Here is a 72,089-nt window from a genome sequence, read left to right on the forward strand (position 1 = left end):
CCCAGGTTCTACTGCTGCCAGAATTCAGCATTGGCACCTTTTGTTGCTCAAGATTCCACAAGGCCTTATTCTTGTTCCATTTTGGCCAATGAACCTGAAAATGCATAAAAACATAGAAATGAAGATAATCTACATAAATTAACATACAACGGACTTTACTAATGCAATTTAGGGCGCTTGAATATACAATATTCGACGCCTATCACACCCCCAAACTTACATTTTGCTAGTCCCTTAGCAAAACTACAATGAAAAACTTAATGAAAAGACAACCATGGGCTTGCTACTACAAAAATATCATCCATGGTAAAATAAGATATATACATTGCTCAAAAATAACTTGAAATAGAAAAAGAGCTGGAGATGGGGTCATTGGGAAGACTACCTTGCATATATGAAGCATTGATACAAAAATTGGTTAAATACATTTCCACATACATGCAGCGAGAATTTAATTGAGACATTTATACAGACTAATTTGAATCTACATGATCATTTCAACTCAAATTTTCTTTATTTTCAAAAATATCAGCTGCTTCTATACACAAAGTTTTAAACATATGCTTTCATCTCCAACAGGTTTCAAATTCCATTATCATTGCTTAGCAAAAATGTAAAACGAAAAATACATAAATGCACCCCCAAACTTGAATGTCACATTGTCCTCAATGTGAGAAGACAAGTAAATCAAAATAAGGGCAAAGAGGGTAAAAGAACAATAATGCCAAGTGGAGTGACGACGACGTAGATGTTCAGCCATGTGAGTGCGCAACGGCGTCCCCCAAACTTGAACATGAAGACCTATCAAAACAGAACTAATGTACACAGGTGAAAGCATAGGCCGCTTAAGAAAAATCAAAACAGAAAGAAAAATACTAACCTGAATGTGAGTGCAAGGTAAAAATCCATACAAAATACAAATTGGCACACATGAGTCATAAGTGTAAAATGGAAAACAAAATAATGCCAAAAGCCGTGCATTTAGAGAGATAAAGTTGGCTTAGGCAATTCGTCAAACACGTGGTGTGCAAGACAAAAAGGAAGAGGGCCAAAGGTTGATTAGAGATGAGAAAATCCAAAAATTTGGCCCTGCAAATGCAATACACAACTCCCAAACAATCACAAATCCTTCACACAAGCAATCCCATCCTCCATGGATCAAAAATTAAAAGAAAAAGAGGGTAGACACTTACCCAACAATGGAGAACACAAGGTCCATTATTTGTGGTTAATGGAAGATGTGGATGAGAAATTGATAGATGGGTGGGTAAGCATGCATAGGGAGTGGAAGGAAATGGATAAGCATGTATGGAGAGGTGCATGCATGCATGCATGGTGGGAAATGTGGGGTGGAAGTGGTGGTGCATGCATGAATGCATGTCCTTGTGTGGTGGTGTGGTTATGGAGGCATGCATGAGGTGGTGGGTTTGGATAGTTGGGTTGGAGCTTAAGGGTGCCGAGAGGTTGAGTTTGGAGGATGGTGTGCATGGTTGCCTAGAGAGGTGTAGTGGATTTGGGAGAGGGTTGTGAGGTGAGGTTGATGAGTTGTGGAGATGTTGAGCTGAGTGAGAGGGAGTTGGTTGGTTGAGGTTGTGTTTAAAAGAGAGGTGGCTTGGTTCGAGCACTCGAAGTGTGTCTTCGAGTGCTCTAAAATGGGGCAGTGGGCTCGGGGTTTGTTGTGTGAGAACTCAAGCAAGTGCGAGCACTCGAAGCTTGGCTTCGAGTGCTCGAAAATATGGCAGAGAGGTGAGGGGAGCTTTGTGCATGAAATTGTAGGTTGTGGGGTGGCTTGGGGTTGGCATGGAGAGTTGGGGTTGTGGATGGAGATGCCGAGAGGGTGGGTTATGAGGTTGGTTCGTGCATGGTTAGTTGATGAAGGGAAGTTGGCTGGAGCTGGGAATGGGGATGGTGATGCAGGCAAGATGCATGGAAGTTGGTTTGGTGTGGAAAAGGTTGGTGCAAGATGCCGAGAGATGGGCATGCTTGATGGGGTGAGAATTTCGAGCACTCGAAATGGGTTCTTCGAGTGCTCGAAGTAGATGCAGTGAGACAGGGAGAGGGAGTGAGTGAGGAAGAGGTATAGAGGACCGAGAGTGGTTGGTGGTTTGAGGGAAGATGGGTTTGTATGGTGGATGAGAGAGAATTGGTTTGGTGGTGCAGAGAGGAGATGATGTTGGTTAGGGTGGGAAGGTTAGTTATGCATGTGGAGGTTGAAGGTTGTGGATGGAGGAGTGCCGAGAGGGTGAAGGGTGTTGGATTTTGCATGCATGCATGGTGTTGTGCATGCATGGGGGTATGCCGAGAGGATGAGGGTTGTTGATGGGTTCGGGTGAGGTGGTGAGTGGTGGTAGGCATAGGGAGTGAGAGGGATGCATGGAGTGGGTTGTTTGGTTGGAGCCGAGATAGAGTGATGCATGAGGTGAGAGAAGGTGATTGCTGGGATGTTGGTTGTTGGAGTTGGGTTTCTTGGTTGAGAGAAGTGGTCGAGCACTCTAAGCATGGAAGTAGAGTGCTCGAATTGGGACCAGTAGCCTCAGCAGCTTTGGGGTTTAAAATTCAAGCAAGGTCGAGCACTCCAAATTGGAGTTTAGATTGCTCGAAATGAAGCCAGAGAGTTCGGGTTTGCTGGGATGTGGCTGCGAGCACTCCAAAGGAACTTGAGAGGGCTCGAAAATGAGGCAGTGGCTGTAAATGAAGGGCTGAAATTGGAGGGCATCAGCGAGCACTCGAACTTGGATTTTGAATGCTCGAAATTGGATCAGTAGGCTGGAAAATGAATTCATTGCAATGGAATGTGTAATGTGAGCAACATGGAAATGGAAGCTGTTCAAAATGGAGTCCATGCATGGAAAGTCAGTGGCTTGGAGATGAAAGAATGCATGCAATCTAAATACATTATCAGTGGTTACTGTTGCATGCATTAGATGCAATTTGATTCATGTGCAACATCATTCCATGCATTTGCATTTGCAATCTCATTCTATGGAAGACAGTGAGCACTATGGCATGCATTTTCATGCATTTTGATACATTTGCAACATCATTCCAAGAATTTTGCAAGTTGGCGACTTGGAAACAACAAAAAAATTTTTTTGCATGTCATTCCCATGGAATGCATGGGGAAAGTTTTAAACTTTGCATGCGGCAACCTAAATTCAAGCTATGCATAGAAAAATTTTGAAGCTTTGCATGGCATTCCCATGCATAAAAGAAATTTTTGAACTTTTGCATCGCAACATCATTCCAATTTTAATGTAGGGAAAATTTTTGAAGCCTTGCAAGAGAATTCCAATCCAATGCATGGATGGAAAATTTTTGAAACTTAGCACTTTATCTCTAAAGCATGGAAAAAATTTTAAAAATTGCAAATTTAGTCCATTCCACTGCATGGATGGAAAATTTTTGGAAAAATTGTCAAATTGCTCAACATTTCTAATGCCTAGATGAAAAATTTTCAAACTTTGCATTTCATCTCCAATGCATGGAAAATTTTGGGGAACCATGATCCAACAATGCGTTGAAAATGAGAGGTTGTGCACATGAGTTGCATGCCAAAGATCCTATGAACTTGCTCGAAAGCGATAGAAATTTCCGGGAATGAAAATTAGAGCTGAGAAGGTCTAAGAGGCCAGTCTAAAATTGCGGAACGCAACTGAAGACCATTTCAGAAAAATCAAATTTTTGGCTTTTCTAAACCATTTCCCAGAAAATTTCAAGCCACGAGCAATTTGAGAAGGTAGGGAAGCTTGGAACATCGAAAGAATTTCTTCCCTTGCTTTGCTAAATTTAATGTCGATAGCTAGACGAACCAGGATCAGGATCCATTGGAGAGATGGATCCTTAACACTCCGTATGCAACTTGCCTCCTTCATATGGTCTCAAACTTGGATCAATGAATGGTGAGGGATATTGATCCTTCCGAAGAGAAACAAGTTTGGCCTTAGAGGATTTGAGCATCGCTTTTAATCTCACTTCTTTTATTTTTAGATTTAAGCAAAGGTGTTGCTTGTTCGAGATTATGGAGGCTCGTTGAATGTCATTGTTTTGACTAACAATGGTAGGATCATGACCTTCCATATTTGCAATCTCCAAGTCATATACCTCATTGTACTCAAATGGTTTGTTCACAGGTTGAGTATCATGGACAATGATTCTAGATTGGGCTGGAATGATTGGAAGAATTTTCAGCAACTTGTCAACATTCTCCTTACCTTTGTCCGGTGGTTCACCCTCAAAATGTTGAGGTAACTCCGGTGAAGAAATGGAAGGAGATGGACAATCCCACGATAGAGATGGATTTGGTGCTTCCCATAAAGGAGAGGAAAATGGTGATGGAATATCAAGCAAGGAGTTGACTTCCCGAATGGATTTGTCCACACCAAAATCCTCAAAATCAAAAGGGACCAAGCAAGCATGTAGGGGATCCTCCGTTAAAGGAGGTGGGATTGGATTTTGAATGTGTTCATCAGCAATAGTGATTTCAAAACACTCATTGTCATCTGAAGGAAGTTGCACAGCATTGAAGATATTGAGCTTAACATTCATATTCCCAAAAGAGATATCCATCAATCCGGATCTACAGTTAATGGAAGCATTAGCTGTAGCTAGAAAAGGACGTCCGAGAATTATGGGAATGTGTTTTCTTGGATCATGGACTGGTTCCGTATCAAGAACCACGAAGTCTACCGGGAAGTAGAATTTGTCCACTTTTATGATCACATCTTCAATAATTCCCCGTGGTTGCTTAATAGATCGATCAGCAAATTGCAACACTATCGGAGTTGGCTTTAGATCTCCCAAACCAAGTTGTAGGTAAACCGAATATGGAATCAAATTCACACTAGCTCCTAAGTCAAGGAGGGCCCTCTCGATTTTGTTGTCACCAATGACACAAGAGATTGTGGGGGCACCCGGATCCTTATACTTCGGAGGAGTGCTGTGCTGAATGATCGCACTAACATTTTCGGTTAACCTCACTTTCTTTGGTAAATGACTTCTGGAAGTGCGCTTTTGAGTGCACAAATCCTTAAGGAATTTTGCATAGGGAGGAATTTGCTTGATAGCATCCAAGAGAGGAAGATTGATCTTTACTTGCCTAAAGACCTCCCACATGTCTTGAATTTTGCAATTCTTATTCCCAAAATGTGTCGACTCTTGAAGACGTTGAGGGAACGGAGCTTTTGGCTCATAAGTAGTTTCCACATTTGGGGTGACATGCGTGGGACTTCCGTGAATGGTATTTGGACAAGAAGAACTTGGATTTGGACTTGAAGAGCTTGAATTTGGATTTTTCAACGGAGGGTTTTTCTCACTTGTGTCTCCATCAACCTTGTTGTCAACCACTCTACCACTCCGAAGGGTGGTGATAGCTTGAACTTGTTCATGAGTCGGCCCACTCGGAGGAGGGGTTTCATCAATCACATGCATTCCTCTAGGATTTTTAAATGGTTGAGCGGGAAGCTTACCCTTGTCTTTTTGAAGAAGTTGGTTCACTTGGTTAGCTATTTGTCCCATTTGATTTTCGAGCCTAGCTATGGATTGAGTATGGGAGTGAACCATTTGGAGAGTAGGTTGCAAGGATGTCAAGAGATGCTTGTTGGAATCTATGATTTGCTTGTTTAATGATTCCATCATTTGCACATTTAATGATTCCATCATTTGCTTGTTTGCAGCCACTATCTCATCAATTGGATTCACAGGAGGTTGAGTGGAGACATTTGGATTGTATGGAGGTTGGTAGCTTGAAGAGGCTTGGAAAGGCCTACCTTGATATTGAGAAGAGGGCTGATTTTGAGGCCCTTGATTTTGAAGTTGGGAATTTTGTGGGGCTTGTTGCCTCCACGAAAAATTCGGATGGTCTCGCCAACTCGAATTGTAGGTGTTGGAATATGGATTGTTCCCGGGCCGTGAGAACATGGCATTAGCTTGCTCTTGGTTGGGATTGGGAAATTGCTCCGGTGTGGGGCAATCTTCCGAGAGATGAAATGGACTATTACATGAGGCACAAACCGAACTTGCCGAATTTTGAGACAATGAAGGAGGAAGATGTGGTGCCATCAATTGGTAGAATTTATGAGCTATGGCATCCACTTGATATGATTCCTCCCTTATAGATTTTGGTTGAGAAAGGTTGGTGTTCTTTGCATTGGTTGAGGCCGGAGCCCTATGAGAATTATGTTGAAGTGAATTTTCGCTTAAATTCTCAAGTAGGGTCCAAGCCTCATCCGCATTCTTGGACATGAACATCCCACCACAAGAAGAATCAACCATAAATCTATGGGTTTCGGTCAAGCCGGCATAGAAAGCTTGCACTAATTGCCATTTTGGGATCAAATGATGAGGACATTTCCGAAGAAGATCTTGTAGCCTTTCCCAAGTCTCATGGAGTTGTTCTCCATCAATTTGAGAAAAGCTTAGAATGGAACGCCTCATTTGGTTAGTTTTACTCACCGGATAATACTTCTTAAGGAATTCTTGTTGCAATTGAGCCCAAGAAGTAATGGAATTGGGAGCAAGGGAGTTCAACCAATATTTTGCCCTATCCTTTAGGGAGAATGGGAAAAGATGGAGATGAAGTGCATTGTCCGGAAAACCTCTCAACCGGATGGTCGAACAGATTTCAAGGAACTCATCAAGATGCTTATATGGATCTTCATTATCAAAGCCATAAAATGATGGAAGCATTTGGATGGTGCTTGATTTGATCTCATATTGAGCTGCATCTATGTTTGGCATTACTATGCAAGAAAGAGAAGCATAGGTGGTAGGAATGCAATGATCTCTAAGAGTCATTGGTTCTACATTAGGAATTTCAGCCCTTTCATTCCCCGGATTTCCTACGTTATCCCCCATTATATTGAATTCAGTTTCAAGGTCCCTTGTAAGAGTGGGTTCCCTAAGGTTCCATCTAAGAGTTCTTTCAAGTGAATTTATATTAATAGGCTAGTCAAGTGTGGGAAGAGAGAGTGACCTACGGCCAAACATCAACAATTCACAACAACATCATCGCAACAAATCTTTTTCATCAACTCCACATACGATGTTCCCTTTCTCCTCAATTATCAAGACAGAAAATAAATGGCCACGACAAGGACCGATGCTTGGAATTGAAAATACACAATTGAAAAAGCCTCGACAAGGGCTTGCAATTTATCTACTTCTAAGCTTAACACATGCACGATATTCACAATTTGAAACTAGAAGTCACGAGACTTACCTGGGGTCCTCTAGACTTACAATTTGCTAGCATTCCCACGGCGAGCTTCGAGTTCCTAGAATCTCACTTACAACACAAAAATGGTTAAACCACACAAGAAATATTCACAAAACACAGTATTCACAATCAAACTAAATTTAACCCTAAACTTTGGTTGCTAAACCGTTTGCAGTCCCCGGCAACGGCGCCAAAAATTGATCGGTTGATCAACTATACATCAACCTTCGCAATAGCACGAATCATTGTAAAATAGGGCTATTGGTCGGGTAAGTCGAACCACTGGGACTACGCTAGTCTAAGGCAACCTAAATGTCTAGAATTGTTCTTAGAATGATAAAGGGGAAATAAGGAGTTGTTTGTTTGTCATTAAATTGAATATGTGAAGTGCATGAAATAGAAACTTACAATAATTGAAGCGAGATAAGATACGAGTAAGAAAAACTAAGGAAGTGAATCCGTCTCCATCCCTATACACATGCTAGGCTAAATTTAAATTCGGGAAATCAACATAAACGATGGTCATGATACATAACAACCCTTGGTTGCTATAATATCCTCAAGAGGGTCATTGAATCAAAAACAAGAATAATCCATCAAAGAAATACATGCTTAAACTACCTAAACTAGGGTGTAGTCTTCAACATGCTCCCTAAGCCAAAGATTATTAAGCCCTTAATTGAATGATAAAAGCACATAAAGTAGGAATCAAGAATAGACCATCAAAGGGGGAACCTAAGCAATGGACTATCAAATTTCTCTAACTTCATGCCATTAAAACTATTCCATAATCTCACTACCATTGTCACCAATAGAGTGCAAGCACTATGATTAAAAGAATAAACCATCTAAGATAGATAATTAATTCAACAATAATCATTAAAATACATGAAGATCCATTACAAGAAGCAAAATGCTCTAGACCATGAAAAGACCATAGGTTATACATTGAAATCCCAAAATAAAATCTACACTAGAACATGCTTACAAGGGAGGGACTTCATCACCTCCCTAGAAGAAGAGTTAGTTACCCATTGGAGCCTTAGAATGAAGAAGAAGCTTGATCCTCATCTCCATTTTCGAGCTCCCCTTTCTTGCTCCAAGAACTCTCCTTCCTTTGCTCTCTTCTCTCCCCTCTAATCTTGTAGAAATGAAGCTCCCCTCTATTGTGTGGCTCTTATCCCTCTTATCTACCACCCAAAATGCCACCAACCAACATCTCCAACCACTTCATTAAAGAGGAAAACAAAATGAAGAAACCAAGGTGCAAGTGGGCTGAAATGAGCCATTTCCGAAGGGCATTCTGCCCAAAATTCGAGCACTCTAAGCAAGGCCTCAAGCACTCGAATTTAGTGTAAAAAGCTCCATGCTTCACTTGCTCCGCCCAGACCTACTTCGGTTAAACAGCCATAACTTTGCGCTCCGAACTCCGAATGACGAAACGTTTGAAGATTTAGAAAGCTAATTCAGAGATCTAAATATTTCATGTTTTAGTAGAGATCCAATTCTCAAGGATGGTTGGTCAAAAATGAAGATCAAGGCAGAATTTCATTGCTGCCAGGCAGTTCTGCGCGCCTCTGGTAACAAGGCCATAACTCTCTGCTCCGAGCTCCGAATGACGAACCGTTTGAAGATTTAGAAAGCTAATTCAGAGATATAAATCTTTCATGCTATGAGGGAAGTCCAGTTCTCGAGTTTGGAAGGTCAAAATGGCAAGCAAAGCCCAGGTTCTACTGCTGCCAGAATTCAGCATTGGCACCTTTTGTTGCTCAAGATTCCACAAGGCCTTATTCTTGTTCCATTTTGGCCAATGAACCTGAAAATGCATAAAAACATAGAAATGAAGATAATCTACATAAATTAACATACAACAGACTTTACTAATGCAATTTAGGGCGCTTGAATATACAATATTCGGCGCCTATCAAGTTATTACAAAATAATACACATTGTGCCAATTCTTTGCAAAATGAGGCTTAGACGCCAAAATATAACAAATTAGACAGTCTTCTAGTCTAAGCTAAGGCTGTGGTGGATTGTCGCCCGCTACTTCTTTTCCATGCCCTGAAAATGTTAAATATAAAGGGGTGAGCTAATTTGCTCAGTAGGTGGTGCCTAAAACACACCTCTTGTGACCCCGTAAATCCACGTATAGAATAGAAAAGCAAAAGAATGGGACCATACAACTCTGAGTTGTAATCCATAACCACAACATCCATTATAAACACCATTGTCATCCAAGTCACAATTACACCATGTATGCCAATGAAGTGCAATGCCATGCTCATGTCGCTCCCCATTTATGAAATATTTTCATTTCAACTTCCAAACCGTTAGTGTAATCTAACCCAAGGCACCTCCATGGTGTCAAGAAAGGAGGATTGGCTAACTACCCACGACTATAAGGCACCTCGTAGGCATTGCATACGGCTTAGTTAGCTCACCATACTCCCCTCTAAACTACAATAACACCACAGACCATTAGGCGCCTCCTAGGCGTCCGATTTTCGTAAACATTTTTCAAAACATTTTCCCAAAATCATTTCATATGCTTTCAAAATAATGCTTTCCCTTTTTCCTTACCCAATGCTATGCATGAACGCATCTTGCTTTTCAACAATATCATAAAGGGGAATCACATACTACACAAGTCATGTGTTCACAATATAGCAAGCTTTGTAGGAAATTTCTTCTAATAATCAACATGTCTTTATATTAAAAATTTAACAAATCCAACACAATAGGTATAGAAATTCATCACTTAAATATGCTTTCTTATACAACATCAATTAGTTCACATAATTTCATGTTTTAATTCAAAAGAAAGATTCTATAAATATACATCATGCTTTCTAATCACAAAATTCATCACTTATAACACAATAGGCATGAAGATATCATCATTTAAACATAGTTCTTCCTCACATATCAACTTAGCATGTAAATACATCTCATATACAACACTTAACAAAGTTTACATGAAATATACACAAATTAATCATGTAATAATACAAATTATAAGGAATTGACTCACAAAAAATCTAAGAGGTTATGGATTAGAAACCCCTACCTCAAAATGAAGCAAAACCCCCAATTTGCCCAAATCCAAGCCCTAATTTCGAAATTCCAAGGAGCACCAAAAGTGAAATTGCTCCAATTAATGCGAAGATCTCGACGAGCTCTCGTTTTACTGCAAACGGCACTAAAAATCTCCAAATGGTTGAGGAGAAATCAAGGTTTGAAGATTTGAAACCAAAAGAAAAAGAAAAATCTAGAAAGAGAAGGAGAGAGAGAGACTTGCTGGAGAGGGAGATGAAATGAGGTCTCAAATGTGGCCTTTTGGCCATTAAAAATGGTGGTGGGTCCCACCACCAAAATTAATTTCCTTTTTGATTTATTTTCCACCATAAATTATACATATAAGCTCCAATTATATCATAACCACACAATTTAGAACTTTAAGAATTTACTTAGGCACAAAAATAATAATAATGCATGGTATGCAAATGACCCGAGACACAACTCCCGTACACAACAACTATGGTAACAGGTCCCACATGGGTCAGTCCGGCCCGAAAAAAACTGAAAAATACAAAAATGACCATCCTTACCTTTCAAAGATTCCTGAACTCACTGAAATGCCCCAATCAACTTTTGGACACACCCGGCACACCTCACGATGTTCGGCACGCAAAACGAGAAAAGATGAAAATACCCTCAAAAAATTAAAAAATTCCAGAAATTTAAAAATGGTCAAATTTAGAAACATTACAGGTAATCACATTAATCTAGCAAAACAAATATACATTTTTATTTCTATAACTTTCTTCTTCTTTTTTTTCTTTTTTTTTTTTTTTGTCTACAAGAAAATTTGGATCTGGGCATGAAAAAAGAAAAAAAAAAAAAAAAAAAAAAAAAGAATCTGAATTGGATTAGAAATCTGCAGAGATTGAATCTGAAACAATTTTTATTAACTTGCCAAACTTTTTGAAGATGGAAATCTTTTCCGAACAAATATATATATATATATATTCATAATAAGAACTTTGACAAGCAAAAGTACTTAATATAGGGTAAAGCTCTGAAGTTACTTCTTGAAATTTAAAATACTTACAAAAGCATGTTTTTGAGTGAATTCCATAGCGTTGGAAGGGGCTTGCCATCAACTTTCTCATTCTCTGCTTCCATTAGTACATTCTCAAATAGGATTAGTAAATTGGTCAAAAGAAGAGATAGGGTACTGTGATATTTCAATTTTTCGTCATTTTCATTTTTTTCGAAAATTTTGTCGTTGCAAGGGCATTTTTGTCTTTTGCCATTTTTCGTACCGGATACTGTGGAGTGTATTGATTGTGCCCGAGAGTTTTTTGGGATATTTCATTGAGTCCAAAACTCATTGAAATGCAAGGGTGATCATTTTTGCATTTTTTCAGTTTTTTGGGCCAGACGGTCTCGTATGGGACCCGCTATCGGAATTGTTGCATCTGGGGATTTTAGTTGGGTCCATTTACATCATATTTATTTTATTTAATGTCTTGTATAAAGTTGCGCATTATTTTGTGTGTATATGTTTGTGTGTGGTGTAAAATGATGGCAAAAGAAAAAGGAAAACAAAAAAGTGGGGCCCATAACCACATTAAGTGGTCTAGAGACCACTTGGTCTCTCAATTTTCTCACTCACTCCCGAAGCTCTCTGTCACCCTCTCAAAGTCTCTTTTTCTTTTTTCTTTTTTTTACTTCAAACTTTGATCCTAGATTTCTTACACAATACTTGGAATTTTTAAATGCCGTTTGCGGCAAATTGAAGCCCACGACGAGATCTTCAAATCCATACCAGCATTTTCAACTTTTGGCCACTCTAGGAAGTCCAAAAATTGAGACCCCATTTTGAGGGTTTGAGGTGAAAATTGGGACTTTTGGCTTAGATTGAGGTAGGGGTCTTTAATTCCCATTTTTCTTGCACCTTTGTGAATTTTCTACTATAATCCATGTTAAGTATGTTTAATTTGAGTTGATTGTTTTTTTAAAAATTTATTCACTTGGGTATGTGAAGCATGTTATTGGGTGTATTGTTGGATTTGTATAGAAAGTATGTTTAAATGTTAATTTTTCATGCTTATTATGTTGTTGAATTGGCTAGAAATGATATATAGAAGCTTAGGGAAATTTCCTTAGAATTACTTGTCATGCTTCATTATTAATTTCTTTATGTTATTGTGTTGATAAAATTACTAAAAATGATACATGGAAGCTTATGAAAATTTTCTAAGAATTATTGTGGAGTATGCTTAATATGTTAATTTGTCCATGCCTATGATGCTTAATAATTTATTAGAAATTTTATGTGGCAGTTTGTTAATTGTGTGATAATAATTCTCTCCATTTCCATAGTATTAAAAAGACAGGTGATATGCATTCATAGCATGGGCATGAAAAAGGGTATAAAGATTTGATAAGAATGAAAAAAGGGATTTTTGGGGAGAATTTGATGAAACGGTTTTGAGAAAACCTGGCCGCCTAGGAGTTGCCTAGGGACCGCGGCGTTAGTGAGACCTAGGGGGGATTAGGGAGATTGCCCTAGTGTGGTTGAGTTACCTGGGTCCCAAATGACGCCATGGAGTTGCCATGGGTCAGGGACAATGGCCAATCCTCCTCTCGTGCCGCCATGGAGTTGCCATGGGACGGGTTCACTAACTATTTGGAAATGATGATGGGAATGGTTTTGGAAAATGGGGAGTGACATGCATGACATTGCATTCATGGCATGACATTATTTTGTTTTGGACTTGAAAATGTATATTGTATTTTTTTTTCGGGCTTTGTATGACCCCGTTCCTTATTGTCCTATTCATTGTTTGGATTCACGGGGTTACAAGAGGTGGGTCTTAGGCGCTACCTACCGAGCAATTTGCTCACCCCATTACATTTAACATTTTTCAGGACACGGATGGCAAGTGGCGGACGACGCTCCTCCACAGGGTTTGATGGGTTAGTAGACCGTTTTGACATACTTTGTAGCTATAATCACATTTTATTATTTATTTATTTATTTATTATTACTTATTTTTTTATAAATTCAAAATGACACGTATAATATGTATTGACGTAGGAAAGAATGGTGTTGTCTTTAGTTGACTTCGGGTTCGGTTAAGGACCCGGCTAACGGTTCAGATCTATAGGTTTGGGTCGTTACAGATACTGAGTGGTGAATTGTTCATAAATAAATTGGTATTTTTTTTTTTATTAATTACCCATATAGGATTTTATATGCCTTAATCAGTCAATTGTGTAAAGAAACATTGTTAGTTAACTAAAATTGAATTAAACAACAGTTGATTTTGGTTGATATATTTTGATTTAGCCCACAACATTGAGAAATCTTGAATCTTTTGTTTCACATAGAAATATAATCTGTGTAATGCACGAAGGATATATTCAATCTTTCTGCCATATTTTTATTTTCAAATTTTGGTTTTTGATTTTCTTTTGTTATTAGAATGCAGAATATCATGATATTGATTTGTTAATTTTGAAGATTATTCCAAAACTGATGTATTGTACTTTGTTATTGGATTAATTTAATATAAGAACTGAGTATAATATGTGGCTAATCACACCTATCCGTAATCACACCTCTTTCTACGGATAGGTGTCCAACATTTTGAATAAAAGCATAGTTGGGTTGGGTTGATACATGATACATATAGTAATTAGATGGTGGTGTTTTAATTGTTATGAGTGAGATTGTGAAGCCTCTCCCTCACAACTTAAGTGTTTTCTTATTTTTAGGGTTAACATCGGGCCTTAACATTTACCAAGAACAAGGCTCAAGAAACTTGCCTCCTCAGTCATCAGGTAATAAACTCTTAGTTTTTCTAAAATTTTAATTGACATTTTTAGCTATTGGTTACGTTTATTTATTCATGTTCTACATACTGATTTTTTGTTTTTATTTTTGTTTCTACATACATATATATATAATATTGTTATGATGTGATGCTTGAAAATTTATTAATGGGAATTAAAGATTTGGAAGTTTAGTTTTCAATTTCAGAATATGTGTTTTACAAGTTTGTTAACACTTTTAAAACTTTTCTTCTTTTATCTTAATAATATAGGTCTCTTTTATGAAGGAAGAGAGTTGATAGGAATGGGTGGAGTAGGGAAAAAGGTATGTTTTTTTTTTTTTGCCTAGCTAATTGAATTATAAATCCCCTTACTGTTGTAGCAATGATGTTGGTTTTAAAATGACCAATTATGATAGGAAGTCTCTTTTCAATTTATCTTAATCAAATGTATATCTATACAAGAGGATTATGTGATTATAGATGAAGATGTTAATGTTAACGTTATGAGAATGTTGATGTCAACGTTGATTCTAGTGATGATGACTGATGATGTTGATAATATGTTGGTGCACTTAAATTAAGTCAAAACACTTAGAATTGAAGGAAATTTAGAGTTGAAGACATACTATTGAGCATAGTGTCTAATTTTTTTAGTTACAAGAATCTTTGGTCACTTCACACACGATTTTTCAGTTCGTGAAATCCTGAAACAATGGTGTGTAATATGATTCATTTACTTGGTCTGTCTTCTTTTTCATCTCTCTAAACTCTAGTTTTATCTGTGAAAAAGAAAAAGAAGACTCTATGCAATTTTAATTTAACTTTATTAGTTTGAGCATTAACAGAGCTTCTAAAATGTTGAAACTGAAATAGCAAAGAAGAGAGAGTCCACCAATAAGAAATACTCAACTTAGGACAAAATAAGTTCTCTGAGCGTCTTGACTAATATTGGCATGGGATACTTCTATAGATATGGACTTGTAGAGAGAAAGATATATGGGGCACAAAAGTGTAGAACAACTGTGAACCAACGATAGGGTTGTAAGCTTTTGGCTTGTTTCATGCATCTGATCTAGGAAGTGTACAACAATGAAATGGAAAGCTCGCTGCACTCAAAGTTACAGATAAAGACAATAATTAATATTATATATTTATAACTTACTTTACTAATCTAATATGATACTACGTATATTATACACACACACACATATATATATATATATATATATATATATATATTATACACACACACACACACACACACACACACATATATATATATATATATATATATATGTTTGTAACTTTATACTTAGATATATTTTGATTTAGCCCACCCCATTGAGAAATCCTGGATCCGCCCTAAATTAAAATGGTATGTGAAAAAAGCTAATAAGCCCATTTATTTTCTAAGGCATGTTCATTTGATATATATATATATATATATATATATATACACACACACACACACACACACACATGACCAATTACTGATTAGTGCCTTAGGCAAATTAGGTCAGTCACCTAAGACCCCGGTTAATAAAAAAGCCCCTAAAATTATATATATTTTTATATTATTAGACTTTCTAAATTTTTATTTCTTTATTTTATTATACCTAACCAATAATAGAGATTTTATAGTGAGCAAAGAATTTAATTAATTCTAAAAAATTTCATTTCACCCCTATTAAAACTCCTAATTTCTATCCTTATCTCATATATTTTTTCCATCTCCTCATTTCAAAAAATTTCTACACCAACCGTATTAATTATTGAATATATATCTAACCCATAATAGTCAAAGTTTCTTGAGGTTATGCATGAAAGGTATTTGATAAAATGTCTTCAAAGGAGGAATGTTATAAATGGGTAGGATTTTTTTACCAAATAGTCCTGTTTAGTTTTACTTATCCAAGCTTGGTATGTTAAACATGGTTTTGTTGGGGTGTGGGTTATATTAGCTAGTGGTTTTATTCTTTGCTTCATGTAAGGAGTTTCAAGCAAATGAGAAATTAGGGAGTTTTGGGAGAAACACAAACTTGAAGTCTTATAATATAGAGATTTGATGAGTATACATTCTTTGAAATGTTGGTATGTGTAGGTATACTTGGAAGAATGATATATGGAGATTGATGGGTAATCTTGTTTGAAAATTTATTACATGATAATATACATGGGAGATTGATTTATACAATATTTCTCTTCACACTTATTGCTCACTCAAAACTCACTGAAGCTCTTGGTGTATTTTTGGATATATCTCAAAGTCTTCCAACGTTCTCTATTTATAAGAGAACCGATGCATGAATTTAGCTGATATATATGTGGATAGTGGAGTGCAGATAATGGAGCATTATCCAGCTAGTGGAGCAATATTGGAGATAGTGCAGCATTATCCAAACCACTATACCAAATTTGAGCCAATAATAAGGGAGAGTGGCAGACCCACGTCTGCCGTAATCAACAATTATTACATCTTGTGGCATTTCGCATAAATATCATGCATCGCATTCGTATTTGTTAATTGATAGTGTTGGTAAATGCATGTTTAACATCTACCTACTGGGCTATGATGCTCCCTCCTACCATTTTGAAGATAAAAATCTGGAAGAATAGCCATCAAGGGACATGGAGATGTTGGATGTTAATACTTGTAGTAACCCATTTGTCTGAGAAAGATGATGTCCGGAGTTATTTGAAATATGTTTTAAGTTCAATTATTTTGGTACATGTATGAACATGTTAACCTTGGTCATAACAGGTTATAGATTAATTACTTGTACTCACTTGAATTGTTAAGCTTGTTTTTAGCATTTTAGAAAGACCTCCTGTAGTACAGTCCAGTTGTGAGCCTCATAACTCCCTTGATATTTTGAATAATTTTTTGAGACTTAAATGATTAGAAATTTACTTGTCTTAGCTTTAGTTTAAGATATCAGGGGTGTGCAGAATCTGACCTGTGTCTTAATTGTATCATAACTTGAGTTGTACATTGTTAGTTGGTCTATTTGATTTTTTCTCTTTTATTCTATTATTTACCGTTGTAGTTTTGTAGATAGGATGTTTCATTTGTGATGGTATGCGACTCTTTATATTATAACATAAGAGTGGTGGTGAGCAAATCCTTGGCAACTGGTTGGCATGCTTATATATCATTTATATTTATAATGTAACATCTATATATGTTAAAGAAAATGGTGTTTCTGGCTTCTTTTGCCTGATCACCCCCCTCCCCCCTTCTCTATCCTCCCTTTTTCTGCATAGGTTTGAAATGTCTACTGCACCAGGCACTGGTGAAAAGTGAGATACTTTTATAACTTGATAGTTTTATAGTTTGTTCCTCGTATTATTAGATTGACCTGATGGTTGCTATTGACTCGGTTAGAAACATGAATGTTTGTAAAGTAGGCTTTAATCAATGTTATGAATGTAAGGTCTCTAGGCATCATATTTGAGACCTTGCACCCCCCAATCCCAAAAAAAGGTGGCCGGGAAGGAGGGGCAATGGCATTGTCAAGGCATCCTATTTAATTCCCTTTTTAATTGGAACTTAATGTTAAAGTGATTCCTATCAGACAATTTACAATATAAGCACTGAAAATTTACAGTTTTAAACAGTTAGTTGAGCTATTAGACAACACTATAATTATTTCTTTGATTTGAAAGGCGTGACTTTAACAAGATAAAGATAAGTTATCGCTGCATTGAATTGCTCAACGATTTTTAAGGTAGAAGCTCATATTTTTTATCAGGCATCTATGGCCAAATTGTTTGACAATTCGTTATGCATTTTAAAGAAATATGCACAAATGTAATAGTCAGAGTTTCCGATTACAGGCCAAAGTATGAAGCCTGGATATAAATATTACTTTTTAGAACATGATAAGTGATCATTAGATTTGAAGAGTTATTTACACCCATTATGGGTCTAGAGAGTCTGATATGCTTCCATTATTCCAAGTATGAATAATTTTCTTAGTGGGATGTGTAGATACGTTGTTCCTGGTGATCTCACTGTTGGACAGTTTATCAATGTGGTGCGGAAGAGGATTCAGCCGCCTCCTGAGAGGGCTATAGTCGTTTTCGTCCAGAACAACCAACCTGGTGAGATTCATTATCTTTATCAATTCTATGCTTTCCATCCATGCCATGTTAGTTTCCGTTCACTATTATAGGATAATGTTTTCAATGTTGCAGCGGCTACGATGGCTGACATTTATGCGGAGAACCGGGACAACGAAGATGGTCTCCTTTACCTGACCTACAGACGTGAGAACACATTTGGATTGCTTTAAGACATTGGCAGTCCAGATCTATGTGCAACTTATTTGAAATATGTATAAGTTATTTTGGTAGTACATGTATGAACTTACTACCCTTGGTCATAACATGTGTTAGCTTAATTACTTGTAGTCACTTGAAATGTTAAACTTTGTTTTTAGTATCTTTGGAAAGACTTCCTGTAGTACAGTCCAGTTTTGAGGCTTACTGCTCCCTTAATATTTTGAATAAATTTTTTAGACTTGTATGTTTGGAAAGGTATTTTGTCTTGGCTTTAATTTGGTATATCAGGGGTCTAGGTTGGACATAACTTGAATGAGTTATTTAGGTTTTATTTCAGGAGTACAGAATCTGACTTATATGTCTTAATTTTGTCATAACTCGAGTTGTACTTTGAGTTTTTGGATGATTCTAGTGGGGTTTAAAAGTAGATTCATGGTACAACTGATTTGGAAAGTTTCACAGTAAAATCTTATATGCTTTGAAAGAATTTGAATTTCGAACAGGACTGATTTGCAGTCTGAAAGTGCTGTTAATTCAGAAACATTGACCCAACTTTGAAAAATCATAACTTACTCATTTTAAATTCAAATTGGGTGAGATTTGCATCCAAATTGAATGTTTTGAAGTCTACTTTTCATCTAGATTAGTTTCATTTAAAAATTCCAACCACACTGGGAGTTATTAACTCAAATTGTAAGGTGTTTAGTATGGGGATCCATGGGAGATCCCTAAGATTTTCTGACAGACTTACCTAATGTCCATTAATGCTAATTTCTTCAACACCAGATGTTTATAAACCGTCGTTGGAATAGAAATTGAATTTTACTTTGCACACTCCATTTTTAAATGAGAGAAAAATGAAAGAAATATGTTTAAGTTCAATTATTTTGGTACTACATGTATGAACATGTTAACCTTGGTCATAACAGGTTATAGATTAATTACTTGTATTCACTTGAATTGTTAAGCTTGTTTTTAGCATTTTAGAAAGACCTCCTCTAGTACAGTCCAGTTGCGAGCCTCATAACTCCCTTGATATTTTGAATAATTTTTTGAGACTTAAATGATTAGAAATTTATTTGTCTTAGCTTTAGTTTAATATATCAGGGGTGTGCAGAATCTGTCCTGTGTCTTAATTGTATCATAACTTGAGTTGTACATTGAGTTTTTGGATGATTCTTTGGGGGTTTGAAAGTAGTTCATGGTAGAACTGATCTGGAAAGTTTAACAGTGAATGCTTTTTTGCTTTGAGAGAATTTGAATTTCTAACAGGACTGATCTGCAGTCAAAGTGCTGTTAATTCAGCAACACTAACCCAACTTTGAAAATTCATTACTCATTTTAAATCCAAATTGGATGAAATTTGACTTCAAATTGAATCCTCAAATTGTAGTTATTAACTTTGAAGGTAAGGTGTTCAGGAAGGGGATCCATGGGAGATCCCAAAGATTTGTTTGACAGAATTGCCTAATGCTCATGAATACTAATCGTTGGAATATAATTGAATTTTATTTTTCACACTCCATTTTTAAATGAGAGAAAAGGGAAGAGAGAGTTTTTGTCTAAAGAATATTTGTGTTCATACCCTTCATTTTCTCTTTCCTTTTATCACAGAGTCCGGGGTTGGGATTCAGTGCATGACATGTACAAGTCCTATCACTATGGTATATGTTGAGTGAGGTGGTATATTTTCTCAAAATTACCTTGAGAGTTGTGGATCGAATTGAGAAGTTTAATTACGAGTGACTTTTAGAGACTAGTGTTCTTTAATTGTTGGATTGTTGGTTGTTGTGTATGACCTTAAGGGAGGTCCTAGTTGGTATTAAGGCTCTGTGTTAGCCCTAGCGAAGGACATTTTAGTTTTAATTATGTTTTGAGCATGCATTTAGAGTTAATTAATCTCTCTTATTTTTACATGTTATTGTTAAATTCATTGCTAAAATATTACTTAATGGTTTTTCTAGCTCACCCTTATTTTTTTCCCACATTTCAGGTGTTTCAGATTGTTGCTTGGCTGCATTGTTGAGGCAGACCATACATGGTGCACATGCTTATAGTTTTATTTTACCATTCAACAATATCCGTCTAAGCAGACCTTATGTAGTGAGGACTACTTGTAGTAGGATAATTTATGGTGGGATTTTATTTACTTTCTGAATATCAGTTGGTTTATGTTATGTGGACATGGAATTATGGTTGTCATAGTTTATATGTTTATTTACTTTCTGAATATCAGTTGTTTATGTTATGTGGATGACAACCATAATTCCATATCCACATAGCATAAACCAACTGATATTCAGAAAGTAAATAAAATCCCACCATAAATTATCCTACTACAAATAGTCCTTGCTACATAAGGTCTGTTTAGATCCGTCTTTTTATTGCGTGAGTGTGATGAAGATATACCTTATGTAGCGAGGACTACTTGTAGTAGGATAATTTATGGTGGGATTTTATTTACTTTTTGAATATCAGTTGGTTTATGTTATGTAGACATGGAATTATGGTTGTCATTAATTTATATTATGTAGGAAAAAAATTGACAACAAATTATTATTATTCGTCATTGTGGAGTTAATTTTATTGTGAAAATTGTGATATTAAGTCACACAATTGTCCAGTAAAAAGTCAATAGTGTCTTGACCTCAACTTTGGGGCATGATATAATTGATAAAAAAATTAAGCTTTCATACAGGTTGAAATTTATTTTTGTCTAGTTGATACTCACTGAGTTGTGAGTTGGTCCAAATTCTATGAGTGGTTGATCTAAATCGAATCTGTATGAATATTTATTTCAATATCAAATATTTTCAATCGGCCTCGGTGAACACTAACAAAGTTGTGAGTTGGTCCAAACTCAGTGAGTAGTGGCCTAGATCAAATCTATGTTTCTGTTTCTAAAACCAAATATTTTGTTTGTTTATAATCTTGTCTTCCTAGCAATTCCACGTATACTGGACTAATTGTTTTATTGACATTTTACCCTATAACTTTCTTAATGGAAAGAAATTATAGCTTCATTGCATAGAATATGAAATAATGATACATTAGTTTTTATTCCAACTGCATGTTCTACCCATGCACTTCAGGACAGCATTGTGGGGTCAACACAAATGTAGGTTTATTGAAATTACAAAGGAAACAGCAACAGATCATTAGCAGCATCACAATTGACAACAAAAAGGTTGGTGAAAAACCCTGTTTTTCTTTCAATTGTATTCAGCTGCAATCTCAAGGAAACACTTGCATACTTGGTCTGACTTTGAAAACATTGGCATATGGTCTGCACCTTCAATCTCCTTCACCTCTTTCACCGGGTTGTTTTCGATCATCCAGCGCTGGAATTCCGCTGGTATCGTTTTATCTTCGGTGCATACAACATAAATTCTCGGAACTGATCCAAATCCTTCATTCGTGAACTTATCCAACTTGTGTAAATCTTCCATGAATAATGATCCTGGCCTTACCAACAATGTTCCCAATGTATAATCCTGTTGAAAAAATATATATATATATACAAATAATTAACAACAATGTCCCCAACATCTTGTCCCTAACAAGATTCAAACACTTAAACTTCTCGTTTACGGAGATCTCGTATCATCTGAACTAATTCCGATTTGATTCCAAATTTGTTGTAGCATGTACACCTGTTTACTGGGTGTGTGTGTGAGAGAGAGAGAGAGAGATTAGGGGCTTACCTCAGTGGAGCAGAGATGATAGAGGGTGGATTTCATGAATTTGGGGCCTACAGCCAATGATATTAGAGGTTCGTTGGGGTCACCAAATGCTGCAAACTGTGTGTCCATCCACGCTTCCGGTGGAGTCCCTCCAGCATACTTTTTAGAGCAAAAATAGGAAAAAATAAAATAAAAATAAATTAGGAAGCACAATTCACAACAAAAATTCCTAAATATTGAATGTAACGTTGATATACTTTTTAACAATGGGTCCTTACTTGATTAATTTTATTCAAATAATGACATATTAAATCAGAATCTATTCTAAATCGAATATTGATCCATTGTACTATATATTAACGTGCGCTGAGACACGTGTAATAAGAAAAGAAATTAATAAGACATCATCATATATAGACCTCACATGAATGTATAATGTGATCATCTTATTTTTTCGGTTTGTAAATCATGAATATGATACCTTATCGAGAACGAAGGATGGCCCGTTTGTGCTATCAGGCATGATTGCATTGAGGAAGACGGCTACAGAGATCTTCTCAGGGTACTTCTCCATAGCAAGAGCAGCACTCATGCCACCACCACTATGTCCCACTAGTATCACCTTTTCACCTTGAGGAATCGCCTCCAGGACCTCCAACAACGGCAATGTATAGTCATGGAGTGACCGGACATCGTCTAGTTGCTTCGAATTGATGCCGGAAGCCGCAAGGTTCACCGCTGTGAACAGGTGGCCGGCCGCCTCGATCTCCGGTTTAACCTTGTACCATACCCAAGCTCCATGGCAGGCACCATGTGTTAGAACAAAATGCTTCTGTTGCTTGCCCACTTCCATTTTTTCTTGTTTAATTAATCAGGGATGTTCCTATCTTCTATATAGATGCACATGTATATATAATGATGAACAAGGAAATGTGTCCTAAGGGCTACATTGGCTAGTTGAAATTTAAAAATTGGGTTCTGAATTATGAATTATACACTAAGCAATAGAATATAAATAAGGTAAGGTCATAATTCAATTGTCCTATGTTTGGTTTGTCTAACATGCATTATTGTTTGGTTGGATATTGTATTTAATTTCCACGAGCTGCGTACAAATTTTTTTATATCATAATCGATTTGTTGGTACTGTTTACTAATAAAATGAGAAATGATGATTGCGTCTTATATATTGCGAGAGAAGTTTTGAAAGGTATGGTGTGAAATAAATTGCTCAAAAGTAACTATCAAATTATTTGAATGCACAACACATTGTTTATTTATTTAATTTCAAAGAATTTGAATGGAGAGGGTGGTTTTCTTCTTCACGATATTGTGAAAGATGATCCATTTATAATTAATTACACAATTTTTTCACATTTGATACTTGGTTTTTTTTTTTTTTGAAAAATATTTTATACTTGGTTTCTTAACAAAAATGTAACGACTTCGTAACTCATCGTAACTCAGTGGTTGGGTTGCTTCCCATTATCTTTGAGAATTCGATTTCAAACTTTAACACATCTAACTTCTAATTTAATCTTCTTGTCCTAAAGAGAAATATATATATATATATATATATATATATATAATATGATATTTAGACCTATTTATTTGGCGAGAGAGCAGTCGTTTTATTTTATTATATTTCATTTTTCTATTTTAACCGAACCAGACCTACTTCGTATCAGCTTTCAAGCCTATAAATTGAACTCTCTCTCTCTCTCTCTCTCTCTCTCTATATATATATATATATAGGACATTTCAAGGACGAAAAAAAGCTATAATGTAGAAGCTCACAATTAGGTAATGATTTCTCGATCATTTGATCGAGAGGTCACTCATACAGCCTCACAGTCCAACTGCCAAAAGTTCACAAAGTTCTTGAAAAAATTGACAATTTAATACCGATAATTTTTAAAAACTGAATTTTAAATGGGGGGTGCCAACGTCTGATTCAACTCAAATTATTTGAGAACTACCAAACTATTCCTTAAGTGACTCCATCAAAGGATCGGTCTTTTATGAATGAGGCAACTTTTGGAAGACAAAAATGACCTCTGTTTTTTAGGTTCCGATGTCTCAATGAATGGGACTTTGAGGGTTGGGAAATAGTTTGCTACCTCCAATCTACTAAACCATCCGCTGTTATTAAGAATTAAATCTCTCATTTTAGGGGCGGAGTCGGGATTTAAATATAGGCGGCATAGTAACAAAAGAAAAAATAAAAGAAAACAAAGAATTTTAAGAAGTCAAAGGGAAAAAAAACAAAAATAAAAAAATAAAAAAACAAAGAAGAAGAAATAGGAAAAGAAAAATAACATAACTTTATACAAAACAAATTAGAGCATGATTGAATAAGAAAAAATTGACTTTTTTAAAAAAGGAAATTAAAGAATTTTAAAAGTAAATGAGGTAAAAAAAGGAAAAAGTTAAGATAGTTTTGGAAACTTAATAAATTTCTATCTATATATATATATATATATATATATATATATATATATATATATAATTTTAAAAATCCATATATATTACATAAGAGGCTGGCCTCCCCTTAGGTATATATTGGCTCCGTCCTTGCCTCATTCATTACACACAGAGGAAGCATCATCAAATCACACCAACACAAGCATATATGGAGATAATAATCATATTCATCCACGGACAACACAATATTTTACATGGTTCATCTAACTCTTGAGTTAGGTCCATGGAGAGAGAGATTTTGCACTATTATGAATAAGGAAGAAAAAATACAACCAGACTCTCCCATTTCCTAACAATACTCACCCTTAAATCCCATACATCTTTTCTCTCTTCTCTCTCTAAACCCATCTCTATTTATAAAGTCTTCAAAACCCAATTCCTTGTTGGACAATTATTCCCCAACTTACCTACAAGCAGTTGTCATATCAGTATTCAATTCTAAAATAGTAGGTACAACTTCTTCCCCAAATCTTCAGCCTTTTTCTCCAAGTCTTCTGACTTCCAAGACTGATTAGGAAACTGTTTCTCGTAACTTCCCAATAACTCACTGCCTAAGTGGAACTGGTTCCGTCCCATGGAACCAGTTGCACTTTGGCAGTAGCCAATGCCAACAAAAAACTACATGCCCAAGTGGAACCGGTTCAATCCCATGGATCGAATGCTACTTGATTGACTTAGATGTTAATTGACTTCAGGTCCGATTTCAACCTTTTACTCGTGGGGAGTACTATTTGGCTTAAATTTTTAGGGGCGTGCCCGTTTGGCTATATTTAAGGGCATGCCAATGTTTTTCAATTCAAAATTTTAGATAGCCAAACTATCTTTGGTGTTAACAGATTTGTAATGTAACGACCCTAGCTGATGCCAAAATTTTAAAAAAATTCGGCATAACCTCCCCTAAAAATGGGCCTTCAACAACCTGTCCCAAAACACAAAACACATAATATCATCCAGCATCCCATTCATCCATTCATTATACCTCAACATAGTTCCTCTCATGGTGGAACATCCACACACCAATTAATCTAAATTAACATAATTACAGTCCCAAAATACATGGTTAAGATTTAAAGTCCCTGTTTTACAATGTTACATGATACAATTGCATGGAAACATATACCATAATTCCATTAGTTTCATTTACATCAAACAAAAGATAAGTTCGTTCTTAAGTTACAAGGCCATGAATACTAACTTAGTTACATCCCCACAGCTATAAATATACATAAAACGGTCAAAATACAAAATAGCAAACAACCTTCTAACAACTTTCAAGCTTGAGGTAGATTGTCGTCCACCAGTTCATTTCCAAGACCTGAAAAAAATAATATAAATAGTAGGGTAAGCATAAAGCTCAGTAGGTGACACTTAAGACACAATTCTTGTGTCCTTGTGAATCCAAACAAAGCATAGGCCAATGGGATATAGGAATCACGCAATATAGGGAATTAAAACAATATGCACGTCATTTCCAATTATAAACCATGCAGTGCAATGAAATGCAATGCATGCTAATGTCACTCCCCTTTTTCATTCACAAAACCATCACTTTCAAATGTTAATATAGCCCGCCCTTTGGTAACCCCGCCGCGACACGAGAGGAGGATTGGCTATCGTCCCTAGACCTTTGGTAACCCCGCAGCGTCATCGAGGGGCCCGAATAGCTCAACCACGCTAGGGCGACTCCCTAGTCCCCTCTAGGCTATATTAACCTCCGGCCCGTTGGTAACCCCGCAGCGACCGGCTTTATCAAAACTATTTGACAAAACTCTTCTCCCAAAATTCCCCCCATTTTCATTTCAAGACAAATTCTCCCATTTCATGCATCCCAATGACATGTGCATGGATGTACATATAATCTCAATATTATGACAATGGGAAATTTGGCACAATCTAAATAAACATGTTCTCATTTGTCATTTTCAGCATGTTAACACATAGTGGGCATGATAAAGCAACATCTAAACATATTTTACACATGAAACAAGTCATAATTAAGCTCTTGAAAATTCTCTAGACATCATTCATACAATCATAGATACAATTAACTCCCAATTAAACATGTTTGACACAACAAGGAGGTGTAATTCACAATAGAACAAGAAAGAAGTGGATTAAGATGCCCCTACCTCAAAATGAGCAAAATCCCTAGAAATGGGTTCTTAAATTGGAGCTCCCAAAGAGGACCAAAAGCTGGAATTTCTGGTACTAGCACGTAGAGCTCGTCGTGCTCGTCGTTTTGCCTCAAACGGCTCTCAAATTTACCAAGGATTGAGAGAGCAATCAAGATTTAAAGTTGTAAAAGAAAAAAAGAAAAAAGAAAATAAAGAGGAACAGAGAGGCTGCGGGAGAGAAGAAAACAGAGAACAAGAAAAAATGAAAAAAAAAAAAAAAAAAACGTGGTCTTATGACCATTTTACAAAAGCTGTGGGTCCCACCTTTCTTTTTTTTTTCTTCTCTCTTTTTCTTTATAACTAACAGACATTACATTTTCCCCAACTTTAAAAGATTTCGTCCCCGAAATCAAGACATACCTGGAGAAGAAAATAACTCTGTATACTTGGAGCGAACCTCCTGTTCGAGTTCCTAAGTAGCCTCCTCGACTCCGTAGTGTCTCCAAAGGACTTTCACCATTGGTATCGTCTTGTTCCTCAACACCTTTTGTTGTGTGTCAAGAATCTGAACTGGTTCTTCCTCGTAGGAAACATCCTCATCAATATCTACATCAACCCAACTCAAAATGTGAGATGAATCTGGCTCGTACTTCCGTAACATCGATACATGGAAAACATTGTGGACCCTATCCAATTGTGGTGGCAAAGCAAGTCTGTAGGCAACCTCTCCTACACGGTCCAAAATCTCAAATGGTCCAATGAATTGTGGCGACAACTTGCCACTTTTCCCAAATCTCATCAATCTCTTCCGTGGAGAAACCCGTAGAAAAACGTGGTCTCCCACCTCAAAGGATAACGGTCGTCTCCGCTTATCCGCTAGCTCTTCTGTCGGCTCTGAGCTGTAAGTAACCTCTGTCTTATCAACTTAATCTTCTCAGTAGTCTCGAGTACAATATCGGGTCCTAAGGCGGCTGTCTCACCTACCTCAGTCCAACAAACAGGAGACCTACAAGGTCTACCATACAACGCCTCAAATGGAGCCATCTGGATGCTCGCCTGATAACTGTTGTTGTAGGCAAACTCAATAAGTGGAAGGTGATCCTCCCAACTACCTCCCAAATCAAGTACACATGCCCGAAGCCTCCAAAATCTGGATAATACGCTCCGACTGACCGTCCTTCTGTGGATGGAATGCCGTACTAAGATGCAACGCTGAACCAAACGCTACTTGAAGTCCTTCCCAGAACTTCAAAGTGAACTTAGCATCCCTATCTGACACAATGGTTACAGGAACTCCATGCAACCTTACAATCTCCTTCACATAAAGAACACCAAGCTTCTCTGCATCATCTGTTGCCTTAATAGGCAAAAAGTGAGCCGTCTTGGTCAATCTGTCAATGATGACCCATACGGCCTCATTGCCCCTCCGTGACCTTGGAAAACCTGTCACAAAATCCATAGCAATATGCTCCCATTTCCATTGCGCTACAGGTAATGGTTGCAACAAACCTGCTGGCCTCTGATGTTCGGCCTTCATCTGCTGACAGGTAAGGCATCTAGCCACAAACTGTGCAACATCTTTCTTCATCCCGTTCCACCAATACTGACGTCTTAAATTGTGATACATCTTGGTACCACCTGGATGAACTGCAAAACGGGAAGTGTGAAACTCCCGTAGGACATCCTCACGACAAACTGTGGGAACCACCAACAAACCCATGAACCGTAGACCCCCGTCTGCATACAAGGCCCAATCTTTCACTGTCTCACCACTAGAGATCAAAGCGTGGATGGCATCTAAGTCCAGGTCCTGTCTCTGTGACTCAATCACTCGTACAATAAGAGTAGGCTAAGCCACAAGACTAAATAAGAATGCCGACTCACTGCAACCATCATCATCACAACACTGTAATCCTATCTCTGCCAGATCTTCAAGCATCTTCCACTTCCGAATAGCTAAACTGGCCAAAGTTCCACGAGATTTTCGGCTTAAGGCATCAGCTACAACATTTGCCTTGCCCGGATGATACTGCAAATTAAAGTTGTAATCTTCCAAGTACTCAACCCATCGTCTCTGTCTGTTGTTCAAGTCCTTTTGGGAGAAAAGGTACTTGAGACTTTTGTGATCTGAAAATACCTCGAATCTCTCACCATACAAGTAGTGTCTCCAACACTTCAAGGCAAACACAACTGCCGCTAACTCCAGATCATGAGTAGGGTAGTTAAGCTCGTGAGTCTTTAACTGTCGAGACCCATAAGCCACTACTCTACCATCCTGCATCAACACACATCCCAACCCGTCACGTGAAGCATCACAATAGATCACATAACCCAAGCCACGCTCAGGTATCACCAACACTGGAGCTGTAGTCAATCTCATCTTCAACTCCTGAAAAGATGAATCACAGGCCTCATTCCAGACAAACTTGACCCTTTTCCGGGTCAAAAGGGTTATAGGAGCTGCCAAACGGGAGAAATCATTCACAAATCTCCGATAGTAACCCGCTAAACCAAGAAAACTGCGGATCTCAAACACATTCTTGGGTCACTCCCAAGTCAAAACTGCTTCAACCTTTGATGGATCAACTGATACTCCACCTTCTGAAACAACATGCCCCAAAAACTTCACCTCCTGTAGCCAAAACTCACATTTCTCGTATTTGGCATACAATCGGTGTTCCTGCAAAATCTGTAAAACAATACTCAAATGGACCTCGTGATCTTCCCGAGTCCATGAGTACACAAGAATGTCATCCACGAAACTACCACAAACTGGTCCAAGTAATCGTGAAAGACGCGGTTCATCAAGTCCATGAATGCTGCTGGCGCATTAGTCAAACCAAAAGGCATAACAAGGAACTCATAGTGTCCATACCGTGTACGGAATGCTGTCTTCAGGATATCTTCATCCCTAACCCGCAACTGATAATAGCCAGACCTCAAGTCAATCTTGGAGAAATAACTGGCTCCCCTTAACTGATCAAATAAATTATCTATCCTTGGCAAAGGATACTTTTCTTGATGGTGGCACGATTCAACTTCCGATAATCAATGCATAACCTCAAAGAATTATCTTTCTTCTTAGCATACAAAACCGGTGCGCCCCATGGTGACACACTCGGTCGGATGAAACCTTTCATCCTCAAATCATCAAGCTGTCTTTTTAATTCCTCCAATTCAACTGGTGCCATACGATACAGTGCCATAGAAATCGGCGCGGTACCTGGCATTAACTCAATAGAGAACTCCACTTCTCGGTGTGGAGGCAACTCTGTCAAATCCTTCGGAAACACATCTAGAAAATCACGAACAACTGCAGGATAATATTCTTCCACAACATCATCCTCTTCGGCTTAAGACTAGCCAAAAAGTAATCACCACGACTCTGTCTAAGAATTCCATAAAACGATGAAATGTGGGAATCACTCCGATCTCCCACGAAAATTAAACAGCCTCCCTCGGGAGTACAAACTATAACCCTTCCTCTGAAACAGTCGATCGTGGCATGAAAGGAAGCTAACCAATCCATCCCGAGAATCACATCAAAGCTAGTCATCTCAAGGAGGATAAGGTCAAACACAAAAGTCCGCCCGGCTATCACAATGGAACAATCCCTCACGACTCGGCTCAAAGACACTGAAACTCCAACTGGCGTATCAACACATAACGCCCGATCCATAAAACTGACCTCTAACCCCGATACAAGTGCAAATGATGATGAAATGAAAGAATGAGATGCACCAGAATCAAACAAAACACTGGCCCAAGAACCAAACACTGGAAATATACCTCGGAGAACTGAAGATCCAGGAGATGCATCAGTCGGTGTAAGGGCAAAGACATGCCCCTGCGATGCCTGTGCCTATGAACTACTAATCTGAACACCAGACTGTTGTGCCGACACAGTAGGAGTATCCCTCCTAGCTGGTCGTGAACCCTGAGAAGACAAGGCAGGCTGTGGTGGTGGCGGTGGTCTGAAACCTGATTGAACCGTAGCCGACCGTGACGGCCTCTGCCGTGACCCTCTGCCACTAGTGGTGCCTGCTCCCTGACTCGGACAGTCCCGAATCAAATGGCCCTGCTGGCCACACCCATAACAAGCCTTCAAAGCTGAAGAAACTGAAGTCAATCTCATAGGATAACTGGACTTGTAATGCCCAGGCTACTGACATTGATAACAAACAACTTCACTCTTATCAGATCCAACTGGCATAGGAGTGGTAGGAACAGATCGTGTAGATTGTTGCCCTTGAAACTGAAATGAACCACCCTTGTTCTTCTTCCAAGAAGATCCTTCTGAGGATGGCCCTGCATCCCTCTTCTGTTTCCACTGTTCCCTTCTCGCATCCTTATCTCTGTTATCCGCTTCTAACATTAAAGCCCTTTCCACTGCTTCAAAATATACCTTGATGAACTGTGTCGTGATCAACGGCCTCATTCGATCATTAAGACCCGAGATAAACTTCTGAGTCTTGTTAGCTTCATTTCTCGCCACTTTTGGAGCAAAACGGGAGAGTGAGGTGAACTTGTTCTCATACTCCGCCACTGACATGTTCCCTTGAATAAGATTATGAAACTGGTCTTGTAACTCCCATCTTTTGGAAAGCGGAAAATACTTCTCATAAAACAGCTCCTTGAACCTGTCCTAACTCATCTCTTCAATCTTGTACTGGTTAGTGATCGACTTCCACCAAACCTTGGCATCCATAACAAACTTGTAAGTTGCTAGGATGATCTTCAAGTGATCCTCTGTCACATCCATTGAAGTCAACTGAGTTTCAACTTGATCCATGTAGTTGTCGGCTACCATTAGATCCGCACCGCCCTCAAACATAACCGGCATCAGCTGAGAAAACCCCTTAATGATCTTGAGACGCTTCTGAGTTGGAGTCTCCTCAACTCGAACTGTAGGTTGTGGTACCAACTGCGGCTGAGCAACAATCATTGCCGTTACGACATTTTGCAACAAACGATTAAACTCCAGTGCCACAGAACCTTCACCCACTTCTACGGGTACGAGTGTTTCAACATTCTCTCTTCTTGGGGGAACAGCTCTTAGGGGAATCAAGTCCCTAAGAAGCATGTTCTCATCAACTGGCTCCGCTGGATTGGAGCTAGAGCTCTCACCAACATCGCCCCTTGTTGGCCTAGGGCCAACTTCTCTAGGTTCCTCACGCCGTGACATCATGCTATAAAACGAGAAAACGATTCAGAAACATGACTCTAAGGTCCACTGTGGATGACTCAACAAGAATTAATACCGTACAACACTTAGCATGCAAGACTATGCAAGAAACATTTTAACATAAACGAGTAAGCAAGTAAGCACATAGGCAGTTAAGCATGCTCATTTAAATAAGATACCACGTAGCAAGTAATCAAGTAAACAATACAAACAACATTCCATGTGACCCTAAGTAGGCCTCTACCCGTCGTCCTAAAGGTTTTCGAACCTTTGCTCTGATACCAAATTTGTAACGACCCTAGCTGATACTAAAATTTTAAAAAAATTCGGCATAACCTCCCCTAAAAATGGGCCTTCAACAACCTGTCCCAAAACACAAAACACATAATATCATCCAGCATCCCATTCATCCATTCATTATACCTCAACATAGTTCCTCTCATGGTGGAACATCCACACACCAATTAATCTAAATTAACATAATTACAGTCCCAAAATACATGGTTAAGATTTAAAGTCCCTGTCTTACAACGTTACATGATACAATTGCATGGAAACATATACCATAATTCCATTAGTTTCATTTACATCAAATAAAAGATAAGTTCGTTCTTAAGTTACAAGGCCATGAATACTAACTTAGTTACATCCCCACAACTATGAATATAAATAAAACGGTCAAAATACAAAATAGCAAATAACCTTCTAACAACTTTCAAACTTGAGGTGGATTGTCGTCCACCAGTTCATTTCCAAGACCTAAAAATAATAATATAAATAGTAAGGTGAACATAAAGCTTAGTAGGTGACACTTAAGACACAATTCTTGTGTCCTTGTGAATCCAAACAAAGCATAGGCCAATGGGATATAGGGATCATGCAATATAGGGAATTAAAACAATATGGACGTCATTTCCAATTATAAACCATGCAGTGCAATGGAATGCAATGCATGCTAATGTCACTCCCCTCTTTCATTCACAAAACCATCACTTTCAAATGTTAATACAGCCCGCCCTTTGGTAACCCCGCCGCGACAAGAGAGGAGGATTAGCTATCGTCCCTAGACCTTTGGTAACCCCGCAACGTCATCGAGGGGCCCGAATAGCTTAACCACGCTAGGGCGACTCCCTAGTCCCCTCTAGGCTATATTAACCTCCGGCCCGTTGGTAATCCCGCAGCGACCGGGTTTATCAAAACTATTTGACAAAACTCTTCTCCCAAAATTCCCCCCATTTTCATTTTAAGACAAATTCTCCCATTTCATGCATCCCAATGACATGTGCATGGATGTACATATAATCTCAATATTATGACAATGGGAAATTTGGCACAATCTAAATAAACATGTTTTCATTTGTCATTTTTAGCATGTTAACACATAGTGGGCATGATAAAGCAACATCTAAACATATTTTACACATGAAACAAGTCATAATTAAGCTCTTGAAAATTCTCTAGACATCATTCATACAATCATAGATACAATTAACTCCCAATTAAACATGTTTGACACAACAAGGAGGTGTAATTCACAATAGAACAAGAAAGAAGTGGATTAAGATGCCCCTACCTCAAAATGAGCAAAATCCCTATAAATGGGTTCTTAAATTCGAGCTCCCAAAGAGGACCAAAAGCTAGAATTTCTGGTACTAGCACGTAGAGCTCGTCGTGCTCGTGGTTTTGCCTCAAACGGCTCTCAAATCTACCAAGGATTGAGAGAGCAATCAAGATTTGAAGTTGTAAAAGAAAAAAAGAAAAAAGAAAATAAAGAGGAACAGAGAGGCTGCGGGAGAGAAGAAAACAGAGAATAAGAAAAAATGAAAAAAAAAAAAAAAAACGTGGTCTTATGACCACTTTACAAAAGCTGTGGTTCCCACCTTTCCTTTTTTTTTTTCTTCTCTCTTTTTCTTTATAACTAACAGACATTATATGTAACGTTACCGATTTTTCCTATTTTCTAATTTTTGGAATTTATTTGACTTCTCTGGATTATTTTAATCCTTGTCTCGTTTTGCGTGCCACGCTGGCCCAGAGGGGAGTTTTGGTCAATTGTTGAGCCGAGGGTTTTAGAAGTGTATTTTCAATCATTTTAAGTCAATTAAAAGTAACGGTTTCATTTTTAGATTTTTTTCAAAAGTCGGAACGATTTCCGAACTCGAGAACTTTCCCTGGTTTTCTCATCTTAAGTGAGGGGCGTTATTGGCATTTCACATGTGTGTGTGTATATTTATATGTATTCTTTGAGAGGATATTTTGGGGGTAGGCATGTTATTACAATGGAAGACCATGGACTAGGAGGTAACTTTGCCCAAAATTAGTAATCCATAAGAATTGGACAAGTGGCACATTATTGGCCTTGGAAGCAAAGTGAAAAATTAACCTAATTTCCTCCTTCTCTTCATTCAGCCGAGACCACCTCTCTCTCTCCTTAGTTTTTCCTTTTCTTCTCTCTATATATGTATATATCTATATACACATATTTCTCCATTGTTGCAAGCTTGATTTGAGGTGTTTAGAGTGAGGTTTTGGAGGTGATCAAGAAGGGATGTTGGAGAGCTTGGCATGAGCTTTCATTAGAGACCAAAGGTGAAAGGGCTTGGAGGATTTCAAAAAATTTGGGGTTTTTCTTCTATTTGAGGTAGAGTTTATCTAATTGTCGATTTCCTTGGAATTGGTAGTTAATTAGATGACTTTCCCTCCTTTGACATGCCATTTTGATGTTAATTGAATAATGAAGATTTTAAGGTTTTGGTTGATGCATAAGCTTTGTCTAATTAATGTGTTTGATGGAAATTAATTGTTTATCTTGTCTATGAATTTCAATTGACATGCTATAAAGTTGCTATATGGTGGATTATCTCTATTGCTCTTTGTATAGTCATTTTGATGTATGTAGAAGTATGTTTAAGTGTTGGATTATCTTGTTATGGCTGTGAAATTGCTTATTGGATAATGAAAGCATGATGAGAATTTGAATGGTTGAAATCAAAATATTTCATATGCATGTCATGAGGGTATTGAAGGGTATAAGATAGGTGAGGGTGTGAATGTGATGTGTGGATGTGTGGAGGGGTGAATGAAATGTGTGGGTGTGTAGGAGTGTGGAAGTGATGCGTGGACTTACAATGGTATAGACGGAATGTGTGATTATATGAGGGTAGAGTGTGATGTGTGGTTGCATTGGCATCTTGTGCATAGCATTGAATATGATGGTGTGTGAATTATTAAAAAAATTGAGGTGTCGTATGTGAATCCCTCGCATGATCCCCGTTTCTTTTTCCTATTCATTGCTTGTAAGGCATGTAATTATTTACCGTGCTTGAGGAGATGCCACTTAGGTATTCTCTACTGAGCCTTGTGCTCACTCCTCTACTTATTATCATTTTTCAGGGATTGAAGATGAGCCGGTGAATAATATACATCCATGGATATTAATGTAAATAGGACTTCACTTTTATTTTTACCAAAGCTATGTAAATTTTGGCCATAGAGCCTTACTCTTATATTTAATTCCTTAAAAATTTGAATAAAATGAGACTTTTGTAATTTGGTCTTTAAATGATGTATTGGACTTGTATTTGGGATGCAATTAAATATAATCTCACAAAATCCTTCTTGGTGCATTTTCTTGGAACGTGTTCTGTATCATTCAAAAAATTTATTACCAATATTGTTATCGTATTGGGTTTTGAATTGTATATAAATACGTACACGGGTAATTGGGTGATTGGTTATCAAAGTTGGTGTATTTGGGACAGTGGGAATTGTGAGTGTGGATAACCCAAAACCAGTTGACGTATAGCGTGAACGTGTATGGTGAACCAATCGACGTGTAGCGTGAACCAATCGACGTGTAGCGTGAACCGGTCGACGTATAATGTGAATCAGTTGACCGGTATCCTGACAGAGAGTTTGTGACTGTACACTTCCCAAACCAGTCGACGTGTACATCCCACATGTCGACCGGTATCTCGGCAGTGGTTGTCATTACTGTTCATGTCCCAAACCAGTCGACGTATAAGGAGTATACGTCGATCGATTCTGCCTTTTCATGTAATTACCAATTTAAGTTCTTAAAATTACACTTTGCCATCACTTGAAGTTGAAATTAATTATTTTTATGACCCAATTAAATGCCATAATTATATTATTGCCCCACAAAGACTATTTTACCTCGGACCTCATTTTAATTATTATATGATGCAAGTAAATGGCCATATTACCCTTTGAGTCTTAAATTATTGAATTGGGGCAAATTACCATTTTGTCCTTTTTGGACCTTGATAATTAAATTTAACGTGAAAAGACCGTTTTACCCTCGAATAATTTTGGGTCGGGTAAGGACCCGTTTAATGATCCGGATCCAGTGGATTCGGGTCGTTACAAGAACAATGGAATTGGTCTCTTAAATAGATTAGGCGATTGTTGGAAGGTAATAATCACCCATTTCTTTGGATTCTTTGGTGCCTCAATAAAGAGGACTTTCAACAACAATGGAGGAATAGATGAATGGAGCAAAAGAGAACTACACAAGCAATATAACTTAATTCCAAAAACGATAAAACCTACAAAATAATAACGGATGGGACACAACCAAGCGCTCACTTTATTTCATAAGTATATATATATATTTTTCCTAATTGGCACTCACACCCCCTTCAAACAATTATTTGCACCCAGTAGAAATCAATGCTAAAACCCGAAACTTCATGAGGCAAAGATCCAAATTAACCTTTTGGAACTAAACCAACTCTTTGAAATTCATAAGTAGAATTTTTATACAAGAATAAAAATTTACTATAACACTAATCATTTGAAAAGTAGTAAAGTAGAAGTAAAGTACAAAAAAATTGAGAATATAATGACTCCATCTTCTAATATCTATACCTAGGAAATTTTTAGAAAGTAAATGCTGATGTTAGGTCGTAAATCACTATAATGACTTCATCTTGACTCTATCTTTATTTATATCGAAGCACATAGGAGTTGTGTAACAATCACTTTGAATTTGAAACAGGTTATATTCTCTCTTATTTCTTTCTCATGCTGCTACGTGACCATAATAGATTTCTTCTTCCTTCATTATTTGAAAATCAATTTGTAAATTGGTGATTCACCTATAAGAGTTTATTACAATTTCTTTTTTTCTTCGACTTTATTCATTATACCAAGAGTTGAAGAATAAGAAAATAAAGAAAATAAAAAAGGATGAGCTCTTAATTGGGAGGACCGCAGGATGAAGTTGCACAACGCGCACGACACGGTTCAATAGAGAAGGACACTACTTTTCCAACTATTTGATTAACCAAATCTTTCATTGGTAACAGGATGAAGAAAATAAAAAAGGATGAGCTCTTAATTGGGAGGACTGCAGGATGAAGTTGCACAACACGCACGACACGGTTCATTTGAAAAGGACACTACTTTTCCAACTATCTCATTAACCAAATCTTTCTTTGTGTTGTTGTTTTCTTTGTGTTGTTGGTGTTAAAAAAAAAAAAATCTTTCATTGGTGTGATATGTCAAATCATGTTCAAGTTTTACTTGCAAGTTGTTGCATACACCTATCTAAATCAAAATAACATTCAAAAATATTTCTTTTTGCTTAATGTGTGCGCGTGTCATGAACTCATGACATAATTGATCAAAATTTAGATGTCTATCCATTGTTCTAATATAATTCACACGAGCACCACGAGGGATTAAACAAATATACAGACAAAGATGGGGGGACACAAATCTCCTCACGACATGCTATTGCTTATATTTATATATTATATATCTCCAATGGTTTCTGATCTCATGAGCTGTTTATTTTACTTGTCCCTTTTTGGCATGTGGGGACATGATGTTGAAGCAAAATGACAAAAACAAATCGCAAAGCAGCTAAAACATTTATATTTTAATAAAGAATTAATTACAATAAAACCCTTTGATATTTTTCATAATAATAGGCATATATAAGTTGGGCTTTTTTTGAATAATGACACCCCTGTCAGAAATTGCATCCAAATAGGCCCTTAAGAGGTGTGAAAAGTCAAGATTGCCGTTCAATATTTTATTAATTTAAATTAAAAAATAATCAAAACTCCTAAATGACGTTTTTGCCCTTGGTATATTATCAGTATACGTCACCACCTCTAACCTCTCACCTTCTCTAACCATAATCTCTCAAACCTTAACCCTAACAAACCCAACCCATGCTCCCTCCATTAAACCCACCACCAAATACCTAGACCTCTCCACCCCTAAATCCCACACCACCATTGTTGCCGCTGCCACCACCAAAAAATTCGTCGTTGTTGAACCCTTGGATCCCGTCGCCGCCACCACCAAAAAATCCATCGTTGTTGAACTGTCAGGTCTGGCCGCCGCCACCACCACCAAAAATACACATTGTTGAACCCTCAGATCTGGCCGCCGCCGCCACCACTAAAAATCCGCGTCATTGAACCCTCATATCTGGCCGCCGCTACCGTCACCACCAAAAATCCGCGTTGTTGAACCCTCGAATCTGGCCACTGAATTGGGTGGGAATTTGGACGCATCAAATTGGGTCATCGTTGCTAAAGAGGGAGACGAGAGGCCCATCCCTGTGATGGCCACATTCTTCTTAATTTGGATCATTCTCGTGCTTAGGGTGAAGGTTGTGGTGGTGTTGACACCACCTCCGCCTTCGCCTCGGCCATCGTCAAAGTTTAGGACCTTATATATATATATATATATATATATATATATATATATATATTGAAGATATGGTGTTTGAAACTGATGGTGTGTGTGTGTGTGTGTGTGTGTGTGTGTGTGTGTTGAAGATTTGGATTTTGAATAGTGAAGTGGTCGTGATGGTGGTGGTGATAGAGGTGGTGGTAATGGACGGTATGGAGGAGAAGGGAAATTTTTGGGTTTTGTTTTTTTGTTTTTATTTTTTTATTATACAAAGTTAGAAGGGTAATTTTATTATTTAAATGAGTTAATTGATAGTTCAAAAGGGCAACAATGTAAATTCTTTAAGTGGCAGAGGTGGCAGGTGATAGTTGGGATGCCTTTGTTAACTTTATTAAACTTGAGGGATTGTTATTGTTTAAAAAAAGCCCAACTTATATATGGCTGTCATTATGACAAATCTCAGAAGGTATCATTGTAATTAACCCTTTAATAAATGGATGTTCACTAATTTTCTTTAATAATAAAAAATATTAACTACTCATTGGTCGAATACCCAATATTTCTCGAGAACAAATTATGAGAACTTTGGGTACCGAATATTTTCTCCAAAGAACAAAGATAATAATAATAAATTTACTCAAATCTAAAAATTTATATAAGGAGGGACAAATTTATATTGAGGGGTTTTTTCATAATTTGAGTTGGGCAATTTTAAAATTTTATGGGTATAAATGCAAAAAAGTATAAATTTAGGTATGTAAAATGCAATAATAAAATTTTTTAGTGGGGCATCCGCCCCCAATAGGTGGAAGAGGGTTGGAGAAAAAAGAAGAAGGAAGAAATAAATTTCTTTGGCTTGTTATAAATAAAATAAGGAGATAAGAGAAAAGATAATGTATCATCTTTCGTCCTTCACAAATTTTTATACTCCAAATATAAACGAAAAATAAGAAGGAAGAAAGACAAGACTGTTATAAATATTTTTAAATTCAACCAAACAAAAAGAAAGAATGATGCAATCTCTTCTCTAGGAATGTTCATTCATCTCTTCTTCTCTTTATTTCATTTAATTTTTATTTTTATTTTTATTTTTATGAGCATTAGTAATGTACCACTTTTTTGTATTTTTTTTTATAACCCAAATGGCGCAAATGTTAGTACTTGATTATCATGAATTCAACCTATCATCAAAAAATAAAATTTAATTGAATGAAGGACAATAATAAAATTTTAAGCAAATTTATAATAAAATTTGAGTTCATTTATCACCTCCCTTACATTATATACAATGGTCTCATTCTAGTCCTCGATAATGCTAACAAACTCAATTGCAACTTTTTATTGAACTCCAAGTTTGATTTCTTTTTGACATTTTTATAAACTGCGCGAGCCTCACGCGGGCTTAATACCTCTACAAGTAGTATAAACAAAGATGACCATTCCCAAATCTCCTTAGAGTAAGACACCATCAAAAAAATGGATTTCCTAAGCTTCGTATTGTACTTCTTGTTCTCCTTAACTTTACTTCAAGGCCTCTTATCCCTAGCAAAAGTAACCAAAAACAAAGGCAGAAAGCTCCCACCGGGACCGGTCCCATTACCGGTGATCGGAAACCTCCTCAAACTCGGCGACCAACCCCACAAGTCCCTCGCCGAGCTCGCCAAAGTCCATGGCCCAATCATGTCCCTAAAACTAGGCCGAATCACCACAGTGGTCTTCACCTCCTCAGACATGGCCAAAGAAGTCCTCCAAAAGCAGGACCTTGCCTTCTCGAGCCGGTCCATCCCGGATGCCATCCGTGCCCATAACCAGTTCCAGTACTCCGTTGTCTGGTTACCAGTCGCCACCCAATGGCGAAGCCTAAGAAAAATCTTGAATTCAAATATTTTTTCCGGTAGCAGGCTCGACGCAAACCAACATCTCCGGTACAAGAAGGTGCAGGAGCTGATTGGGTACGTTCGGAAGAGCAGTAATTCGGGTGTGGCAGTGGACATAGGCCGAGCGGCCTTCAGGACTTCGCTCAACTTGCTGTCCAACACCATTTTCTCGGTGGACTTGGCCGACCCCTTTGATGACTCGGCCAAGGAGTTTAAGGACTTGGTGTGGAACATAATGGTGGAGGCTGGTAAGCCTAACTTGGTGGACTATTTTCCGGTGCTCGAAAAGGTCGATCCCCAAGGCATTAGGCGGCGAATGACGGTTCATTTTGGGAAGGTGCTGCAGATGTTTGGGAAGTTGATCAATAAGAGGTTGGAGTTGAGGAGAATCAAGAATGCTATCACTAGCAATGATGTGTTGGATGTGCTTCTCAATATAGAAAATAGTGGTGATGAGATTGATAGGAATCATATTGAGCGTATGTGTTTGGTTAGTACTCTTTTCTCCTTCCTTTCTCATTACTAATTATCATTCGCTAATGCATTCTCTACTTGACAACACATTTCATGATGCATCTTTCTTGGGTGTTTCAGTCGTGTCTAACATGTGTTATATCTCACGTATTGAATTTTTGAGTGTTTGATACTGTCACGACATCTCTAGAAGAAGGGTCATACTTCCTAAAAAAAATTTCCTTTCTGGCAACGATATGAGATGAGAGTTTTTATGGTTAGACTATCCACAAGACGTAATAAATGGGATAAGTTTAGTGGTCTTAATGAGATTGTTCACCAACATTTGTTATGAACATGTTCGAAGGGTTCTGAGTCATGTGTTATTCTGACTTTGACTCTTAGTTATTGAAATTAAAATTTTTGTTTGAACTCAACTCATTCATTTACCGACAATATTAATCTACTAATTGAATAAGTGATTCCTACTGATTGTTTATTTGATCCAATCACAAATATTCACTTAATATGTAGTTACAAAATTGGGCTAGTATTGAATAAGGAAAACAAAGACTGTGACTTTACTTAATAGTGAAGACGAACTAGACTCTTATTCACTCGATTAAACTTTTCATGAATAGTTTGGTTTATTTAAAACCCTAGTAATGGCGCACGTTTGATGGCATAATATATATATATATAGTGACTTTAAAATCTTCGTAATGGCATTTGGTGGCATATATAAGTATATAACAGACAGTGACTTTAAAACCCTAGTAATGACGTTTGGTGGCATATATAATTAATAGATAGTGACTTTAGCAATTGTATTCTTAATAATGGAGTTTCTCCACACCACAACCTTTTTTACAGGACTTATTTGTCGCGGGGACTGACACAACTTCAAGTACACTGGAATGGGCAATGGCAGAGGTGTTGCACAATCCAGAGACGCTAGTGAAAGCCAAAGCAGAGCTCGAAGAAACCATAGGCAAAGGCAAAGCAGTAGAAGAATCAGACATCGCGCGTCTACCATACTTGGGATCAATTATTAAAGAGACTTTAAGGCTCCACCCACCAGTCCCATTCCTAATCCCTCGCAGAGTTGAAGAAGACTGTGAAGTCTCAGGCTTCACAGTGCCCAAGGGGTCACAGGTGCTAGTAAATGCATGGGCAATAGGCCGTGACCCTACCATTTGGGACAGTGCCACATCGTTCATTCCCGAAAGGTTCTTGAACTCGGAAATCGATGTCCGAGGCCGGGATTTTGAGGTGATACCATTTGGTGCTGGCAGGAGAATATGTCCTGGTTTGCCGTTGGCAATAAGGATGGTGCCGGTGATGTTGGGGTCACTGTTGAACTCGTTTGATTGGAAGCTTGAAGGTGGGATTGCACCAAAGGACTTGGACATGGAGGAGAAGTTTGGCATCACTTTGCAAAAGGCTCAGCCTCTTCGTGCTGTCCCTGTCCTCATTTAAAATTGATGTTTTTTCACTTTTGTATTTTTCATAAGGCCGGCACAAGTTTGTAGCAGTATTTAATTAATCTGGCCATAAGTGGGAAATATGTTGCATGTTTAAGTTTTAATAACTTCTAAGAAATATTTTGCCCCTAAGTGGAAAGTACGTTGATACTGCAAATTCTTTGCCTTGATATTGGAAGGACATGTTGGGAAAATGCACAAAAAAATTAAACTTTTTTTTTTGACACTTAGTAATGACTTTTCCGATTTGAAAATACAAGAAAATAACACTTGGTAATGACTTTTCCGATTTGAAAATCAGATACGTGTTTTGATCAACTAAGTAAATCAAGGGAATAATTGATCCTTGACAAGAGAGACGCCAAGAATTACTTACAAAAACCTAGCTGCAAGAAAAAAATAGTCATGGCACAACTTTCTGATTTCAATTTCAAAAATATTGAAATAATGGGTATAGAAATCATTGGTTTATAATTATTAAAAATAGATTGGTTTAACAAACCAGGTATATTCAAGGTGAATTTCACCAATAGTCTCAATAAGAAAAGTTTTGAAAGACTTTTTTTTTGAATGGTAAGACGAAAAACACACTGTTTTCACATTTTTAAACTTTTTAAAAATAATTCATCTATAATTTAAAAAAGAAAATAATTATAAAACCAATTAATAAGAGAAGAACTAAGTCAGCGCATACCACGTTGGTAATGTCAAATGAAAATTTAGTATTAGGGAGGACCAATTGTCGAGAACCTGATAAAGTGGTGTGGTAGCAAAATGTTGCTAGTGCTGGACTTTGTACGCTTGATGGTGTGGACAAAGGAAGATCTGTAACTTCATAAGAAAAACGTTGCAAACTCTGATTTTAGATCAAAGCCAAACCATCATGACAACAACCTCCTTGTGCCTTTTCAACATTGTATTCCTAAATTTCTTCTCATAATTATGATTGTAAATTGTTTGACTGTCTTTCTGAAAAGTAACGAGTGATTTCTCACATGAAATCTTTTGAATTTTCCCAAAATAATTTTCCTTACCATAAAGCCTGCCCCGAGACTAAAAGTCGTATTATAAATTTGAATTGAATTCCGACAGTCTTTGTATGACAAGGAGAGCTAGTTGTTGGATAGAGGGAAAACTAAGGCCAATGGAAAACAAATACAACAATAACGACCCAAAAAAAAGAGAGTAAAATAAACAAATTGTTTTTTATTTTATATAGCAGATGTTTCTCGATGGTTTAGTGAGTTAATGCCTTCGATAAACTTTGAAATGCCAAAATTCGACTTCCTGCATTTACTAATATAACTTATAACTTTTTTTTGTCTTGTTAAAAAAAAAAAAACAAAAAAAGTTCGAATAATATGTGTGTGTATATGGTCAAAACGTACATGAGATGGGCTGAGGGTAACGTGAATACCAGCCCAAAAAAAAGTTCGAATAATATTGTGTGTATATGGTCAAAATGTACATGAGATGGGCTGAGGGTAACTTGAATACCAGGCCTAAAAACTTGAATACCAGCCCAAAAAATATAAGGTCCAGCAAGAGACAAAGTATATCCAGTACAACAAGAGCAAAGTCAAACCAGCCCAAATATATGGTTGGGACAACAAAGCCCAAAGAAAAGCCCAAGGCAACCAAATAAATAACCCTTAGTAATATAATGAATAAATTTGTATAACAATTATAAATGGATGGTCAAGACCTAAGTTACACAATCTTTCTCAACGAATATCGTTTTCATGTTCCGTGCGTGTTTTTTCTCTCAACTGCTTTCGAATTTGCTCTCGCTCTTATTCCCGTTTTATGTGACTTAGGTCAAAACTCTCTATTTTCTATCAAGGATTATACGGTGACCTACATGTATTTTTTTTAATTACAAATTCTTTACCACCTTGAAATAAAACATCTTATTTGTATGATTTTTGTTCTGTCGTTATCTATGAAATTAAAATTTTAAAAGTTTTAATTCTAGAGCTGCAAATGAAATAGACTATTCATCAACGGCTTAAGTTCAGTAACAATTCAAGTGACAAAAAGTCATGGCGGAATTTATTTTCTATGCTTATTTGATAAACAAACAAGCTTTAAGGCATGTTCATGAGCAAGTGTTCATAAAGAGTGTTAGCGAAACTTATTTACTATGGATTGATTCGAATTTGTAATTATTTTGATACCAAGTTTGAAACTGAGATCCATCTCAATGCCAGAACGGCAACAACAACGAAATTTTTTTTTTTTGGATCGGTTACATGAATTTCATATTTCCATTTTGCTTTATTTAAGACTCTAGACTCAGTCATTCACATGTTATTTTAATTTATCTTAAATCCTTAGTTCTAAAGTTTCTCTGCAACTTCCAAGTTGACAATTAACTCATTCTACTAGTTTCATCAACTAAAACAATATCATTGACAACTGAATCTCATCTTGAACGTGTCTTGTCAGTTCATCCATAACCAATACAAATGGGTATGGAGTTAATGTTGAACTTTGGTATAAGCCTACAATAATTGGAAATTATCTTTCTTTTCCCTGCACGTGTTCTAGCTACAGTCACATAGCCATCATACATATATTTTAGGGTAAAGTGCAAAAAACCCCCTTCAACTATTGGCCATGAAGCAGAAAATCCCCCTGATCTATTAATTTGACATATAACCCCCTTGAACTAACCAATTTGGTGCAATTAACCCCGTCCGGGGACAAGTCGGTTGAATTTGATCGTAAAGACGCATATGATCGGTCACGTGACTATTCAAATTTTTTTAAATGACCATACAACCCTTTAAGCTAAGTGAATCAAATGACACATGTACCCTTATTATTGTCTAATCCGGGATAGTGCTCGAGCCGCAACCAAACAAGGCCTAAGTAAAGCCCAAACACAAAAAAAAAAAAAAAAAAAAAAAAAAAAAAAAAAAAAAAAAATCCAAAATCGAGTAAGAGGGGTCGGCTGTGAAGAGCTCGTCTGCGATGGAGGGGTCGGCTGTGAAGAGGTCGTCCGGTGAGGGTTTGACCGGCAATGGAAGAAGAAGCTCGGCTGTAAGATTGCGACGCAGCGCGGCTCGGTGGGATGGAACGGCTGTGAAGAGCTCTTCCACGATGGAGGGGTCGACTGTGAAGAGCTCGTCCGGTGAGGGTTTGACCGGCGATGGAAGAAGAAGCTCGGTTGTGAGATTGCGGCGCGGCGCGGCTTGGCGGGATGGAACGACAGTGGCCACCACTGCAGTAGATCGATTTATTGAGGACGATTTGGTAACCACCTGCAAATCAAGACCGGTGGTCGTGTTGTGCGTTCTTGGCTTTCAATTTGGGGTTTGGATTTGGTGTTCGTGGTGGTGGTTGTCTCACAGTGTAGATCAAAACCTGCAGCCACTGCCACCTCTTCTGCTTCAGCTTCTGCTTCACTGCCACAAGAATAACCAGTGGCTCTATCGCCGAATGAACCCATTTTGTCGCATATTTGATTGAATAATTTTTCTTAATCAGGTGGAATCAATTGCAGGACCTTTGTTTGCACCATCACAACAGAGATCGTGAGGAAAAGGCGAAACCGCTTGTTGGCTTTTCGAACGTCTTGAATGCTCCTGCCCAGAAGCCGTGTTGGGACGACTGGGAGTTCCCGGCGGAGAGGTTGAATTGATTTTAGAAACCGGCAAGCACTGAATCACACCAGTTGTCGTTCTTGTCTCGCGACCACCATTGATGCCGTTGAAGCTTCGTGATTAAGGTGCTCGACCCATAGCGCATATACGACTCAGTTAATGAAATGGGTTGCCGTCGCCGGAGAAGCTGCATGGCACGGTTCAGCGTGGGTATGTCTGTCATTGATTGAAGCTCCCCTCCATGTCACCATGGTCATAAGGTTTCTTTTATAAGGGTAAAATTGTCTTTTACTATTTTCGTTTACACCAATTGGCCGGAGATGTCACATTGGGGGTCAATTGCACCAAATTCAATAGTTCAAGGGGGCAAATTGTAATTCAGGGGGGTTAATTGCACATGGCCAATAATTGAAGGGGTTTTTTTGCACTTTACCCTATATTTTATTATGTCAATGTATTCTTTTGTGACTTCTTTCTTTTCTAGAATTCTGCAGTTTAGGTCTCTAGGTATCCTATATATTACACGCTTTCTCCAAGTCAATAGAAATCATATGGAGATCTCTTTTCTCTCTGTATCTTTCCATTCATGTCCTTAATCTATAAGTAAATATCCTGCATCATTGACCTATTCGGCATGAGACGCTCTCATCTCTTGTCTGAGGTGTTGTTTAATTACTCTCCCAAAATTTCATAGCGTGGCTCATTAATTTAATACCATGGTAATTATTACAGCTTTGTAAGTTCTTTCTATTTTTTATATATAGGTACTAAAATACCTTGGCGCGACTAGTTCATCGTAGCAGTTGTCATTATCTTGTTAACAATTTGCTCTTCTCGGTTTCTTCTGCATTTCTGACCTTCCACTCTTTGAACATACCAAAAAAAACATATTCTTCTAAGCCTAGACTTCCCATATATTTTTAATTTGGCCACAATTCAGTAAAAGTCCATATAAGATATATTTTGACAGCCACTAATAATAGTATGTTAGTGTTTCTTTGATCATTTCTGTGAGAACCCTCTAAGTCAGACTTGTGGCAGGCAAGCGTTCCATGTGTTATACTTCATCAACATAAATTCAGACTAGTGTACAATAATTGAATCTGGAGTCCGACAAACACACACACACACACACACATATATGTATACACAATTTGTCTAAATCATTGTCAAATAAGCCAGAATCACTTCAAATTTTAGAGGGTTAAGTATAAAATGACAATAATACTTCTACTTCAATTAAATAAATTAATAATTATAAATACAGGTAATATAAAATGACTTTTTTATCTATTTTATTTTCTTTTTATTTTTTATTTTTTTAACTTATGGTTCTATCAAAGAAGTTCCGAAGTGGGCCATGGGATGTTGAACAATTCAGTGGAATCCGTCTTATAACCAACCTTCTCTTCAACTTCAAGCTCATCACAAATTCAAAGGAGAGATGGTCCTTGGAGGAAGAGAAAATTGCAGTAATTGTTAAGAGAGAAAACAATGGTTTTCTAGGAACCCGAATCAACAAACGGTTAGACTTGTTGTATGTAAATAATTTTGAATTTGAATGAGTACAGATTGTCCATTGAAGAACCCATTCATAGCCAGAGGAAGGTTGGTCCCTTATGTGGTGAAAGACAGAGAGGACTCGTTTATGGCAACGGTGGATTTGCCTGGTATTTCCAAGGACGATTTGAGGGTTTGGGCTGAAACCCACTTTCTCCACATCAAAGCTGAAGAAGTGGAAGACGGTTTTGATGGACCTGTTTTCGATGAAGACATCGACGATAAAGAGGAAGGTTTGAGGAAGTACTTTGGGTCAATCACAATTCCAGAAGGTGAGTACTATAAGATGGACCAGATCGAGGCTCAGATGAGGAACGGTGTTCTCAATGTAATGTTTATGTTTTGTTATTATATATATATATATATATATATATATATATTGTAAAAAGGCAAGAGATTTTTTTTAAGTGGTGGGACCCACCACTTATTTGATTTAGTAACCAAGAGGCCATATTTGGCCTCATTTTTCTCTCCCTCCCGTAAAGCTTTCTCTTTCGCTCTTTTCTTATTTTTCTTTCTTTCTTCGTGAATTTCAATCCTTGCTTACTCTCTCAATTTTAAGAATTTGTTAGTGTTATTTGCGGCAAATCGAAGAGTTCGTTGTGATCTTCACTTTATAGGAGCAATTCACCATTTTGCCCAGCCCTTGAATTTCGAATTTTGGGTTCATTTTGGGAGTTTTTGCATCTAAGTGAGATAGGGGTTTCTAATTCACATTTTCTTTGATTTTTGTAAATTATTCTCCTTAATTTGTGTTTTAGCATGCTCAATTTGTATAAATTCCTTGTAAAGTTGCTTAAATGTTATATATGAAATATGTGATTGTGTGTTATTTGGTATTTGAAGGTGAAACATGCTTAATTGATGAGAATTTATGCCCATTGTGTCTTTAGTGCTAAATTTTGTGATTAGAAAACATGAAATATATTTTAGAATTTTTCTTTTGTTGCAAAGCATGTATATTGTTGAATATTAACTTGGTGAGCATGAATTTCTCTAATTGCACGACATTGAAATATATGAGACATTCATGCATGACATTAGGCAATGAAATGGGAAAGTTGGTTTGAAATGAAAGAAAAAGAGATTTTTGGGAAAAAGTTTTGATAAAATAGTTTGCGAAAACTCGGTAGCCTAGGAGTTGCCTAGGGTCCGTGGTGTTAATGTGATCTAGAGGGAATTAAAGAGACCGCCCTAGCGTGGTTGAGTTATTTGGGCCCCAAATGACGCCATGGAGTTGCCATGAGTCAAGGATAGTAGCCAATCATTTTCTTGTGCCGCCATGGAGTTGCCATGGGACGGGTTATATTAACGGTTTGAATAGTGATGAATGGAAGGGATTTTTAAATGGGGAGTGACATAACATGGCATTGCATTCCATAGTATGACATTGTTTATTTATGACCTTGAAATTGTGTTCTATTTTTTCTCTGCATGATATGATCCCGCTTTCCCTTATTCATATTCACTGTTTGGATTCACGGGGTAACAAGAGGTGTGTCTTAGGCACTACCTACTGAGCAATTTGCTCACCCCTTTATATTAATATTTTCAGGTCACGGCAAAGAGGTGGCGGACGATGATCCACCACAAGTTTAGACGAGATTGGAGATCTACTTATTTTGCTATCTTTTGTATTAGAACTTTAATATTCTATAAATGTAATCTTAACTATTTTGTGAAACTTTAATTTAATTAATATAATGTTGTAAGTTATGGATTTTTAAATTTTAGTTATATTTCATGGACTGTAACTGATATAATTAAAATACGCTCCTCATAAAGGATTATGAAACTAGGTAGTGAACTAGTGATTCCTTATTTGGATGTAATAGAGGAACAGGACCTTTTTATATGTATGTGATTATTTTGGGAATATGGTATATTATTTGCATTGTGTGTTGTGACAGAATAGATTAGTTTTAAGACCAAGTGAGGTCATTACATTTTTATGTATTTCAACAGGTTGTAGAAGGACTTTTTCTGCGGAGTTATGCCAAAATTCTATATATTATTATTATTATTATTATTATTATTTTGGTGTTTTTTTGAGTCGTTACAAATTTGGTATCAGAGCGATGGTTCGAAAACCCTTAGGACGACAGGTAAAGGCCTGCGTAGGGTTGTGTGGGAAGTTATTTGTATATCTTTATGGCTATTTCCTAAAGTGTTTTGTTATTTGAAAAGCTTGCTTAACTACTTACTTGCTTACTTGCTTATGTGTTTATGCCAATATGCTTATTGTATAGCCTTACATGTTAAGTGTTAGTATAGTATCATTTTGTATTGAGTCGTTCATAGTTGGACCTTAGTGTCATTGTTGTTGAACTGTTTTCTAGTTTTTTTAGCACAATGCCACCGCGAAAGGAAGCAAGGGGAGTTAGCCTTAGGTCGACAAAGGGTGATGTTGGTGAAAGCTCTAACTCCAATCCAGCGGAGCCCGTTAAAGAGGATATACTTTTTAGGGACTTGATTCCCCTAAGAGGTGTCTCCACTAGAAGGGATGATGTTGAGACGCCATTGAAGAGGGTGAAGGTTCGGCTAAACTGGCACTGAATCGTTTGTTGTAGAATGCTTTGAGAGTTACGATTGTTTCTCTTCCGCAGCCGATACCGCAACCGGTAGTTCAAACAGAGGAGACGGAAGCGCATAAACGTCTCAAGTTGATTTCAGGATTTGTGAAGCTAATGCCAGTAATGTTTGAGGGTGTGATACTCCTCGACTCCGAGACATGAGTTGGTCAGGCCCAAGCCCAAACCCGAGAGAATATCAAACAATTAAAGTATTTAACAAGCATAGAATACAAAATAGATTTAAGAATAAAGAATAAAGTTAAAATAAAATAAAATAATAAAATCCTTGAATAATTAATCCAATAATAAACCTCTAATAAAAAAATTCTCTGATACCAGTAATTAATTAAAATTACAACTTGGAAATCCATTATGTGGACCCTTAATCCAAAATCCAACTGAAATAAAATAATATCTTACTAAAACAATAATAAGGAAATCATATGTTAAGACGGAGGAGTGAATAGATCGTCTCTACTTAACACGAATAATCCCTAAGCCTGGAACTGACGAACACCAGAAAAATAATGGTGGCTCAGACCCACAAACAAATTATAATCTACTATGTCCCAAATAGAGACTCAGAACTCATATACATCCTAGTCGATCTAACAATAACTAAATAGTTCGTATATATATAGATACACACTAAAGGAACCTCACTAGACTATAGGGTTGTCTCAACCTGAATAGTAGGCAACATGCAAAACGCACATATAGTGGGCATGAGTACCTAGACCTACCAGGGTACACAACTACACTATATCTAGCTACACATTCCTGCCAATATACATACCCTAACCATGATCCTGAGATTCAAGTTCATATCATAGCATATAACTATATATATTTATAATCCGTCATATCCAAACATAAAATAAATATCCGGTATATCATCCAACTGATCAGTTGACCTGACATGAAAATATGTAGGATTTAATATTTTAGTTAATCTATTCTGTTATAATGAATAGGTAAGATTTAACATTTTTAGTTAATCTGTCCCTAATATGCCACCATCCCATACTGGTGCATATAATGCATACAATCCATAAATGATGCTACAGTTATAATATCACATCAAATAAATCCATACATATCATGATATAAATTATACATATATTCCTTTGTATTTAATTGAGCAAAAATATAACAACTCTAAGTAGCATGCATTTAATTTATCTCATAAAGATTAACATGCATTTCAAAACCAAACCTTTAAATCAAATTTATTTAAGACCAAATAATTGATTAAAATAATTTAATCCTATCATATTGAATTAATTTAACCTTTCCAATTAATTAAATTCCATATTTAGCCAATAACTTTTAATCATACTTTTACAATCCTTCATAAATCTAATTTAACAATTTAAAAACCATTAAAACAAATTTAAACAATATATATACACACATAGTATACAAAACCCATTATATTAATTATGTATACTTTAATTTCAGTTTTAATCATGCAATTAGGTTCAATTAAGTTAATTAAATAATCCTGGAACTAATCTAGCATGTATATAATTTTAATCAAAGGAAAATAGAAGGAAAGAACTTGCCTTAAGGATTTTGATTTCTAACCCCCTTTTACTAACCTATATTTATATATTTATAGGTTAAATAAAATAACCTAATCATTTTTCCAATCCAAGTCAACTTAATAAAAGAAAATAATAAAATTAAAATATTAAAAAGGTAACGAAAAATATATCATGTACATAATCTATGTATATCATTATTACACAAATATATAAAATATATATATCAGATTATTAATACTAAGTTACAATACTATTAATTAATAAATTTCTTTCCTTTTATATATATATATACATATAGATATATATATATAAAACTATCCATGGGTAACTAAAAATATGTTACGTATATAATCTATGTATATCCTTATTATACAAATATAAAAATATATACATCAGATTATTAATACTAAGTTATAATAATATTAATTAATAAATTATTTTCCTTATATATATATATGTATATCTATATATATATAACTATCCATGTGTATCTAAAAATATGTTACGTATATAATCTATATATATCCTCATTATACAAATATAATATATACATTAGGTTATTAATACTAAGTTACAATAATATTAATTATTAAATTAATTTATATATATATATATATATATATATATATATATATATATATATATAAAACTACCTATGGGTAATTATCTTTACCCATTAAACCTTCTATCCAAGTAGTTCATGTGACCCAATTGGTTGGTCCATTACTACTAACCATATCCATAAAATAAAATAAAATAAAACAAAATAAACATTTAATTATTTAATCTACAATTAATTACAAATAAACAAAACATATCAATTAAATCAACTAATTCAAATAACATTCAAGCATAAACCTTCAATTAATCAGTTATGTCAAATAAAACATTTAAACAAATAAAATATTTAATTAACAAACTCAATTAAACACATAATCAAATAGCCAAATAATCAAGTAAATAAATAAAATGTAATTAAAATATTAAAAATAATATCGAGACTATCCTTTTAAAATTAGGGGTATTACATTCTTCCCCCCTAACAAAAGGAATTTCGTTCTTGGAATTCGCCCTTACCTTCTTCCATTATTTCTGAAAATGTGGAGCTAATGACATCCTTCTATTCTCAAGTAGATTCAGCCTCATTATGTTTGCTCCACTGGACACGAAACCAAAGGTATAACCTTATTGCGAAGAATTTGATCCCTACGGTCTATAATACGACACGGCGGTTCCACATATGTTGCATTCGGTTGCAACTTAATCTCACCAACAACAATATGTTGATAACGATCCTCATCTCGCAAAAATTTCCGTAACATGGAAACATGAAACACGTTATGGACACGATTTAAGTTGTCCGGAAGTGCTAAGCGATAAGTTACCGCTCCAATTCGATCCGTAATAATCAAAAGGACCTACAAATCATGGTGACAACTTTCCTTTCTTTCCAAAACGCATTACTCCTTTCATAGGAGACATTTTGAGTAAAACTTGATCTCCAACCTGAAACTTCAAAGTACAAGTACGACGATCTACATAACTCTTTTGCCTACTCTAGGCAGTGCACATGCGATCCTTAATAATTGTTATCTTTTCCGAGGTATCCTTAATGAATTCAGGACCCAAGAATCTACTCTCTTCAACCTCCATCCAATAAACAGGAGATCTACATGGTCGGCTATATAATGCCTCAATCGGTGCTATACCAATAGTCTTCTGAAAACTATTATTATATGCAAACTCTACAAATGGCAAATACTCATATCAGAGTGGCCCTTAAAGTCAAGGACACAAGAACGAAACATATCCTCCATTAGCGGATTAACCCACTCGGTCTGTCCATCTGTTTGAGGATGATAAGCAATGTTAAGTTACAACTCTATACCCAAAGCTTGCTGAAAACTCTTCCAAAATCCTAACATAAAGCTTGAATCCCTATCCGATATAATAGATAACGGTATGCCATGTAACTTTACAATATATGTAATGTAAAGTCTCATCAACTGTTTCGAAGTGTAAATCAGTGCGAATAGGCAAGAAATGAGCTAATTTAGTCAATCTATCAACGATGACTCGAATGAAATTGTGATCCTTAAACAAATTAGGCAATCCCTCCACAAAATCGATAGAAATGCTCTCCCATTTCCACTCTGATATAGGTAGTGGCTGTAAAGAACCTGGCGGTCTCTGGTGATCAATTTTAACCATCCGACAAGTACTACACTTGGAAACAAAGATAGCAATGTCTTTTTTTCATACCTGCCCACCAAAACTACCGTTTCATATCCTGATACATCTTGTCTCCTCTTGAATGAATAGCAAACTCAGATCTGTGAGTCTCAGTCATCATATCCCTCCTCAATTTGTCAGCAAAAGGTACCACTAAATGTCCCTTGCACCTTAAGCCTCGATCTGTCCCAACATGATTAAATGGAACCTTTCCAGAATCTATCTTTGCAACTTTATCAATGCACTGCTGATCCGTAAGTTGTGCCTTCAAAACCTTGTGAATGATAGAAGGTGTAACTACCATGCAAGCCATGAAAGGATCGGACAACTCATCAACCATCTTCAAAGCATTTCACACAGTAGTGAATAATGTAGAAAGACTCATATGAGGTTGGCGACTGAGTGCATCTGCCACCATATTCACTTTCCTTGGATGGTACTATATAAAGAAATGATAGTCTTTCACAAACTCTAACCATCGATGCTTTCTCATATTTAACTCCTACTGAGTGAACAAATATTGTAGACTCTTATGATCACTGAACAATCTGAAGGACTTTCCCAACAGATAATGCCTCCAAATGCGTAAGGCAAAGACCATAACTTTTAACTCTAAATTGTGTGTTGGATAATTAAGCTCATGAGGCTTAAACTTACGGGATCCATATGAAATTGGTCGTTCCTCCTGCATCAAAACACACCCAAGATCTTGTAAAGAAGCATCTGTGTAGACAAGATACTCTATCTCGCTCTGTGAAGTAGACAGAACAGGTGCAGAAGTCAACTTGTTCTTTAACTCATCAAAAGCTTTCTGACAGTGTCAATCCTACACGAACCATACACCTTTCTTAGTCAGATGAGTGAGTGGTCCAACTATCTTCGAAAACCCTGAATGAATTTATGATAGTATCTTGTCAATCCCAGGTAAATTTTGAATCTCTGAAGATGTAGTAGGCTGTCATCACTCTACCACTGTTGAGACCTTGGCTGGATCCACCGCTATCCCCTTTTTTGACACCACGTGACTAAGAAACTTCACTTCTCACTGCCAAAATTTACACTTCTCAAACTTGGCATACAATTGGTGTTCACGAAGCGTCTACAACACTATACGAAGATGTCTAGCATGATTGTCCTTTGACTTAGAGTAAATCAAAATATCATCAATAAATATGATGAAAAACTGATCTAAGTAAGCCCTAAAGACTCTGTTTATTAAATCCATGAAGACTGTTGGTGCATTAGTCAATTTAAAAAGCATAACACGAAACTCATAAGAATCATATCTGGTGAGAAACGCTGTCTTAAGAACATCCTGCTTCCTAACCCGAAGCTAATGATATCCAGAATGCAAATCAATCTTAGAGAAGTAAGTAGCTCCCTGTAATTGATCGAAAATGTCATCAATCCTCAATAAAGGATACTTATTATGAATAGTAACCTTGTTCAACTCCCTGTAATCTATATACAAGCGAAATGAACCATCCTTCTTCTTCAAAACCAAAACTGGCGCTCCCTAGGGTGAAGTACTCCTATAAATCAAACCCTGACTGAGTAATTGTTAAATTTGATCCCTCAGTTCATGCATTTCCACTGGTGCCATCCTATATGGTGCCCTAGCAATAGTGTAGTGCTAGGAGCTAAGTCAATCACAAAGTCTGTCTCTCAACTAGGTGGCAACCCTGTAATCTCTTGAAAAACATCCGAAAATGCCTATATAATTGGTATATTATCCAATGATACAGTAGCCTCCTCCTTGGTCTCCTCCTCAATGTAAAACAAATACGTGCAAGAATCCCTGTTAGAATGTGGCATAGTGACGACGTACATATCCTGACCAGGTATAGTGAAAATAATAGACCTATCATAACAATTAACTTGGGTATGGTAGTCAGATAACCAATCCATCCCAAGTATCATGTCATAAGTGTGCATGTCCAGGACCAATAGATTGGCTAGAAACCTAAGTCTTCCAATATCTAGTGTCACAGCCCATAACTCTCATGTAAAATAGCGGTATCACCTATAGGTGTAACAATACTATGTGGTTGATCACATACTTGTGTTACCAATTAAACTATAAACAATATTTATGAATACTCCATAGAGCAAAAAACATATAGCACATAATGCACTATTAAATCTATTCATGTTTAGGAAATCGCTTTTTTTTGGGAACCCTTCCTTTAAAATCAAACTTACATAATTGATTCCTATAAGTTCCTTTTATAAACTCATCAGTAATCGTCCTGTCTCAACACAACGCAGTTATAAGCAAAAATTTTATTTGCCTACCCAAATACCAATCATTCCATTTGATACTCTTTTATTATCACAACATGCACTTTACAATATGATTTAATAAAACCATTTATGCAAATATCACTAAAAAATTGCTCTCATGAAGCAAAACAGAGATACCAAATCCAGCAGTTCACTTTATTAAGAAATTCTTTAAACCATAAACTTCCAAAAGAATAATCATCATATATTCTTTAAAGATAATCAAATACTAATGTACGTAATTTAAACAGTACTATTCTTCTAATAACACTTCCACTGCTATTAGGAATAAGCATCACTCTTAAAAGAGCATTCATCCTTGAGCTCCGGTAGCCTCCTTCTTGGATGCTTCGGCATCTTCTCGTTTAGGACACTGCCTGGAAGTGTGTCCCAGCTCTCTACAAGTATAGCAACTACCCCTGACAGTACCAAACAGTCTTCTTTATTGGTTAGCCTAAGGCTGACCCTGTCCTGCTTGTGGTCCCCTATTCTGCTGTCTCTGAGCTAATCCAGAACATTGGTTGGCTAAATACCCAAAATCGCCACACTTATAACAATGACCGTTAAATATAGTTTGAACCACTGGTGATGCTACTAGTGTCTGTTGAATATGCGGCTGATTTTGAACTGCAGTTGCTACGCTTGGTGCTCTAGCCTAAGTAATGATGTAAACTAACTGAGGATAATACTCTGGATTCCTGCCCTAAGTGTGGCCCCGATCCTGAGATTCCTGAGTCTACTGTATTTCCTCTTGCTCGATATGCAACTAATCACTCTCCTCTTGAAACCTTGGCAGTGGTTACGCTTCTGTAACTTGCTGATGTTGTAGGAGATTCTGCTGCCTACGTGCTGCTCCCCTTCATTGCCTGTTTCTCTAATTGTCTCGTCTTCTTTTAGTGTTAACCATTCTGTTAACAGAGAAAGATAGACGTCAGAATGATTTAGGCAGACTATAAAGGAATACAATGAATCCTAAACGTAGGCTCTACACAAAAGAATACGTTATGCGAAAGTCAAATAACAATAGATCCCTAGAGACACTTGAACCTGGAGTGCTCTGATACCAACTGTGATACCCCTCGACTTCGAGACATGGGTTGATCAAGCCCAAGCCCAAACCCGAGGGAATATCAAACAATTAAAGTATTTAAATGAACACAGAATATAAAATGAAATAAGAATAAAGAATAAAGCTGAAAGAAACTAAAATAATAAAATCCTTAAATAATTAATCCAATAATAAACCTCTAATAACAAAATCTTCGGATACCAGTAATTAATTAAAATTACAACTTAAAAATCCATCATATGGACCCATAATCCAAAATTTAACTAAAATAAAATAATATCTGACTAAAACAATAATAAGAAAATTATACATTAAGACAGAGGAGTGAATAAATCATCTTTGCTCAGCACGAACAATCCCTAAGCTTGGAACTAACGAACATCTGAAAAATAGTGGTAGGTTAGGTCCACAAACAAGTTCTAATCTACTACATCCTAAACAGAGACTCAGAACTCATATACATCCTAGTCAATCCAACAATAACTAAATAGTCCGTATATATATAGATACACACTAAAGGAACCTCACTAGATTATAAGGTTGTCTTGACCTGAATAGTAGGTAACATGCAAAACACACATATAGTGGGCAAAAATACCTAGACCTACCAGGGTACACAACTACACTATATCTAGCTACACATCCCTGGCAATATACGCACCTTAACTATGACCCTGAGACTCAAGCTCATATCATGGCATATAACTATATATATCTATAATCCGTCCTATCAAAACATAAAAAAAATATCCGGTATGTCATCCGATTGATTCAGTTGACTTGACGTGAAAATATGTAGGATTTAACATTTTAGTTAATCCATTCCGTTATAATGAATAGGTAGGACTTAACATTTTTAGTTAATCCGTCCCTAATATGCCATCATCCCATACTGGTGCATATAATGCATACAATCCATAAATGATGCTACACTTATAATATCACATCAAATAAATCCATACATAACATGATATAAATCATACAAATATTCATTTGTATTTAATTGAGCAAAAATATAACAACTCTAAGTAGCATACATTTAATTTATTTCATAAAAATTAACATGCATCTCAAATAATTGTACTCCTCCACAATCTGAACAAATTTATTTAAGACCAAATAATTGATTAAAATTGTAATGACCCGGTCATTTTTCTCCCTTTCCTTTTTCTCAAATTTTACGGATAAATTTTTTTTGTTTAATTTTCTTTTCTGAGCTCTGTTTCTTGTCAGTGGGTGTCATCTCGAGTGCTTGGAAATGGTTTCCGAGACTCTTTCATTTGGATTGACAACTTCCTTTAAGAACCGAGTCATTTCCACATTTTCACTTTTTGGACACTATTCACTTTTCGTCTTTTTCCTCGTTGTCACTTTTTGGCACAACCTCACTTTTCACGCTCAGAGTTGGTTTTTGACTTAACGTACCTTCATCCTAAGTGGTTTCTATGAAATAAGTATCTTTACTTTTGTAGAAAAGTACTCTGGTTGTTCTCGGTGTCCATAGGAGTATGGATGCATAGTTCTTCAGAAATATTTTCTTTTCTTGGGGTGTTTTTCATAAATATCTTTTGGAGATATTTTATTTCAGGGGTTTTAAGAAAATATTTTTTGAAGATATTTTCTAATGAGCACTGAAAAGTGCGCATTTAAACCCCTTAAGCTTGAGTATTCTAGAACCCTTATCTATCTTATTTTCCCGTCTTAGACCCAAAATAAGTCAATTAAGCCAAATTAGAGCTTAAAAGAAGCTATCTCAAGCTGAATGGAAGAAAGGAGCAAAAAGATGCAAAGTGGTGGAAAATAGCAAGCTTTGATCGATCTGACCAATCTTCGATCGATCTCACAGTGATCGATCAGCCTCTTCAAGATGGATCAAACCCTTTGTCCTTATCCTCAAGAATTTTTATCTTCGATCGATCTCACCATTCTTTCGATCGATCAAACTTTCTTGATCTTATCCTCACCTATCACTTTTGTCTTTTTTCCAAAATATCCCAAAATATCTCAGAGATTTGTCGTATTCCAAAAAGGCACCGCCAAGAATTGATCGATTTAGCCATACTTCGATGGATCTGGCCACAGTTCGATCGATCTCATCTGAATTCGATCAATCGAACCTCCTCAAGTCCGAAATAAAACAGAGTCCAGCTCATTAAAAAATAGCTCGTGGTGCAATCATTGGAAGGGCCCTAGTGCACGAGTCCAGACCATTGGGTGTGACACTTGAGCTACCTATATAAGGATTTTGAGTCATTTTACACATATACAATCATAAAGAACAATAGAGAAATCTTGGAGAGGAGGCTAGAGATTAGAGAGATATACACCATTTAGGAGTTCTTCCATTCATCTAGGGTTTTCATAAAAAAGAAGATCATTCCTACCATGGAGATAGCCCTTAAGGGGATGACTACTTCAATGAGTGGCTAAACATTTACTTAGGGCTAGAGTTAGCCCCTAAGTTTGCTTCCTAGACCTAGTCTTTTGTATATTTTTGGGGATTTAATTGTAATAACTATTTTGATCTTGGATATATATATATATCTTGTGGTTTCTACTTGATGTGTATGGGTTAATGCTTTCAATTGATTATCTATTTCTAATTATATGTCTATGTATGCTAGAATGGATGATTCATGTGCTTTTCTCTAGATTTAATAGAATTTATGCATGTCTAAGTGTATTGATGAAGTTAATCTAGTGATGGTTAAAAATATGGTGCTTAATTGAACACTCTTGTAATTTATTTGATGGTTCATACTTGTTTCTTGATGGATTGTGCCACACCTTTAGCTTAATTTATTTAATTTTCATGTCTTTAGTTTAGATGTAGTGTAGTTGCTTTAAATTCCTAGATAGGTGGACAATCTATTCTTGTTCCTTGGTCTTCCATACTTATGAATGCAAATGGTGTATATCTTTAGATAGTTGTGTGTGCATAAATTGTGGTTTCATTGAATGGATTTTGGTTTCATTTGATAGGTTGTGCTTTCCATTTGAATTGGCTAGACAATCTATACTTATTTGTCATCTATGCTTAGTTTCAATTAATGTCACATACACACACACAAGTTGCAATTTAATTTCCCCATTGATGTACAATTACTAGTGTCTAGTGAAGTCAAGCTTAGTGGTGAGCTCTAAAACCCCAAATCCTCTCCTCTATATCTTTTCCCTACTTTCTAAATTATTTCCTTTTACTTGCTTTAATTTTAATTGCATTGTAGTTTAATTAACCAAACAAACCACATTTTGATCACTCGACTTACTAATCCAACCTTGTTTCCATTTTAAATACGCAACTAATCCCTTGGGATGATCTTTACTCACCCTAGCTATATTTTTAGTTAGAGTTAGTAGTGGCATTTTATAAATTTAAACTTGGCCACACTTTATTGCAATTTGGGGCATCGACACGACATACACACACCAAGTTTTGGTGCCATTGCTGGGGATTTGGCAACGCCGTATTTTGGAAACAATTAGGAATTAGTACTCTTTTGATCGTGTGTTTACTTTATTTTATTTTTAGTTACTTATTGTGTTTGTTCAGGATTGGCTAGGTGAATTGAGCAAAGGGAGTCAAGTAAAGGAGAATTGAAAAGAAAGGAGCTAAGCTAAGCATAAAAAGGGCTAAAATCTAAAAATTTGCAAAGCATAGTGGAACTTGAAAATTGAAAACTATATTGAATTTGCTTAAGGACCCTTTGTGAGCTCTTTCTAACTCAATCTCTAGTTAAATCGTCGGCCCGCATGGAGGCAAGTCTTTACTTTCTTAGATAGATCGTGAGCCTGTGGAGGCAATTTACTTTTCTTGCATATTGTTAAAAACATGGGAGTATGGGATCAATGTATGTGGAGGAATGTTGATTATTGATTTGTTGCGGAAGTGAAGTGATTGCTACTTGCTTGTTGCTTATTTTTATTTTGTTTGTGCATGCATGGTCGTAGGTTGTTAAATCATACTCTTGTCCCACTTAATTTGAATCTTGAATCCATTGTTCGTAATCCTAGGGGAAGGGGTAGCTCTCATCACTCCATTTTTTCAATGGAGGAGCAAAATAATGACCATATGAAGGACCTTGGTCACATCGACCAACAAGGCATCTTCCACCCTAATGTGCATCATGACAATATCCAAGTACCATTAGGCATGCCAAGACCTTACATTCCACAACAAGGCCAAGTTCCATTGGGAATGCCTCGGCTAATTTTTGTTCCACCCCCACCTCCTATTGCTCAAGTAAATCAAGGTGTTCGTGTAGCACCGCCGGTTGTGAATCCTCTCATTGCTTTGCGTGACCATTATGTGCCTAATGAATATAATGCACCTACATGCATTCAATTACCCCATTTAGATCACATCACTATGAGATTAAACGATAGACTATTCATATGCTTCCCAACTATCATGGACTTCCGAGTGAAGAACCTTACAATCATTTGGATGAGTTTCTTGAAGTGTGTTCCACCGTGAAATACACGGACATGCCAGAAGAAGTGTTAAGACTCAAACTTTTTCCTTTTACCCTTAAAGACAAGGCAAAATATTGGTTCAACAATCTTAGGCCTTTTTCGATAACTTCTTAGGCAGAAATGCAACAAGAGTTCTTGAAAAAGTACTATCCAGTATCAAAGACCAATGCTATGACAACTTCCATTCGTGAATTTTCTCAAGGGGAAGGGGAATTGTTTCATGAGGCATGGGAAAGATTTAATGACTTGCTTAGGAAGTGTCCGTATCATGACATTCCTAAGTGGCAATTAGTCCAACACTACTTTGAAAGTTTGTCGGATAATAAAAAAGGAATGGTAGATGCATCTATAGGTGGTTCTTATCTTGATAAACATGAAAATGATGTTAGGCAATTGTATGAAAGCATAAGTGAGAATTCGATGCATAGATCCTTGTCCTTTAAAAATGGTAGAAATCTAGGTGGAAGAAAGAATGTCGGCTTATATCAAGTTGACAATTCCAATGACATAGCCGCCGAGGTGAAATCTTTATCTCAAAGGTTTGATCAATTTTTGATCAACCAAAATTCGGCAAATCAAGCGTCTTCCTCCCCTAATCATGTTCATCATGCATCTAATGAATCTTGCATGACTTGTTCTAGTGTCTTACATTCTACTTCCAATTGTTTCCATGGACATGTGCAAGGTGAGAACTATGAACAAGCAAATGTCGTTTTTGTCAACCAAAGGAATAATCCCTATGGCTCACACTATAATCCCGAGTGGAGGAACCATCCCAACTCCTATTAGAAAAGCCAAGGGGAAGGCTCAAACCCTCCCCAAGGTGGTTCTCAAAACAAGTATGTTCCACCTCCAATGCAAAGCCAAGGTTCCCAAGGTTATAGAATCATCACATGGAAATCACTTTACTAACTCTCATTTTCCTAATCAATTGTCGTATTCTCAAGGAAACTCAAAGAGTCCCGCTTTTGAGGAAAAAGTGTTAACCGCTTTGGATACTTTGGAGGCAAATACTCAATTGCTTCATTCTTATTCCTAATCCATTGCTAAGCTAGAAACCCAAGTTGGGCAAATAGCTAGTACTTTGAATGTTAGAGAGAAAGGGAGGATGCCTCTAAATGCCCCACCAAAGCAACAATTTATTGTGGAGTCAAATTCCTTATCGGAAGGTCACACAATTGAGCATGTCAATGCGGTGACAACCTTGAGAAGTGGAAAAATTGTTGATAATCAAGTTAGAGTTCATAATGAAGAGAGTGAACTGGTGCAACCAAAAGTTGACACTCGTCCCGTTTCACATTTTATTCCTCCTTCATTGCATGTGCATGATCATCTTGTTGAGAAAGTTGTGAAAAATGATTTGAAAGATGAATTGAACAATGATTTGAAAAAGGATTTAAAAAATTCTTGTGTTGAAAGTGATTCAAAGAAAAATTTTAAAAAAGCTTTTGAGCCTAAAGCTCCATTTCCGGATGCCTTGAAAGGATCCATTTCTTTTGAAAAGCAAAAGACCAAGACTAATGAAATAATTGAAGTGTTTAGACAAGTGAAGATTAATCTTTCGCTTTTGTATGCAATCAAACAAATTTCGGCTTATGCCAAATTCTTGAAAGATCTTTGCACCCAAAAGAGGAAGAACAAAAGCCAAGCACCAAGGAAAGTGGTCTTGACCGAGCAAGTAAGCTCTATCTTGCAACACAACACTCTCCCAAAATTTAAGGACCCTGGTTCACCTGCTACCTCTTGCATCATTGGTGACCATGTCATTAATCGGACTCTTTTAGATTTAGGAGCAAGTATTAACCTTCTTCTATACTCGGTATATGTCAAATTAGGCTTAGGAGACTTGAAACCGATGTCGGTAGTTTTGCAACTTGCCGACCGATCCATCAAAAAGCCCCGGGGTATTATTAAGGATGTTTTGATCAAGATTAACAAGTTCTTCTTCCCCGTTAATTTCGTTGTCATTGATACGAAACCGGTCCCAAATCCCAAGAGCCAAATTCTAGTTATCCTTGGCCGTCCCTTCTTGGCAATCGCAAATGCTAACATCAATTGTAGGACGGGGATAATGAAAATATCATTTGGGCATATGAAAGTGAAGTTGAACATCTTTAATCCAACCCTGAATTCAATAGACAAGCATGGAGAAGTGTATGTTGTGGAAAAGTGTATTAACAATGAATTTGATGAAGTTGAGTCATTGTTTGAAAATTATATTTCCAAAAGTTCATCTTCCAATTTGATTTCTAAGAAAGTTATTTCAAAAACAAAGTTTGAAATGGCATAGAAGCCCAAAAATTGCATAGACCAAGGACCGTCAATCTCTTTTGAGTCAAATCCAACAAGTTCTATAGGGAACAATTTATTGGGTGGGATTCAAAGTGCCTTTCACCCCGTTAAGGAGGGGATGCATAACAAGATTTTTGATCTGGGCGAAAAGAGCCCAACATCTTGCTAGAAACGTTAAAGACTAGTGCTTCGTAGGGTTTACAACCTTATTCCTCCCCCATTTCTATTTTACCATTCATTTTTTGCGTTGTTTAGATATGTTCTGGGTTCATACACATTGTTAGGGAGTTTGATTGAGAATGCGTGTCTTGTCATTTTCAAATTAAGCATTTTGTGCCTGTTCGATCGATCTCAAAAGAGGTTTGATCGATCGAACATCATCCCTGCATCCAATCATCTCTCTGTCCCATCGTGCGAAAATTTCCTGTATATTTCAGCTCTCTTTGTATCGTGCGAACTTCATTTCAGATTGATCTGAGTGTTCCAAGATCGATCGAGATTTTCCTCAGATCGATCTTCATTCCATACTTGGAAATTTTTTTGAACCCATCAAAAATCACATCTCTATGTATCGTTCAAACTTGTTTGCAGCTTTTCACCTGTTGGATCGATCAAGCTTTGATCGATCTATGTTCGATTGATCTGAATGCTTCCTGATTGACTTTGACTTTTTTAAAAAAAAATTCAAAAATATTTTATTTTATTTTTATTTTTACCTTTATTTTATTTTATTTTCTAAAAATTCAAAAATATATATATATTTTTTATTTTATCTTAAAAAAAAAATCCAAAAATATTTTATTTTTTGAAAAATTCAAAAATTTTCAAAAATACTTTGTCGTTTTGTGAACCAAATCAATCTGAGTTTCTTTATGATCGATCTGAGTTCGATCGATCTGATTTCCTAGTGATCGATCGAACATGTTGGAGATCGTTTTTAAAAATATGACCCAAGGGTCATTTGGATTGATTTCATCATCGATCTCAAACCCTTTCCTCTCTCCCACCACTGTTCATCATCTCTCCCACCTCCGGCAAGTCTCCGGTGACTTCTTCGACACTTCCAATCTTTCCCTCGCTCCTAGATCTACTCTCTCTCTCTCGGACCACTCCTCTCGTTTGATTTTGGTAAGTTTTGACTTTCAATCTTGAGTTTAGATCTTGAGTTTCCATCTTGAGTTTCCATATTGCCATGCTTAGATCTTCAACCTCTATGTTTACTTATTTCCATTTTTGAGTTATTGAGAATGTATGTATATATATATATATATATATATAATTTTGTATATGTTTTATTTTCGACTTCAATTTAGGGGGTCACGTGCCTAGTTAAGTGACCACTATTGATTTGTTGAGCTGTAGAGGGACCCACGAGCTTGCTTGGGTGCCCCTGTGTTGTCCACGTCACAAATCTGTGACTTTTCATATTTTTGCAGAGTTCGATCAATCACATTTTTCTCAGATCGATCAGAGAAAGATTAATCTCACCATGTCCAAATTGATCTAACTTGGATCGATCTTATTTCTTTCCTGATCGATCAAATTTCATCATTTTGCATTTTCATATCTCTGCACCCTCCATAGTGTTCATGCTAGTTTATTTATGCCCAATGCCTGTGTTTTCCACATTAGATGCATTTCATACTTATATTGTTTAGCATGCTTCACTTATCACTTGTATAGATTCATGTGATTCATCCTGAGTTGTCTATCTTAACCTGACAAACATGTTTCTATTTGTATGCTTCAATTCTTTATTTCATATACTATACCTATTACTGACTCCAATTGCAAGTGTTTCTTTCTTTTGCAGGCCATGGCTCGAGTCAAGATTGTTGCTCGCCGGCAGTATCATTGCTGAGTGAGACAGCGTGTAGAGGAACCAGAGCAGCCTGAGCAGCTTGAGGAGCATGAGGAGCCCGCTCTAGCTCAGTCTGAGCGCTCTGTCTCTCCTACTTCTGCATCTTCATCTTCTTCATCAGCGGATGCAGCTGGGCATATACCATCTCCTTCACCACCTCCAGCACAGCCAGGCCAGGTCCGAGATAGACCTATCAGGAGATACTCACGTTGTTCAGTGTCACATGAGTCTGTTTTTGACACTGCCTTTTTCTCTTGGTCAATTCTGACCAAGGAAACTTTTGATGAGATTGACCGGCGAGGCATTTTAGCTATTTTAGCCCTGATAACCTACCCTGTTTACCCACGGCTTGTCCGATTGTTCTACCAGAACCTCCGGTCGGCCTCGAGTAATCTCATCCGGATCACAGTCGAGTCATTAGCCATATCTTCTCGGTGCCTGCATGTCTGCCCTCCTAACCTTGATTAGCCTATTCTGAGGAGGCCTTCTGATGCAGACATGGCCGTTGCTCTGACTGGCCCCTACAGTGATGGCGAGACATTCGCCACCTGGACTTATTTGCTTGACGATTTATGGTTCTTTGATTCGATTCTATACTGAAATGTATTTATGGTGGGCCATAAGATCTAGTGGCATTCAGATTTTCTAGCTGCTCTCTACGCCTTCTATACAGGCCATTGGTTTTCTGTCCCAGCACTCTACTGGAGTGTTATGATAAGATTGTATGTAAGCTTCATTAGCAAGACCAAGCTTAGGCGAGCCACTTTCCTTCCCTTCGGACATCTTATTACCCAGATTCTCCGAGACCAGCATTATCTTTTCCATGCAGCAGAGCATCCTGAGCTAGGAGCTTGCCACTATGGCAAGAAGGATTGGAACAATAACTACAATGCTCTTATAAAAGAGTCTTGAGAATGAGGCCATCTTGGCAGCTGAGGAAGTAGAGGAGGCAGAGTTAGCAGAGATGGAGCAGCAGGCAGCGGCAGTGTTGTGATCCGAGTTTTTATTCAATCCGGTTCGTCAGTGATGACCCAAAAGTTGACCCGATAATGGATCCAGATGTGGAAGTAAGAAACAAGACAATGGTCTTCAGAGATACAACATGCCTCTAAGACACCGATGTGACCCTCAATGAGGTCATGGAACTCAAAGAAAGTAAATACGAAAGCGATGTTTCAAAAACGGACAAGAATAGACCTAGGGGCAAAATGGTCATCTCCAAAATGAAAGTAGGTGCTACTAAGCACACCATTGGAAATATAATGAAAAATTAATCAAGAAGGACTCAAGAATCGCATGATTCAGAGTCTGAACGAAGGAGAACGACAAGATGTCGAAAAATGAGCAAAAACCCGTTAATCAAAGGCAAAATGGTCAATTTGCAAATAAGGAGGGAAATTTGACTCTAAACAAGTCAAATGAGGTTCACTCAACCTAAACTAATCATTTCACTACATTCCAAGAGGTTCTAAGAACTTTGGACATGAATCCCACAAAACGCCCTTTCCCGGTTTAAGCAAAAACTGACACTACTTCACTAAAACTTGAATAACTCCCACTATAATTTGAATATGAGAATGGCATTGGTTCCATTGGAACGCTGACTCAAAATCCATGAATTTAGGCTCAAGAATCACCCCATTTGGATTAGAAATGAAGGAGATATGGCCGTTTGAAGTCAGAACTATAGTGCTGTTACAACATATGAAGGGCAGCTGAATGTGGGCTATTTCAGTTGATTGAACTGGGCAAAAATCTTACTGAAAACTTGAATTTGAAGGGAGGTTGGTTCGGTAGATCGAAATAAGCCATCAGTCGACCGAACTGGGCCCAAATGGTGAAATTGGCTACTGGAACAAGTGTTTTTACTGTTTAAATGAATTGAACTAATAACCGGTTAACCGAAACAAGCCATCGGTCGACCGAAATAGGTCAAAAATGAGGAAAACAGGCCTGTTATGCACCAAATGATGAAATAATTCCTAAGTCTCATTGGAAATCCCCATGGCATGATCAAACTTAATTATATGCAAGTGTGTGATGATGTGAACATTCATGCAAGTGTAATATGGCATTTTAAATATGTTACAATGGCCTTCGGCTTCATTACATTTCATTTACAAGATTTAACATGCCAAACCTCCAAAGTTGGAAAAATTACATTTCAAAAGCAAAACTTGAAGTTTAAATGCATACGCTTGAACTTTAAAGCTTACGGCCCTTGGCCTCATGTCATACATATAAAATTGGTTCTAAATAATGTATCTAAGTACACTTTACATGTTATAAGGTAAAAATTAGCATATTGAACCTAGCTATGTATTACATCCTTATAAGCAAAACTTAAACATGCTAACACTTGCATGTGAACAAGAAAACTTTAAAGAAACTTCAAATCTCCAAGTCACCCAAGCCAAGTGCAAATCTCTAAATCTTGAATCCTGTACCTGAAGAAACCCCCCAGTAACTTTGGGGTGAGTAAACAAGTTTACTCGTAGAGAATGAGCATGCATCAACTCAATTTCTTTAGAGATTTTTAAATTGACTTGAAACAATTTTAAAGGGTCATGCCACCTAATGTCTATGTCAAAGGTTAGACTCAGGAAGCATCTTAAGCTACCATAGAGCAATATCAACAAGAATCATGATATACATATATATATGAAAGGAATCAAGGTTGGGATAATCCAAGGAACACGATAAGATTTTAAGTTAATATGAGTCACACTATCAATGTAATTGAACAAAGTTTAGAATAATCTATACAACATGACAAGAAAATATTAGAATACACGGATCACATTATCAATGCAATTTATATAATTGGGACATACCAATTAACACGACAAGAAACATACTAGAATATAAGTCAACAAGAATTACATTATCTATACAATTAACATGATTGGAGCATTCTAATTAACACGATAGGAGTAATACACGAAATCAAAGACAAGGTATAATATCTATGCAATTAAACAAGATTGGAACATTCCAATTAACACGATAAGAAGATACTAGAAAACACGAATAAGGCATAATGTCTATGCAAATAACAAGATTGGAGCATTTCGCATAACACGAGAAGTTTTTGTTGACCTTAAGGATTTCATCCAATGACAATCTAGGTGTTTTGATGATAACAAACCATTAATGGTGTTTAAGGACTAATGTTTACATTGAGTGTTATATAGATTATTCACATTCAAAGAATGACCTCAATGAAGCACTAAAGATCATTCAAAGTATTCCATTATTCAAGATCACATCAAGGAAAGAAATAGATACAATAAAGACAAGAAGTTGCAAGGAACAAAATGCAATGTCCAAAGATAGCTTGGACTTCAATGAGCAAGAAAGCAACTCAAAGGAAGAAAGAAAGCAATACTACCTTAAGCCTAAACGATCATGGACAATGCATGAACAAAAGGGGTAAATAGGATGGTGAGTGTTTTGGATTCAATGTCAAAGTATTTATGAATCCATTTGAAGCTCATCTCTATAGGATCATGCATATTATCATCATTCACATTTTCTTATATCCTTAGTAATAGACTTTGCACTTCATTCATAGATATTGTCATATGAAGTCTTTGCTAAGAAAGGGTTAGTTCAAGCTTGCATAAGCTTTGAAAGAACTCGCAACTTGAGCTAGAAATGCTAGGACCATGCACATTAATCATAAGATTTACTTTGGTGTCTAGAAAGAAAAGGGAAAAGGCATTGAACTTAATATTTCATCTTTAAAGCCTTTGTTGCCATAATTTAGTAAATGACTCTAGGACACAATGAACTTGATATTTATCATCCTTATATGTCCCTAGACTTTTAGAAATAGGTCTTGAACTAAATTGAACCATTCATCAAAGTCCTAGGTGCTAGAAAGATGGTTATCTCAAAAGAAGCTATTTTCAGTCTAGAAAATTTAAGACCAGCTTGCACTAAAACTGCTATAACTATTTGTGTAGTTGGAATTTTTACACAAGGCCAGTGGCATTGGAAAGCTGACTTCGAGCCCTTGAGTGTAGACTCAAATTTCACCTAAATTGGATTAAAAATGACTGAGATATGAGCTTCACAAAATACATGATTCTGCTCTGCGAAAATTCTGACCAGGTTGCACTTAAATAGCCATAACTTCTTCTGTGTTTGGAATTTTTGAGCAAAGCCAGTGGATTTAGAAAGCTGACTTCAAGGCAATAAATTTAGACTTAAATTTCACCTCATTTGGAGTTTCATGGACTGAGTTATGTCCATTTGAAGTCATGCCATTTTCTGTCAAAATCCAAAACATTAAAACTAAAGCAAGCACATTTTATCAATTGGAGCCGCCTCCCATTTTTATTGGAGCCGCCTCCCAATTATAGGAGCCGCCTCCCATTTTTATTGGAGCCGCCTCCCAATTATAGGAGCCGCCTCTTTGCACTCCAGTAGCCAAATTGTGTGTCGTAGAATGCATTTTGTGAATTGGAGCCGCCTCCCAGTTATTGGAGCCGCCTCCCATTTATTGGAGCCTCCTCCAATTTTTTGTAGAGCCGGCTCTTCTAAGATATTTGAATCTACAACGGCACTTTTCTGCATTTAAGTCTTCCAACTACTTCTAACAGAAGGCTCATTTTGCTGAAGCAAACAGACCACCATTTTGAGAGACATAATATTACATTTCAAGAGAGCTTTTGTTCTCTCATCTTCTCATCTCTCTCATTCACTCTTATTCTATCTTGAGAGATTCTAGCAAAGATTAAAAGGGCTTTTGCTCTTGCTTTAATCTTCATAGAGTTTTTGCTCTATTATTCACTTGAGAGATTATAAAAGCTTACATTGTTCACTTATATCATCTTCTCTCATTCATATCATTTATAGAGTTTGAGCTTCACTTATATTCATATATACTCTAGTTGAGAGCTAAAGTTTGTACATCAATCTTTGAGAGATATTTCTTGTGAGCTTGCACTTGTATATCTATCTTGAGAGAGATTCAATCTTGTATTTCAATTACAATCTTTTCTACAAACTTGTAAGGGTTGGTGTGACCCAAAAGAAGCCTAGGAGAAGGGTGTTCTCCTAGCAAGGAAAAGAAACAAGGTCTTGCTTCATGTAAAGGTTTGCTCTCCACCCGCAAGGAGAAGCTATATTGGATTGGGAAGTCTCAAGATGGATCTTGAGCCGAGGAGTAGGAGTTTCCGAACCTCGCAAAAATCGCCATGTTGTAGTTTGCAATTTCTCTTCCCTTATCTCTCTTATAATTATGCTTTAATTGCTTATTCCATATCTTGATCTCATATCTTGATTATTGCATAATTACTTAAATTGTTGAATAGAAATTGTATTTCTATATATTGCGAAAATTATCCATTGTTTAGCATTGACTCTATTCACCCCCCCTCTAGAGTCAATTCTTGGGCAACAATTGGTATCAGAGCCTAACTCTAATTAAAGGACTTAATCGTCTTAGAGTACGATCATGGCCAACAATGGTAGTATCACCCACTTAGAAGGACAACCCAATGATCAACCTCCTTGTTTTGATGGAAATGATTATATCTATTGGAAAATTAGAATGAAAGCCTTTCTAAGAAGTATTGATATTGATTTATGGAAAGTTATTAAAATTGGTGATCATATCCCAACCAAAGTTATTGAAGGGAATGAAAATCCTAAATCAAAAAGTGAATGGGATGAAAATGATCATAGATTAGTTCAATGTAATGCTTTAGCCACATGTTATCTTTATTGTGCATTAATCAAAAATGAGTTCAACAAGATTATCTTTTGTAAAACGGCTAAAGAAATTTGGAACTCACTTGAATTAGCATATGGAGGATCAATTCATGGTAAGGAATCATATATGCCTATGCTTATTGAAAAAGACGTGTCTTCCATCATAAATGAAAATGAATCAAGTAGTGAGATGCATTCTAGTTCTACTAACATTACTAATCATTTGAACTTTCTTAGTAGAACTTACTCTTATTCCTATAGTGAAGAAAATAAAGCAATGCAAAAGAAGAGTATAGACCTCCAAGCTTCTAGCAAAGAAGTAAGTTGCATAAAAGAGGTGGTTAATCTTTGTCTCATGGCCGACAAAGATGAGGTAAATTCTAACCATGATGATTTTGATGTAAATATTTCCTATAATGAGTTAGTGGATGAGCACAATGAATTACTTGATGCATTTAAAGAATTACAAGGTGTGTTAGAAAACATGCTTGTGAAATGTGCTTCCTTTAAAAAGGAAAACCATGATCTCCTTCAAAGACATGAAAAAGTTCAAATGGAAAATGACTTTTT

At 36.8% G+C, this 72,089-nt stretch overlaps 4 protein-coding genes across 5 annotated transcripts; 3 read left to right on the plus strand and 1 right to left on the minus strand.

Annotated features, from left to right (window-relative positions):
* Window positions 1-16,552: 16,552 nt before the first annotated feature.
* On the plus strand, window positions 16,553-20,916 carry LOC132266808 (uncharacterized). Its single transcript, XM_059767788.1, has 3 exons — window positions 16,553-18,165; window positions 18,259-18,330; window positions 20,339-20,916. Exons 1-3 carry the CDS (start codon window positions 18,024-18,026, stop codon window positions 20,500-20,502), a joined length of 378 nt encoding a protein of 125 aa, XP_059623771.1. The 5' UTR covers window positions 16,553-18,023; the 3' UTR covers window positions 20,503-20,916.
* Window positions 20,917-21,557: 641 nt separating this feature from the next.
* Window positions 21,558-22,881, minus strand: LOC132267587 (salicylic acid-binding protein 2-like). Its single transcript, XM_059768727.1, has 3 exons — window positions 22,510-22,881; window positions 22,050-22,187; window positions 21,558-21,839 (listed from the first exon to the last, which is right to left on the minus strand). Exons 1-3 carry the CDS (start codon window positions 22,879-22,881, stop codon window positions 21,558-21,560), a joined length of 792 nt encoding a protein of 263 aa, XP_059624710.1.
* A 16,938-nt stretch (window positions 22,882-39,819) lies between these two features.
* Window positions 39,820-42,462, plus strand: LOC132267588 (geraniol 8-hydroxylase-like). Its single transcript, XM_059768728.1, has 2 exons — window positions 39,820-40,850; window positions 41,687-42,462. The coding sequence occupies exons 1-2, from the start codon at window positions 39,960-39,962 to the stop codon at window positions 42,290-42,292; spliced, it is 1,497 nt and encodes a 498-aa protein (XP_059624711.1). The 5' UTR covers window positions 39,820-39,959; the 3' UTR covers window positions 42,293-42,462.
* Window positions 42,463-47,093: 4,631 nt separating this feature from the next.
* Window positions 47,094-49,340, plus strand: LOC132266809 (heat shock 22 kDa protein, mitochondrial-like). Of its 2 annotated transcripts, none has more exons than XM_059767789.1 (2): window positions 47,094-47,793; window positions 49,021-49,340. In XM_059767789.1, the coding sequence occupies exons 1-2, from the start codon at window positions 47,467-47,469 to the stop codon at window positions 49,153-49,155; spliced, it is 462 nt and encodes a 153-aa protein (XP_059623772.1). In that variant the 5' UTR covers window positions 47,094-47,466; the 3' UTR covers window positions 49,156-49,340. The 2 variants fall into 2 exon arrangements, with proteins under 2 accessions (XP_059623772.1, XP_059623773.1); XM_059767790.1 differs by having other exon boundaries at window positions 47,102-47,737.
* Window positions 49,341-72,089: the final 22,749 nt, after the last annotated feature.

Source organism: Cornus florida, unplaced genomic scaffold (genome assembly GCF_030987335.1).
Source record: "Cornus florida cultivar Cherokee Brave unplaced genomic scaffold, ASM3098733v1 CherokeeBrave_3.0.0_Hap2_Chr07, whole genome shotgun sequence".
In the NCBI taxonomy this organism is placed as follows: Eukaryota; Viridiplantae; Streptophyta; class Magnoliopsida; order Cornales; family Cornaceae; genus Cornus; species Cornus florida.

What these genes read in the sequence shown, in the direction of transcription:
- LOC132266808 (XM_059767788.1), top strand. Translation starts at nt 18,024, where the DNA reads ATGAATAATTTTCTTAGTGGGATGTGTAGATACGTTGTTCCTGGTGAT. An exon ending in CGTCCAGAACAACCAACCTG is followed by an intron (nt 18,166 to 18,258) that starts GTGAGATTCATT and finishes TCAATGTTGCAG; the next exon opens with CGGCTACGATGGCTGACATT. An exon ending in CCTTTACCTGACCTACAGAC is followed by an intron (nt 18,331 to 20,338) that starts GTGAGAACACAT and finishes CCCACATTTCAG; the next exon opens with GTGTTTCAGATTGTTGCTTG.
- LOC132267587 (XM_059768727.1), bottom strand. Translation starts at nt 22,881, where the DNA reads ATGGAAGTGGGCAAGCAACAGAAGCATTTTGTTCTAACACATGGTGCC. An exon ending in CATCCTTCGTTCTCGATAAG is followed by an intron (nt 22,188 to 22,509) that starts GTATCATATTCA and finishes TGCTCTAAAAAG; the next exon opens with TATGCTGGAGGGACTCCACC. An exon ending in ATCATCTCTGCTCCACTGAG is followed by an intron (nt 21,840 to 22,049) that starts GTAAGCCCCTAA and finishes TTTTTTCAACAG; the next exon opens with GATTATACATTGGGAACATT.
- LOC132267588 (XM_059768728.1), top strand. Translation starts at nt 39,960, where the DNA reads ATGGATTTCCTAAGCTTCGTATTGTACTTCTTGTTCTCCTTAACTTTA. An exon ending in ATATTGAGCGTATGTGTTTG is followed by an intron (nt 40,851 to 41,686) that starts GTTAGTACTCTT and finishes CCTTTTTTACAG; the next exon opens with GACTTATTTGTCGCGGGGAC.
- LOC132266809 (XM_059767789.1), top strand. Translation starts at nt 47,467, where the DNA reads ATGAGTACAGATTGTCCATTGAAGAACCCATTCATAGCCAGAGGAAGG. An exon ending in TGAGGAACGGTGTTCTCAAT is followed by an intron (nt 47,794 to 49,020) that starts GTAATGTTTATG and finishes TAATATTTTCAG; the next exon opens with GTCACGGCAAAGAGGTGGCG.